Below are 72,089 nucleotides of genomic sequence, written 5' to 3' on the forward strand. Positions count from 1 at the left end.
TGTAGAACATGTGCCATGCTTTTGGCGGTGCGCCATTACTATGAGCTACTACTGCATCGATGGAGTTATGGCGATCAGATAATGCCCACGCCATCTTAAGTAACAACATATTTTTGCAAATTAATAAGGAGAAACTCCTACACATTTGCTGTCTCACCTTCCACGATGGCAAAAGCAATCGGCACAATATTTTGTTTGCCATCTTGTGCAACTGTAACTAAAAGTGCACCTTTATATTTTCCATAAAGGTGTGTGCCATCAACCTGCACCAATGACTTGCAGTGTCTAAATACTGTAATACATGGATAGAAGCTCCAAAACACTCGATGGAAAACTTTGACACCATTCACTTCCTCACTCTCATGTCAAACAAGTAGAGTTTTTATTTGAACACGAGATCTTGGCATCTTGGCGCATATTATTTTTAACCACACTAGTAGAGTCTGGTAAGAAACTACTTAATCACCAAAAACTTTTGAAATGGACTTTCACTTTGTCAACCAAGCCTTGCGGTAACTTACAATATAGTTAAACCTAGATTGAACTTCTGCAATAATAGATTTTACCTTTATCAATGGGTCTACCTCAATCAATGGCTTGATAGCATCTGCAATTGTGTTTGAGTCCAATTTATCATGATCTTGTGAAATCGTCCCACGGTGCATGCGTGTTTGTCATTGAGTCTCCTAATCTCCCAACAACTTTTCTTCTGGATCAAGCTAGCTCGGATAAGCCAATCGCATCCTATACCATACCTCTTGTATTTTGCATAGAATTTCTACAGCTCTAACTCATACAATATGTAATCAACTCCTCTAGAGATAGTGTAACTTTTGATTGCAGAGATTATCGACTTTGTAGAACCAAATTCCATTTCGATACTAAACTCACCATCTTCCACCACAACATTGCCTTCACCTATTAAATGTGAACCACTATTAGTCGGTCAAGGCTAAATAAAGAAATGGTAATGGTAACCTTAATTAATAAGCATAACATACCCAAATTTGCATACTCAGGAAATTTTGGAGCATGTATGGTTGCGAGATCCAGGGTTCGCATAAAAGACGAAACACCAAAGAGGTGCTGCTTGACAACTGCATCTACTTCATTTTGCACCGCCAGCTTACCTGCCTCGTCTTTGTCATCGACTTCGTAGTTGGCTTTGAATTTTACTTCACTGTCATTGTTATCTTCTTCCCAATCTATATCTCCGAGTTCATCCATATTCACCTCCTCGCCAATCGCGTCCAGCCCCAAATGTTGTTCAAACCCAATGTTCAATTCCATCATTGGCACATGAAATCGGGTTTGTTGATGAATATAGAACAATTTTTGTATACATGCGGCATCAGTGATGGACATTATTTGAAATTGTATTAGCCCACCAAATACTTGTACAAGAATCCTGTATAAAATGTTGTTTACTCTCTTTGAAATATGACTTTGTATATTCTCACAAAGACCATTTCACAATTCTACAAAACTCATGGTGCATGGAATAGCAAATAAAAAAGAACATTCACAAATAAAAGTCACTCTCTTGTATGTGTTTGGTAAGATCTCACCATTATAATATATTCGCAAATTTGTAATACTTCCATAGCCTCAATCTCACCTCATCCAATTTTTGACACTATTAATTGTGTCGAAAAAAAATCACAAGTACAAAAGAGAGATAAATGGTAATGATATTTATAGGAAAGACTCTCAAGATAAAATATTTTATTTAATCAAAATGCAACCTGCGTTTACAAAGCGCAACCTGTGTTTTGCAGGTTTTATAATAAAAAAGATTAATATTACAAAACGCAGGTATGTTTTGTGAAGTTCAAAATGAAAAAAAAAAATGAAAAGGGTAAATCGCGACCTGCATTTTCTAGGTTGCATGTTAAAATAATATTAAAACGCTAATTGCAACATGCGTTTTGCAAGATTAAAATTTAAAAAAAATATGAAATTAAATCGCATACTACGTCTTGTAATGATATCATAATAACAGTGTAAATAATTTATATACATCTATTTTATTGTGTAGTACCAATATTTTTTGGAGAGTGTTACCATAAATATACAAATGATATAAATTTATGAATATTTTAATTTGTGGTTCTTTGGAGCACTACGTGAAAACTAATGTGGGGGTCTCTATTAACAAGTTACTAAATTTTTTATATTAGACCGTGACTTTATAACTGTCATTAGTAGGGTGTAAGTTATCGAATCGAACCGAAATTTACCGCGAAATCGAACCGAAATTTACAACAATCGAATGAAAAGTCGAAAAAACTAATTTTTTTGGTCTTTTTCAAATTAAACCGATCAGTTCGGCTCTGTTTTTGGTTGGTTTAGAGAAAACCAAACCAAATCAAGAAATAGGTTCAGAAATGCTTGTTTTTACAAATTTTCCCTTTAACCTGATAACCAAACCTCCAAATCCCTAACTTAGCACTCAGCGCAGCCACAACCCCACAACACAATCCATCAGTAAACTCATTTCCATCTTTCTCCTCCATGCCTGAGACTCTGAGAGAATGAGAGCCAGAGAGCTGAGAGCGTCGTCATCTAGTCACCGTGAAGGACGTCGTCAATTTCTATCACAGGCGTTGTAGAGAGATGAGAGCGTCGTCGTTTATCCATAGTCTTCACGCCATCGTCTAGCTTTCGTCGATCTCCGTCTAAGCCGTTCTTCTCCGTCGCCGAGCAAACCCTTAGTCTGAGCCTTCTTCTGCAACTCACAATGTCGTCTTCTGAGGTTAGTAACTTGGTTTTTTCACAATTTGTTGTAAGTTATTAGATGTTCTTATTGCTGGTCTATTTGAATTTTGAAATATGTTACTGTTGTTGTTTGTATGACCGATATGATCCACACAATCATAACCATACGATACTGTATGTGTTTTAGATTTAAAGTTTTCAACTACCATTCTTATTTATCCTTATTTTCATTAAAAGCTCTGATAATGAGAAGAGGAATCAACGAAGTAACAACAACGAATTGAAGAAGCTTGCTACCAATATATATCATCGTTGACTTGACTTGACTTCACTTGCCTCTTTGTATATATATACTTCTCATCACAATTTTAATTATAAATCCACTTGATTTAATTTGTTAAATTTTTACTTCTTTATATTATATCAACAAAGATTCCAATTCTGAATATTAACTCATACAACCAAAATAAAAAAATTTGGCGGTTACAGAGGTTTTTTTTCCTACTTAGTTGCTGCCCGGCCACTTGAATCCTAATTACATTTTCTTTTCGATTAAATTTCAAGACTGGTTTTGTCTCCCTGATCTTTGGTTTTTTCACAATTTGTTGCATATTATTAGATGTTCTTGTTGCTGAATTAATTTGTTGGATTAATTTGTTGTTGTTTCATAAACTTATAGTATGCTTCACAATTTGTTACTTTGCATAAATGCTGAAAATAATATTTTTAAATAAAAGCGAACCAAACCGAATTGATTACATTCCTAGTCATTAGTCTTCTTGAAACATGGTCTATTTTTGAAACTAATAATTTTATTTATTTTACATTTAAATTAGTACTAATCAAATTTTTTTATTAAAGTGCTGATTTTTCATTCACCCTAAAGATGTTGAAAAAATAAATGGAAGTAACTTAAGAAAAAAATAAAAAAAGAATATTATTCTTATAGCAAATACTTTTGATATTTATGTTAAAATAAGATTATTATTAACTAATTATGTTTTAGCAAAATAAAAAGAGTTCATGTAATGATTATCACAAAATACTAATATCAAAATAATGTATATTATAAAAAATGTATACACGTTAATATTTAGAATGTTTTATATAAATAAAATAAATATTTATTTATCAAAATATATAATTTTCAAATACATCGATTATATATAATAAATGCACAAATTTCAGACAATGTGCATGTGAGATAAGTAAGATTTGAAATTGACCAAATTTCGATTTCACCTGTAATGTATAATTAGGACTATGAAGATACGGAGATATCAATTGACTGAACGAGATGTGACACATCATTGAGGCATTGAATTTTTTGAATTGGTGCTATATTTTTTGAGTTTATTTTAAAAGAAATATTTTTTATTGTTTAGTTATATTACAATAATTTTAAGTTAAATAGATCAGAATAAAAACAAAATAATTTTAGGACATTTTAGGTTAGTTAGTGTTCCGAAGTATTACCTAAAAATGAAATTAATTTGGACCTAGACGTGAGGTCCAAATGCTTTGGGGTGAGAGTTTCGACTTGTTCACTAGAAAGACGGTTTATCCAACGTCCTCGCCTAGACGATAGTGAAGAATGCCTGTAAGAGATTTTGATGCCTAAGTCAACAAAAGTTTATGTAGATTTTAAGGACTGCAGGTTGTGGCAGACTCGTATCTTAGTCTGTCCAACCATGTGGATGAGGTCAAACAAATTAGACTCGTTTCTGTTGGATCGAGTTGCTAGTTGGTGGCCCAATTTATGAACTTGGCTCTGTAGTGTCAAATCTGGGCCACGAACTAGCAACTAGGTCCAACAGAAACGAGTCTAATTCGTTTCACCTCATCCACATGGTTAGACCGACTAAGATACGAGTCTGCCACAACCTACACTCCTTTAAAACATGCGTAAACTTTTGTTGACTTAGGCATCAAAATTTCTTGCAGGCATTTTTCACTACTGTTCAGGCGAGGACGTCGAATAAACCACCTTTCTAGTGAACAAGTCGAAACTCTCACCCCAAAGCATTTGGACCTCACGTCCAGGTCTAAATTAACTTTGTTTTTAAGTAACACCTTGAAGCACTAACTAACCTGAAATGCCCTAAAATTATTTTGTTTTTATTCTGATCTATTTAAATTAAAATTATTGTAATATAACTAAATAATCTAAACAATAAATGTAATAACCAGAAAAATATGCAAATAAATAAATAAGTAAGATAGTGGAGACCACTCCTAGATATTTTTCTTCTTCCTCTAGCCTTAGCCACACACTAACATTTCTCACTCACCTTACCCCTCACTATCTTTCAACCCCACACAACAAGAGAAGAAACAGCATGGAGAAGAGAGAGAGAGATCAAGCGGAAGAGAGAAAGAGAGACGCGGAGGAGAAGGAAGCGCGCAACAGAGACGAGGGGGAAGGCTTCGTCCTCACTATTGTCGTTCACCATCGTCGCTCGTGGAGTCAAGCGGAGTTGTCGTCGTCATCGCGGTTGCAGATTTGGGGCTTCGAAGAGAGAGGAGTTCGTGGAGAGAGAGAAATGTGAAGGAGGAGGAACCATCCGCTGTTACCGTCGCCGTCGCCGCCGTTGAGGCTCGCTATCGCCGTTTGGGTGAACCTGAACCAAGCCATCGTCCTTGCTGCCAGAGCTGTTGGTACCGCTGGAGCTGAACCGTTTCTGTCACTATTCCGGTCCAAATTTTTTCCTGATTCTGCTATAGCATTCATATCCTATTTTATCACCATTTAATCTACCTTGTCTTTCTTTTAATTCGATTTTAGTTCTGCTCTGTTTTGGATTCCCAGAATTATCGCCAGCTCCACCTTGTCGTTGCCATCGGTCCAAATTCTGCGCTCATTCGTTCCATTCTTTTTCAATCCTCCTCACCTTGAATTTGTCGCTCCGAGTTCAGTATCTTCAGTCCCTTTGGGACTAAGTTGTGAGTAAGCTTTACGTTTATAATTGTTTTGTTTTGCGTTTATAATTATTTTAATATACAGTACTTTGAACTTATGGTTATACTTACAAAGATTATTATCAAAATTACTATCAAAGGATTTTAATTTGACTTGAATAATCGATTTATTAAAACTAAATATTTATTCTTTTTAATCTCATTTTAATATGCACATAAGACTATATGTTTTATGAGAGTATCTATGTTTGATGAAGTTTTATATTATATTCAAATATTTGATTTTACTCAAATATATACTTTTTGAAGCATTGAAGTATTTGTTGGTCCTCACTTATTTTAAAATTGTGAAAAATATTTGAAATGCCTTAAGATTGAGAAAATATGATTGAAAAAAATTTGGATGAAAAAATATTATTTGATTTGATTTGATACCTCATATATTTGAAAGACTGAAGAATTTGTTATATTTGAAATTATATGTTTTGAATTGGTTTGGGAGGCTCGTATTAGAAAACCGTAGTTAACGGCAGTTATGACGTTAACTTAGATGCATCTAACTCAGACCTCAGCTAGCAGGGGCGTCGCTAGCCTAACATGTAGACCACACATTAATTTGGATTTGTTATTCTACTGTTAAGACACACAAGAGGAATGGGCTACTCATAGAGATGGAGCCATCTAAGTGTGAACTTTTGATTTGATTTCTGTATGAGAACTTCCTTATTGATTCATTTATTCATATAAATTATTATTTTTTAACTAAAATTATTTTTATAATAATATTTATATAATCTCATGTGAATTATAGATATATTGTTTAGTCATTGGGTTGCAAAACTTACTTTGTTTTTTTTTAAAATATTTTTCAGAAATAAATACTTGATTATGTGAGTCTTTCTATTCAAGAGTAATGATATGCAATGGATACATATTCTTTGTGAAGTTCTTAGACGTTATCTGCTTCATATGTCACTGGCAGGATCCATCCATATTTATTTATTTTATCTTTTGTTTAAAAACATGTAATTATTTATTCTAGAAACGGTAAATTTATTAAAAATATTTGTAACCTTCTTATTTATCTTATATTCGAATCTGTTAGGTTTGTTAGGATACTATTTTTTCTGAACGCGAGTCATAACTTATTTTAAGCTGTGACAATAAAAAACATTTTTTTCTAAAATAAGCTAAAAAAATATAACACCAATCCCAAAAATTCAGTGCCTCGATGATGTGTCACATCTCGTTCAATCGGTTGATATCTTTGTATTTTGCATAGTCTAAATTACACATTAAAAGTGCAATCGAAATCTGTTCAATTCCAAATCTTACTTATTTCAGACACATCATTTAAAATTTATATATTTATTATGCATAATCGATGTATTCATCTATTTGAGAATTATATATATTAATAAATAAATATTTATTTTATTTATATAAAGCATTCTAAAATTTAACGTGTATATATTTTTTATAATACACATTATTTTAATATTAGTATTTTGTGCACTTTTTAATTTCTATATGGATCAAACGGGTGTGCTTTACTGGATTATGGGAACCGGGAGGGGTTAACAAGGATGTGGTGTCAGGCCTTTCAGAAATCGGACCGTGCGACAATGGTTTCGCAAAATGGAGGGTCCGATTTGGCGCCTAGAAAACGGATGGTCCGTTTTGTTGCATGGTGGCCACGCGTCGAGCAGTTGTTGCTCCCCAGAGAGGTTGCCCCACAGACGAAAGTGATGGATGCATTAAGGAGTCTCACCCACCATCCGAGTTATTTCATTCAGCTATCATTTTGAACCTTAAAACTCCATAGTTGTGCTTTCTTCCTCTGCTGCTGGTGGGTTTGCATGGTGAAGAAGAAAACAAAATGCCAAAAAAAATAAATCTAAACATGTTGATCGCTCTGAACTTCATATAATGCACTATCTTAGTCATTCTGAATATGTAAGTTTATTTTAATTTTTTTATTTAAATTTTATTATTATAAATATTATTGTTAAAATTTAATTATTGTTATTATTGTTAAGATCTGAACTTAGAATTAAACATAGAATGGTTAGGACTATTTCTAATAATTTTCTTTAAATTTTTCATGATTTTCGGATATAAAAAAATTATTGTTAGTATGTTCATTATTATTATTGTTAGTGTGTTGACGGTATGAACATTGTAGGACGGGGTTATGTTGCAGTTTCAAAAAAAAAAAACGCAATAGTTTATTTTTATTTTTTTAAAATTTTTTATTATAATTATTATTATAATTCTGAAAGAAGGAAAAATATGAAAATATGTAGAAAATAAAGTAGAAAATGTTAACGGAATTGTTATTAATTTTTGTATAAAAAAACTTTTTTTTTGAAAAATTTGATAAATATTTAATTATTTATAATTATTAGAACATTAAATATTATTGTGGCCTTGCAAATGTTAACGGAATTGTTATTAATTTTTGTATAAATAAATTTTTTTTTGAAAAATTTGATAAATATTTAATTATTTATAATTATTAGAACATTAAATATTATTGTTGTGGCCTTGCAAACTGGAATAAATAAAAAGAAAACCGAATGGTTATTATTAATTTTTAAAAGTGTGCTACTTTATTCGTAGTTAATTGTAATTATCGTTCTTAGGTAGTTAATTATTATTGTTATTAGAATATATTTTAAGAAGGAAATGACAGAATTTATTAATATTTTTGGAAATTTAGTTATAGTTATAGTTATAGTTATAGTTAATAAATAATTGATATTACAAATGATAATAATGTTAAGATTTGATTAGGAAATTCTTTTCCATATCGCAAATAGATAAACAAATACAACATCTCAAGTTTACTAATTTTGTTAAGATTTCATTAGGAATGTATATATATGTATTATGAATCTATTTTTATCTACTCATTAGTTAATGTTATTAATAATTAATTGACTGAAGCACCAATTATTTGTTTTAGTCGAATTATGTTAAAAAATCTATGACACTGGTTTTGAAGTAATATTTGTTATTGAGTTAGATGGGCAGATTTTGTTAATGAGTGGCCGTAGCTTAAAAAATGTTGTCCTCTTGTAGTAAGTAATATAATAATAGTAGTTAATGAGATGACTAATAATTTATTATGTTTCTTGTAGAAATTAAGAATGTTGACCTGTGATCATCCAGTTCCGCCAGATTGGTACAACGATCGAGTGGAGGAGTATTTACGAGTTACTGGATTTTATCATGCATCTCAAATTGGTGTCGTACAGAATCAGAAAGCACTCGTCATATGACCCCATCGATAACCACCGTCAAAAGCCAACGCATACTGTTCTCGGGGGATTCTGTTTAACCAGTCAGTGTATGCCTCGCCTCGTTCTCGTAAACGCTGGTAACGCACCTCGTACTCCCGTACCGTCCTCGAATATCCTGAAGGATAAAAAAAAATTGAAACAAAAGAGGTAAACACACTTATTGAAGATAACTCTGTTACAAAATTAATTAGCTATAGTGAGAGGTACCTATGTTGATGACCAGTTTCTGCAAGTACGGCGCCTTGAATTTTCTCAGAAAGTTCGACTCTATATGCCTGATACAAAACATATGAAAAGCTCTAGGAGGTGACCAAGCCCCGTTACTCCTTTCCACAGTTGCATTTATGGATTCGTGACGGTCAGATATCAGTTCCACACCATCCCGAGTGACAACATGCTGACGAAGGTTACTTAGAAAAAAGTGCCACGCATCTGAAGTCTCTCCCTCCACAATCGCAAACGCAATTGGGACGATATTGTTGTTGCCATCCTGTGACACTGCCACTAGTAGACAACCCTTGTACTTTCCGTACAAGTGAGTCCCATCTACCTGGACAACTGGCTTACAATGTCTAAATGCTCTAATGCAGGGGTAATAACTCCAAAAGACACGATGCAACACCCGAATATCAGTCACCAACTCATCGCCTTGATATGCAGGCATAGTCTCAAAATGAACAACAGCTGACGGCTCCTTGTGACACATGGCCTCAAACCAAATAGGCAACGCTTCGTACGATGCTTCCCAGCCTCCAAATATTTTTTCCACTGCCTTTTGCTTAGCCAACCATGCTTTCCGATAACTAACAGTGTAGTTGAACTTCGATTGTACCTCTGCTATAATCGACTTTACCTTTAAGGCGGGGTCAGCCTCAACCAACGGCTTAATTGCTTCTGCAATTGTGCTCGAATCCAGCTTCGAATGATCCTGAGAAATTGTGGCTCTGGTACATGTGTGACTGCCATTATACCTCCTTATAACCCAACAGTACTTCCGGCTGATCATGCTAACCCGGATAACCCAATCACACCCTGACCCATACTGTGTACACTTCGCATAAAATGTCAATGGCTCAGATTCATACACCCGGTAGTCTACGCATCTTCGAATAGTATACTCTTTTATCGCTTTAATAACAGCTTCCCTGGAACTGAATTCCATCCCAACGGCAAATTCACCATCTGCGACAAGAGGAATTCCTGCCACCACGACAACCATAAAACCAATTTTAGAAACACAAATATTTAAACATTCAAAAATTAAGCTAAAACATTTTTCACTGCATCAATTATGATCAAAACCTCCAAAATAATTGTATTTAACTAATTTACTAAATAAATACTAATTTATATTCAACAAACCGGCAAACACATACTAAATTTAATTTAACTAATATGCTACTTTACCATTATATACTATTAAATACTAATTTATATTAACATAATTGACAAATTCACTAATAAATATTAGTAAATACGAATTTATATTTACTTAATTAACAAAATTACCTCATAAGTACTAACAGATATTTAATAAATTAACTTCATAACGAATAAATTTTAATTTATACTCAACTAATACAATAACTCCCAACTAAATTTCCTATCTTAAAGTTAAATACACAAACTGGTGAACAAAATTAAATACTTGGTCCAACTAACTATCAATATATATTAATAAATAATTTCAATCCTTCTTATGAGTTTGGAGAATTAAGTACCTGAACTGATATAATCTGGGAACTCCGGAACATGCATGGCTTCCAAATCCAAAACTCGCATGAATGATGGCTCCTCAAACGGCACATTGTTTGCCAGTGCAGTTGCCACGTCAGACACATCCGGAGCTATAGCTCCCTCACCTGCAACCCCATCTCCATCTGGACCAACAAATTCATAGTTGCTTTCGAACTCCTTTTCACTGTCACTATTGTAATCTTCCCGTAAAATATTCTGGTCGGCCTCAGATTGCTCAAACTCAACATACAGCTCGATGAACAAGAGTTGACTCCGATTTTCAATATACATGGAAAACATTTCTTGCATGCTCGCTTCGTCCGTTACATATTTCGTTTGAAACTGGACGAATCCACCAAACACTTGTATAGGATATCTATACAGAATACAAGATATTCTTCTTGCCCTCTGAGAATTAATCTGTTCACAGATCACACCTTTGAGCTCTTCAAATGAGATTGTGAAAGAATCACAACATCTAATGGATTTTCACAAACAAATCTGACTCCTTCAGATGTTTGTAACAAAATCTGACCAAAATAATACACCTTTAATAATACTCTGTCACTCATTTCTCTCAATCACATTAACAAACTCATAAACTTTGGTTTTGGCTTTTTAACTATCATGCGAAACTAGTAAAGGATACAGGAACTAAGAACCAGACTAAAGAGACGTTGAAGAAGAAGAAGAAGAGGATGCGAGTTGTTCTTAGGGTCAGATCCGGTTTCACCAACTTTTATTTACAGCCCGAACGAAATCGGACCATGCGATTACGTGTTTTGCATTCAAAAAATTAATAAAAAAAACATATCGGACCCTCCGATTTCTTAAGCCAACAAAAAAAATTTTTCCCCTCCATCAACTCGGACCCTACAATTTACATCATCTGGATTCACAGCATCTCTTTCCTTCACAAATCGGACCTACCGATTTGCTGTGCCAAAATTGAAATTCAAACAACTCGGACGGTCCGAGTTGTTGGGCCCAAAAGTAATGAAAAAGCTGCCCCACATCCTTGTATTGCACCTCAATGCCTCCATATCCGGAGAAAGCACACACAAAACCACCGTATCAAAAAAATTGAGCCTATTTTGTGATAATCATTACGTAAACTCTTTTTATTTTACTAAAATATAATTAGTTAATAATAATAATCTTATTTTAACATAAATATCAAAAGTATTTGCTATAAGAATAATATTATTATTTTGTTTTTATTTTTTTCTTAAGTTACTTCTATTTATATTTTCAGTCTTTTTAGGGCGAAATAAAAAATTAGCACTTTTAATAAAAAAATTGATTAATATTAATTTAAATATAAAATAAATAAAAATATTAGTTCTTAAACTAACGACAATTATAGTTACGGTCTAATAAAAAATATTTAGTAACTTCCTAATAGAGATTTGCACACTAATTTCTACGAGGTATTCCCAAGAATCACAAATTAAAATATTCGTAAATCTGTATTATTTTGTATCATTTGCATCTTTACCCTAACACTCCCCATACTTTTTGATACGTAAAAAAATTAACCACATTGTGTAAAAAATTAAATTTCTTATGCGTTAGGCATTCCGAAAAATAAAATATTTAATAATTTAAATGAAAAAAAAGTCCTATACTCTTGACTATTGAAACCCGAAGAAAGAAAACTCGAGATATTTCAGTTTCAGCGAATAAGCTGGAGAATCTCCCGGAAGACCACGAGGTCACCACGCGCCAACGCCAATCATCGAATCGTAACCGTCCAAGTGTCATAAAATCCAATGGCTGAGCCTTCTCGATCCCCTCCATTTCAGTCCCTTTCTCCACATCTCGATCACTCACACCTTCACCACACAAACACGCACAACACACACTCTCTCCCTCCATTAATATCTCTTTCCATTTCTCCATTCTTCATTTCTCTGTTCCCCTTTCTTTCAATCAAGATTCAAGAAACAAAAAAGAAACCGTAACGAAAATGCTTCTGAGAGCTGCACCTTCTTCTTGTTTCCCTTCCTTTTCTCCCCTCAACGGTGGCGGTGACCAGCTGGTCCCTCTCTTTTCTTCTGTTTCGACGTTGACTTCTTCTTCTTCGGGGAAGAGTGGTTTGGTTGTTATGTGTGCTGCGACGAAGGGAGGCTCTAACAGCAAGCCGTTAAGCGGCGTCGTTTTCGAGCCGTTTGAAGAGGTGAAGAAGGAGCTCGACCTTGTCCCTACCTTACCTCAAGTTTCCCTCGCCAGACAGAAGTTCGTCGATCAGTGTGAAGCCGCCATTAATGAACAGATCAAGTGCGTTCTCCTACCTCTTCTCCTTTATCTTTTCTCCTTATTTTAGATAAATTTGTTTTAAATATTTAATTAGTTGCTATTAATTCCAAATATAAATTTAGAAAAAAGTGTAAAAATAAATTATTACTGTTATGTTTGGTAGGCTTTTATTTTATTTTATTTTATTTTTATTCTGATTTTTTGGTTGCTGTTGTTGTTATTATTAGGTATTTATTTATTTGTTTGTTTATTTCTGTTTATGCAGTGTGGAGTACAATGTGTCATACGTTTACCATGCGATGTTTGCTTACTTCGATAGGGATAACGTGGCGCTGAGGGGTCTTGCCAAGTAATGATTGTGATTTCGATTTTGAATGAATAGTGGAGTCTGTTTATTTTGTTATAGAAGATTTGATGATTGTGGTGCTGATTGCAGGTTTTTCAAGGAATCAAGTGCAGAGGAAAGGGAGCACGCTGAGAAATTGATGGAGTACCAGGTATAAATTACCTTCGATTGAATTCAAGAATGCAAGTTTTTTGGTTCTGTATTTGGAAAAGTGATGTTGAGTTCTTGTTATTTATATCTGTTGTTATCGTGATCTTTTCAGAATAAAAGGGGTGGAAGAGTGACGTTGCAATCTATAGTGATGCCACTCTCTGAGTTTGATCATGTGGAAAAGGGGGATGCACTTTATGGTTAGTGTTTCTAGTCACTTTTTACATTCTTTTCCTTCAATTTTTACGTGCTCTGTAATTGATAATAAATGAAGCTGTTCCCTATGTTGGATATGGATGATTTTAGTGGATTGAGCTTTGAATTTTACTATTGGACAACATTCCAAGATTCTGTATAACAGATTCATAATGAAATGCGGAAGATTTGTGGCAACTCCTCAATTTCGTGATTTCCATTTTGTTGTTCTTCATGTCTAGTTTCGAGCATGATCATCTACGTGAAGTATTTTATGATTAAAGTGAATTCTGATTGCATATTGCATTTATCTTATATGGATATGTTTAAGGAAAAATTACACTAACCTTCTCTAAGGTCGGGTCAAATTTACCATGATTCTCCTCTAGTTGTCTATGCTACACTAACCTTCACTAAATCCCTTTTCGAGAAAGGTTAATGTTATGCTTATGGAGGTAGTTAATATGACATTTCACCAAATACAAGGTCATTGTAATATTATCTAAACGTTAGCTGATGCCTGATGTCAATGTTTGCTTTTATAAATTGAGGGGAATCACGATGAATTTACATAACTGTTTTGTAATATGTTTAATTACTTCTGTTTAGAAGTACATTATTTCTTACCAACACATGATGGAAGCATTATTCAAAGTTTCTACTTTTTCCAGTGAACATCTCTTGTGAGTTCTCCATGTGTTTGTCACTAAATATATTTTTTGCTTGCTTGTTTTTGTTGCAGCAATGGAACTTGCTCTGTCATTGGAGAAGCTAACAAACGAGAAGCTCCTTAATTTGCACAGTGTATGATAAATGATCTTATTTTTGGATTTGTGGCATTTATCCTCTTCCATTAATCTCATTTATGTTTAATTCTAATGTTATAAAATAGGAAATTCCTTTCTTTCCTAACGTTATGCTTTTGTGCTTCTTGCTTCACAGGTTGCCTCTAAGAACAATGACGTGCAGTTGGCAGATTTCATTGAAAGCGAGTTCTTGGGTGAACAGGTATATTATACTCCCTTCGTTTTCTTTGATTTATTACGTCACTTTGTGTACATTCTCAGATCAGTGTATCTAGATAGTGGATACAATTTTGTATTGGTATTGGAAGCAGAAGGGTTTCACATAATTACATCTTATGCGTTGCAATTAAGCCACTGTCAATACAAACTATGCGTTTCTTATTTGTGTTTTCTTTTGTGTTTTTGGCAGGTGGAAGCCATTAAGAAAATATCAGAGTATGTTGCTCAGCTCAGAAGAGTTGGCAAAGGACATGGTGTGTGGCACTTTGATCAGATGCTGCTCCATGGAGATGGAGTTGCTGCTTGAAGATATTACACTGTTATGATATCTAGTTCGTTGAGGCACTTTCAAGTCTTTTAGCTATCTAGAGTTGAAAAGAAAAGTTGCATTATATCTGGTCATGGTTTTCTTGTGGTTTAAATAGTGCTTTGTAGTGGACCCATGATATGATATTTTTGTCTGTCAATTTGAGTTGTGGCTATGGATGGAGCCAAAGGGGTTATTGACCAAATGCTAGATAAAATTGCTTCGACTTTGACATTATGATGCTAGCGGACCCAACATTAATATAGTAATCGATTACTTCTCTTTAAGCTGACATTTAGAAATTTAATGTGTCTGGATCTATTTGGATACTGTTCTATTTTAGGAGCACTCGTTGGGATATAATTCTTTGAACTTTTAAGATATTTTCAGGAACATTTGTTAATGTTACTGTTAATAAAAAGAATGAAATATTTTATTTTTATAAATAAGAGGTTTTGTTAGCAACATCTTTGTATTAAGTATGTAAGGATAAGAAATGTAGTGATTACTAATTAGAACATTCAGCTAACGGAGAATTAGTAGAGAATTCAAATGAAATCTATTAGCGATGTATTATATATCATTAAAATCGATTTTTTTTATTAATAGCTAACATGACATGTTCTAAAAAGTATTTTTTAATTTATTTTATTTGATTCATTTAAATGCGGTAACTAATTAATTATTTATTTAATTTAATTGAATAAATATTTAATTATTTAATATTGTATTTGACCATATTAGTTATAACTAATTAATTACATTAATTATTTGAACTAGAATAAATAAATTAATTTTGTATTAATTTGTATTAATTTTTTTGTTTTATATATTGTACTTAATGGTTTTAAAGAAGTGCTACACGTACAAGTCGTTTTAATTTACAAGTCATACAAATTGGGCCAAATTCAACAAAAATAACACTCACCCATATGAGCGTGTTAACACGCGCTACTCAACCGTTTTCATAAGCTCACTCACTATTATGAAAGATGCTTTTCCTTTCTTGATCAAAGCCACAACTGTCATTTTTTCTTCGCGTTCCTTCTCCTCCTCCTTCTTCTTTGTGTTTATTCTCCTTTTTCTTCATGTGTTTCATCTTCATCGTAGTTCTTTTATTACTGTTATTGTTGCTGCATTTTTTCCCTCCTCTTTCTATTGATTTTGCAACATTATGTATTTTTTTGTTTGATTTTTTTCTCCCAAGAAAAATTATGAGAATATGAAATAAGAAAATAAAGAAGAAGAAGCAGCAGAAGATGAGGGAGAGGAAGAGGAAGAATTTTGAATTATGCAGAACTTATCAGCACACATACACCGAAAATTCTTAAACAATATACCTAAATATCTTCGTGTTACACCTAAATTTGCTGCAAATACAGAAAAATATTTTCTCTAATGCTGCATTTTTCCTTCTTTTATTCCTTATATCTTTCTTTCTTTTAGTTGAATAAATGTAAGTTCATCCTCTTCCAAGTAATTTTGTATCATTATGTGTTTCATCTTCTTCTTTGTTTGATTTTTTTTTGTTTTTATTATTGTTAAAAGAGTAAAATAAGAAGAAACTTGAGAAGATAAAATAAGAAAAAAAGATGAATAAGAAAAAAAAGATGATGATGATGATGATGATGAAAAAGAAGAAGAAGCAGCAGTAGAAGATGAAGAAGAGGGAGAAGAAGAATTTTGAATTATGTAGAATTTATCAGCACATATACACCCAAATTCTTAAAGAATACACTCAAATGACTTCATGTTACACCCAAATATCTTCGTATTACACCCAAATTTGCTGTAAATACAGAAAAATATTTTCTTTAATGCAGAATTTTTTACATTACATTCAATTCAAACTATCAACGATGAAACATTATTCACCTACAGTCATAAACTTCTAACAAAAAATTAACTTGAATGAACCACACGCCAGCTACTTGATTGGATTCAAAACAATAATCAATTTCGTTTTGGTTTAATTGACAATCTGAACTTAAATTATTCATTATCTAATGAAAAAAGAAGAAGAAAGAGGAGGAAGAGGAGGAGGTGTTGGTGACAACGATAACGAGAGGGAAAAATAACAAAGAAGAAGAAGATGTGCAACAAAAAGAAGAAGAAGAAGAAGAACGTGTAGTAACGACACGAAGAAAAATGTATGCGCATGAATATAAATGACTTGTATGACTTGTATGAGAAAAACGCTTGTACATGGAGAATAATTCATAGTTTTAAGAGTGTCATAATTAATTATTTATTTTATTTGATTGAGATAAATATTAAATTATCTAATATTTTTTAACCAAATTAATTATAACTAATCAATTATATTAATTATTTGATTTGATTGGAATAAATGAATTATTTTTTTAATTTGTATTATTTTTTTCTACTGTATTTTGATTAATGATTTTTAAAAGTATTTATAAGATATTTTTATTTATTTAACTTACTTTATTGAATCAAATAATTATAATCAATTTATTATATTAATTATTTAATTTGAATATATGTTATTTGATTTAATTTATTGTCATATTAATGTTTGAGTTGTTATTTACTATTTTTTATTTTCTTTCTTGATCTTAAATATTTTGATTTTAAATTTCAGATTTTTATTTATTGTTTATATTTTTTATTTTAGTATCAAATCTAATATTTTTATCAATATTTTTTTGTAATTTATTGTCTAATAGTTATATTCCCACCATCAATTATATGATCGTGAATATTTTTTTAATTTAAAAAAAAACATAATTTCATTCCTTCCTTTTTTGTTTTATATATTCTTGTATTTCATAACTTGTTCACGATAAAAATTATATATGCTAGAAGAGAATCTCATTTTTTTATTAATTACTCTTTCATTCGAGAATAATTTTTTTCTTCTATGATGCATTATTTCTATTTTTTTAATAAGTTATAAAATATTATTATTCGTTATTATACTTTATCTCTTTTATTTCAATTAATTTAGCACAACTCTTTACATGTCGAGTCTTCTCAATGTTAAAATTATATTTTTTAGGTGCTTAATTTTATTTTTACTTTGAGAGATTGAATGATGAAATAACATCCATGAAGGATGTTGTGTGTCTTCTTTTTCGTTTTTTTGACTTACCTCCCGTTTTGTAGGGATTATGAGTAACTATATACAATGGTACATTGGTGTTTATGCATGAAAGAGAAGTATAAATTACATCTTATCTTCTCTTAATAAAATTTTTATTATCCATTTTAAAAAAAATATTGTAATTACTTTGGACTAATACATCTATCATTGTTGTGAACAACTGTAAAATTTTAAAAAATTTATAATTATTTGATGGTTATTTTATTTAGTCTAATCTATTAGTTCTTTTAATCGAATATTACTTTAAATTTATGTTGGACTCAAACATTATACCAAAAGACATTTAAAAGGGTGTAATTCTTCTTAATTAAAGAATAGATAAATTTATATGCTTTTTATACAATGGCTAACACCTTGGATTAAGATAAAGAAATAGATTGAAGAATTAAATAAAAAAATTATCATTTTAAAAGAGTTTGAAGATAATGCACTTGAATATTGGATAACTTTTTATTGTATTTGTTTTTATTATTTTATATTTCACTATTTTTTGTTTGAAATTTTTTAATATTATTTCTTTGTATCTTAGTATTTAAAAATAATTGGTCTAAAATATATTTTTTCGGTCTAATAATAATTTTTTATAAAAAATAATACTAAATTAAACATAAGTTAATCCCAATTAAAAAGTTGTGTTAATTAGTATAAGTATTATCATATTAAATTTAATTTATTTATATATTAATATAATTAATTGAAAATAAATGTTAAATAAAACTAAAAAATAGAATATTCATAATTATTTTAAAATAAATAATGAAGTAAGTTATAAGATATTATTTTATTTGAATTTTTTAATAATTCTAAAAATAAAATGTTAGTAATTATATTAAAATAGGCACTGGAATAAATTTTATGGTACTTATTCATACCTGAGCTTACTAAATATAAGCCTAGTTAACACACCCTTTAATGGACAAGCTACTTTTAAAGCTGGGCCACACGAAGTTGGTCCAAAAGTGAGAAAACCAACCCGTGTAGCCTTATTCATATGGGCTGAACTTCACTTAGATGCAGGTTTCTATACCCACATCTGACCCAACTTGGAGAGCAAGTCAGACGCTGTCCCACTACTTCGGTTATTACCACGAAGAAGATAACCAACTCAAATTTGGGGGTAATTTGCCACACTATAAAGGAATAACTGCTCTTGATCTTTAGAGATCACGTCCAAGAAATGACTAAGTCTTGCTTTGCTATCCTATAAATACACCAACACTCAGGTATTTTTTCATTCAATCTCATTTAAAACCTGCTTAAAATCTTGATGACTTTGGTATTGGAGTCCCTTCCAAGTACACCCCATTACCGTCCAGGCAAGGACGTTAGATAAACCACCATCCCGACAAGCAAGTCAGACCTTTAACCCAATGGTGTTTGGAACTCACGTCCAGGCCCAAATCCACCTGGGTTTCAGGCAACACCATGGAACATTGGCATCATTGTCAGAAAACTTGGAAAGTCACCTCTAAAATTGAAAAAACAAGGTAAAAGAGATGGCGAAACGACATTAGATTCTGTTCTCACACTAGAAGTTGCAGCTAGAATTGTCGTACGCCATTCGTAGCACCCCTTCCATCTCCACACCCTCATAACCAGCTTCGCTAACCTTCACCTCAACCTCAAAACTCCCACAGTCTGAACTCCACTATCCACATACCTTATGCTAAAGGAGAAGGACGTAGCACCGACAAAATTCAGGGCTGGTGCACAACCACTTTGGCCAACTCGAACAGTTGAAATATGCGTTGGCCTAAGAGAAGGAACTAAGAATTAAATCAAGAAGGAGATGAAATGAAAGAGGGAGGCTGATGAGAAGATCAAGAAACTAGAGACAGAACTGAAACAGGAAGAAAATCCCCAATTGCTAGTACGACGACACCGACTAGTACCATGGTGGAGACGGCACCTTCTCGGAGGCCATTATATGGGCAGAAATCCCCAAAAGCTTCAAAAGCCCAAAGATAACCCTATACCATGGAATTACTGATGAATCCATATTTGATGATAATTTTTTGTTAGAAATGAATGGATTTCATCGTAGGAACTCACACTTATTCCCTTGAATAGTATGCTTTTGAACTTTCCTCCCAAATTGTGTTTGATTATAAAAATATGCTCTTTTGCAATTTCACTTTCTTGTTGATGAGTTTAATGTTTGGTGTTTGTTCTATGCTTTCTTATGCTATTCTTGTTGATTGAGATCAATTGTTGCTTTTAATTTCAAGTCTTTTCTTATTTTTCTCATGTTTAAACTTTTTGCCTACTAGGTGTTTGACAAAATGTCAAACATGGTTTTAGGCTAAATTTTTGTCTCTTGGCTTGGGTAAAGTGAGCAATTGGGTTCCTAGAGTTGGAATGTCCAACATTTAATGTCAATTCTTGGATTGTTAATTGTTCTTGTTCCCACTAACGCTAATTTGTTGCTAAGGCAATTAGCAAGCAATTTAGGATTTGTGAGTTAAGAACACTTATGCTCATTTAACTTACCTTCCGATGTGAGGGTTGATCAAGTGAGATTAATCCAACATAATTTTCATAGTTGTGGTTCCAACAAAGAAAGGACCCTTAACTCACTCCAAGCCAAGACCCCTTTTTATGCTTTCAATTTTCCATACATTGCTATGTTAATCTCTTTTATGCTTTACTTTTTTATATTACATAGTTGGTTCTTTAATTTCTTTGTTAGTTCAATCATTACAATTTTTCATGTTCTTTTATTGCTTTATATGTTCATTTCTTCATTGACAACCCCTTGATCACTATAACTGGAATTTGCACACTCATTGCCCCTTAAGTGATTCCTTGGGAGATGACCCGGGAGTCAATTACTCTCGGTTTTTAATTAGTTTTGAGTTGTGACACATCTTGTGAATTTCCAAATTGGTGGGTGACTGATTTTTGGGTTTGGGTATATACTTGCAACGTTAATCCTATTTTGAGAAATCCCAACTTGTACAATTGGGCGCCGTCAAATTTTTGGCGCCGTTGTCGGGGATATTCACTTTAAGTGCAATGAGTGCCATAATTTTGGTTGTGTAAATATGTGAATAGTGTGAATAGTTGATTTTTGGTTTGCTACTTAGTATTAATTGTGGATACTACTTTCCCTCTTTAGTTAGTCTTGGTAGTTATAGATTGTTAAGTTAGTCCTTGTTTACTTGCCTATTTTTTTTGTTTTGGTTTGCCTTTCATAATTGCATGCTTTCATTGCGTCCTCAGTTGAATGACACGGTCGCTTCCAGACCCGAGCTTGGCTACTTTTGACCCAGAAATCGAAAGAACTTTAACTCGTATAAGGCAAGCTCAGCGCCGGCTAGCTTTCGTGAATAGTGAAGCGAGCTCCCTTGAGGACCATTCCCATTCACTATCACCACCTATCCGTAACTATCATTCTCCAATCAACGAGGAGACTCTATATTCATTTGTGGGGAGTACTAAATTGTCTTTGAGTGACTCAAGTGACACCGTCATGGCGGACCCACCTCGAAAGATTACCTTGAAGGAGGCCGGAGCTCCTGATCTTGCCTTGCAACCACTTCAGATTCTATATCCGGCCTTGGATCCAAATTTTGAGCTTAAGTCTGCCACAATCAACTTGCTCTCCAAGTACAATGGATTTCCTGGGGAAGATCCTCTGAAGCACCTTAAGGATTTCCAAGTTGCATGTACAACTGCGAAAAGACATGGAGCGGATGAAGTCGCGGTGTTGGTCTTCGCTTTCCCTTTCTCCTTGGAAGGAAAAGCGAAGGAATGGTTTTATACTCAGTCGGGGAAAGTTAGATCCAATTGGGACTTGTTGCAGAAAGAATTTTTGGAGAAGTTCTACCCTCTTCAGAAAATAGACAAGCTGCGAAGAGAGATCTCTTGCATTGTGCAATGAGATGGGGAGACTTTGTATGAATATTGGGAGAGATTTAAGAAGTTGCTGGAGGCTTGCCCTCACCACCGGATTGATGAGTTAGTTCTGATCAGTTATTTCTGTCAAGGAATGCACCACCAAGACAAGCTTCTCCTAGATGCCGCAAGTGGATGATCATTGACTAAAAACAAGACCACAGAAGAAGCATGGGAAGTTATATCGGACCTAGCGGATTCTATTCAACACTCTAGGGCTAGAAGTTCACAACCAAAAGCTGTGAGTAAGGTTTCTCCCTCCAGAGACGCAATTTTGACTAAGACCCTTGGTGAGATGACTATTTTGTTGAGACAAATCACCCAAGGGCAGTAAATCCCTCAAGCTTTGATAAATGCTCCACCTCAACTCATAGGATAGAAGGACTATCAAGGATATGTGGTGTTTGTGCTTGTACTACTCATTACACCGATGAGTGTCCTCAAATCCAAGAGGACACTACATTGGCGGTTGCTAACCCTTACCCGCAAAGACCCAATTACAACCAAGGACCCTACCCACAAGGAGGTAATCAAAACCAAGGGTGGAGAGATAACTCAAACCAATGGTGGAATCAAGCTCCCCAAGCTCAACCCAACCAAAATGCTCAAGTCTACTACCATCAACACCCACAAGGTCAACCATAGTACCAACAACCATACCAACAACCCCCACAACTTCCATCTCAAGTGAAGTATCAACATCCAAATAGTAGATCCAATCCTTCTCAAGTTAACCAAGCCCTTCCCTCCAATCAACCCCACATGAATGACACAATTCACACCTTCATGCAAGAACAAAGAGAGTTCCACAAGAAACAAGATGTTTACATGGCTACAATAGCCGAAGCCCTTACCCGTTTGACTCTCCCTCCTCAAACCACACAAAGCACCCAACAAGCTTCAACCTCAAGTAGTTTGCCCTTCCAACCTCAACCCAATTCTAAAGGAAGCATAAATGCCATTACTCTTAGGAGTGGTACCAAGTTGGATAAGAATGCGACTATACCTTCAAAGTTGAATGAGGAGACAAACAATGAGGAGGTAGGAGATGAAGTAGAGGTGATGAGGAGTGAAGATGAAAATATTGATAAAGATGAAAAAGAACCACCGAAGGTCAAGGAGCCAAAGAGAAAGACCTTGCTTGAAGAGCCTTTGCCCATTCCATTCCCAACTATAGCTAAGAAAGCAAAGAAGCAAGAAGATCTTGACCCCACTGTAGTAGAAGTTTTTGAGAAAGTTGAAGTTACCGTCCCTCTCTTTCAAGCCATTCAACAAGTGCCAAAATATGCCAAGTTTCTCAAGGATATTTGCACTCACAAAGACAAGCTTGGCAACCTCAACAAAAAGCCGGTAGATGACTCAATCTCCTCTTTACTTCCTGAAAAATACAATGATCCCGGCCCATGTTTGGTCACTTGTTTGATTGGTGGGACTAAGTTTATGGACTCTATCTGTGATTTGGGGGGTGTGTGAGCATCATGCCACTCCCCATCTATGAAAGACTGAACTTATCTCCCCTAAAGAGGTCTGGGGCGAGGTTTATATTAGCCGACAAGAGTACTGTGTCAGTTGTGCGGATTGCGGAGAATGTCATAGTCAATATTCAAGGATTGCTCTTTACAGCTGATTTTCACATCTTAGAGACCCCTCCTATTAACTCAACCAAGCCATCATTAATACTCCTTGGAAGACCATTCTTGAAGACTGCCCATTTTAAGTTAGACGCACACTCGGGAGTCTATTCTTTTGAGGCGGATGGCAAGCTAGTCAAGTTCACTTTGAAGGACTCCAACAAATCCATCCTTGAAGCTTACTCTATTTTTGGGTGCGGCACGGTTGAAGACAAAGTGACTGAAGATAGCAAGGAGCAAGGAAAAGAGGATAGTGCAGCAAAGAAGTCAAATTCAAAGGATCATGCTCAACCAAAGCAAGCCAAGGAGTTAGAGATTTTCCTCCTTGGGGAACTTCCTAAGTGACCAATGAAGCCATGCAAGTCCAACATAGGACTCTAAACCAAAGTGCTTGGTGGGAGACACCCCACCATGGTGACATTTTTCTAGCTCTATCTCTTGTTTATAGCTTTTTGAACTATTTGTTTTCTTGTGATATAATGCTTAGCTTAGGTTTGTTTGATGATTTTGAGTTGTGTAAGTTGAATTACTTATGGACTATGATTTTGTGCTTGTTTTGAATGATTTGGGGTTGGTATATTATTGTGCTAAGGTTAGGAACATTAGTTTTGAAGAGAAAAGAAAATTCTGAAACAGGGTATCTGTGCGACGCACCAAGCTGTGCGTGCACACAACTTTGTGTTTTTAGCCATCTGTGGGGCCGCACAAGCTTGTGCGTCCGCATACGCCTTAACATGCCCTCTGGTCGCAGCGCCAGCACAGTCTGTGTGTGCACGCTGCCACTTTTTCTCTAATCTGTGTGCGTACGCACGAGTTCCCTTTTGTGCTTCATCTGTGCGGCCGCATAGACGTGTGCGTCCGCACGCCTTTTGCAAGCCCTCTGGTGGGAGCGAGGGAACGACCTGTGCATGTGAACAACCTCCCCCATTCTCATCCTCTGTGCGTGCAACGGACCTGTGTGCGCACGCACACCTGCTTTTGTCCACAAGCATAAAAAAAGAAAAGAAAAGAAAAGAAGAGACTCCCTCTGTGCGCTCGCACGCCTTTGTGCACCCGCACGTCCTTTTGTAACCTCTCTGGTTGCAGCATTTGCACACTATGTGCGTTTGCACCCTTCCAAGTTTTTGTCTCTGTGCGTCCGCACAGCCCCCTGTGCGTCCGCACAGGTCGCGTTCTGGGCAATAATAGGGCAGGTTGCCCTGTTAAGAGGCAATCACCTCTTTTTCTTCTCTTCTCCGTGGCTGCTCTCTCCCTCTCTTCTCTACCTAGCTCCGCCGGTCACCGCCGCCGTCAGCCCACTGCCGGTGACCACCATCCCTCTCCCTTTCTCTTACTTCTCTTCTTTTTCCTTTCTTTCTTTCCCTCTCTTCTCTTTTCTCTTTTCACCACCGGTGAGTTCTCTCCTCCGGTGTTCTTTTTGGTGAACCCAACCACCGTGATTTCACAGTGGCTATAAGAAGTGCCATTGTTCCTCCCTAGTTCTTGTTCTTTTTAACCTCTATACGTAAGGTTTTTATCTTTCCTTTCATGTCATGTTTATATTGTTGCAATTATTTTCTTTTCCTTTATGTTTAAATTTGTTGCTTTCTTAGTTGCTTCTTTGTATTGCAAAGTGTTGTTGCTTGATTATTGGGTTGATTTTGATCAATTTTGAGCTTAATTGTGATGAGCTTGCACATTGCATACCACATGTTCGATAAAATGCCTCAATGAACATTTTGTTTGATTCATATGACTTGGCCATCATATGCTTTCAATTTATCTTTAGTTAGGCATATCGTATGACTCGTGCAACTTCATTTATGGGTTTTGATGTTGATCACTTTGTTTTTCCAATGCATTTTATTGTTGGTAAACTTTGATTTCAACCACCCATGTTTTCCAAGATGGTGTACCTTATTAATGGGTGACTTTAATAGTAAATTCATTGTGTTGGTAGAATATAAGTTTCATTGTTCATCTTGCAAATTATAACGAGTAATCACTTTACAAATATTCAACTTTTGATGATGCCTTGATCAAGCATCTTTTTGCTTCCGATTAAGAGCATTGTATATGTGATTACCACATGTTGAGAATGAGCAATTGACAATTCCTTTTTGGTTCTTGCTCGAAGCTGCTTCCATTTCTGTGTTTCCTGTGTGCAACTTGAGCACTTAGTTGCGAAGTTTTGAACTTTAAACTGTCTTAAGAGTGTGATCGCCGTTGTGTGCGGCCGGTGTGTGTGTTCCAACTGCGCGCACCATTGGAATATACACGCCGCCTTTCTTATGAATCACACTATTTTCAAACTTCCAACTAAGGATTTAGTTTCTTCACTTTATTAAGTGCTTCCTCATTGTTCTACATTTGTTGTTGTCTTATGACCTTGATATTTTCTGTTTTCTTTTTTCTTTAGGATGTGGAAGAAGGGTAAGAAACTGGTTGCTTTGCTGGTTGTAGAACCTACAACCCGCGCATCAAGATCATATTTCATGGCTCGCCCGAGCGATAACCCGGACACCTTGATCAACCAAAGAGCTGAGTTCCTATATGGAAAATTTGAGGAAAGGCCAATCCATTGGGAACGGACGCTTAAGGTTCCGATCAAGTACAAAACGGTCATCCATGAGCAGATTGCCTCACTTCATTGGGAGTTCTTAGAGCAAGACCCAATGGAAGTCAATGAAACCATAGTGCGGGAATTCTACGCCAACTACCAAAATTGGAAAGCGGAGTCAGTATTTCTTCGGGGCAAGAGGTTGGATACTTCCAATCGAGCTATTGAAGCTATTCTGAAGATCCCCTACATTTAACCCGAGAATGATGATTATTTAAGGATCAAGGTGAGTATGTCCAAGGGGAGGATGTCCTTGACTCCCATACTTAAGAGAATTGGCTGTCCCGGTGCCTCATGGGAGTATAGCAAAGGGAGAATTTCTGTTCCCGCATTTATAGCTTACTCCAATTTGAATGCCGAAGCTCGTATATGGCATCAAATTGTGGCAGACTACATCATTTCCAGCACCCATGCTACCCATGTGAGATTCAAGACTGTGTTGCTAGTTTGGGCTATCATGGAAGGCAAGAGTATAGCCATTGTACCTTTATTATGCACATCGATATGGAAACTGATTGAGAAAATGAACATCAACATTCTTTTTCCATCGATAGTGATGCATTTAGCAACAGCAGCGAGGGTAGAAAGGCGTCCGAGAGACATCATGTTTAGGGTCCCTAGAGGCAACAAGTACATCCCGCAGGGAGATTTGGAGAGAAAAAACAACCACAACACCCTCTGAGAGGAAGACATCCATAACACCACCACCAAGACTACCAACTTCGGCAACTGCTTTACCTGTTCTCTGTCCTTTTCCAAAATTATTCGAAGATATTTTGCATGATATCCACCGCAAGGAGCATTTGGAGCAAAAGCATTTTGAGTGGATAGCGGCAAGGCTAGAAGGAAGAGACCCCGGCCCGCCTCCTAGAGCTTCATCCGAGATAGCTGGAAAGGAGTATGATGCTGTTGACCAACCCACTTCTGAGTCCACCAGCTGAAGGTGGCCCCTCTTCATCCTCCCAGAGCGTAATCATGCACGGAGGACAGTGCACAAACTAAGTGTGGGGGAGGATCGATGATTCTAACAGGGGTAAAAATTTCTCTTTTCTAGGCACTTTGCAATGTTTCTTTATTTTGAGTAGTTTTATGTCTATTTTATCTTTTTTGGTTGCGTGTAAATATTTCTTTATCGTTTATGGATGTTTAGTAGTTAGCACTTGCATGTTGCATGATAGAATGAATAAGTTGGTGAAACACCAAGGAATTTCCATGAAGTCTTTTTCTAGGGCGTACCATTGATTGAATTGAAGGAGATATTATGTTTGCCAACTTGCTTGAAGTAGATTGTTTGTAGAACATGAAAAAGAGCTCGAACAACATACCTTGTGAGTCTTGAGCTTTAATAGATGGTTGCATCTTTTCAACCATAATGTTGTTCTTGTGTGTGATTATAACTCCTTTTTGATTGTGATAATTGATTTGCATGATTCTTTATGTCCTGTATTTGTGTTTGAATGCATTTATCATGATTGAGGCTATTTTTGATGATAAACTCACTAACCTATACGGCCAACCCTTGCATGCACCTTTGTGAACCCCCTTGAGCCTATGAATCTCCTTTTGTTCTGATGATAGCACATTACTCCCCTTAAGCAAAAAATCATTGATATCCCTGAATTACTCTTTGATTAGCTTGGGTGGATTAGTGTATAAATTCTAAGTGTGGAGAAATTTTTGGGAAACATTGGTGGTGGAGGCATAAGCTTATTGTGAAAAATTTTTGGCAATTAGGTAATGCTCATGCATTTCATTAATGAAGACATATGCATTCATAGTTCAATTTTTCATTTAAAAAAATTGTACATAACAAAGTATGAAATAAAGAGTTAAATAAAGGATGCATATGCCATGTATGAAAAGGAAATGCATGAGTGAGGTGAGATGGAAAAAGAAAAGGGAATGGGTAGATAGGTTATATTGATATGTGTATATAGGTGATATAGGAATAGGTGGACACTCAAGCTAATCAAAGAGCTAATTCTTTAAGTCCACTTAGCCATATTTTAGCCTACCTGAACCTTAGCCCCATTACATCCCTTTAAAGACCTTAGGATATTTGTTATTCATGCATTAAATACTAATTGATTGTTAGATAACTTGTAAATCTTTGAAAAGCATGAAAAAAGGAGAATTGAGTGGTTAAACCCTAAACACTGAGCGGATTGAGTGGATACACATCCGGTGAGGGGTTCGACCGCTCAATTCTATGTTCTTGCGCCTTACATTGTATCTTCTTGCAAGTTGTTCGATTGAGTAATTTTGAAAACTTCAATTCAGTTCTTTGGACATTGATCTTAATGCATGAACTCTTTGCATTGGCCCTTAAACTTTCTTGTGATGGATTGGAATTTCATGGTTTGTTTCTACCAACTCTCATCATAGTACATGTTGGCTATTAGCCTTAGGATAGTTGCATGCATTTAAATAGTATATAGCATAAGTCATTTTTCCTTTTCATCTATCTCCTTTGAGTATGTTTAGCATGAGGACATGCTAGTGTTTAAGTGTGGGGGAATTGATGAATCCATATTTGACGATAATTTTTTGTTAGAATTGAATGGATTTCATCGCAGGAACTCACACTTATTCCCTTGAATAGCATGCTTTTGAACTTTCCTCCCAAATTGTGCTTGATTATGAAAATATGCTCTTTTGTGCTTAGTTTGATCTATTTTTATTCTATTAGCCTTCCATTCGATGCCTTGATGTGTTTGTGAGTGATTTCAGGTGTATAAGGTAGGAATGGGTTGGAGAAAATGGAAGAAGAGCTTGCAAAGTGGAGGAAACATGAAGAATCAAAGGAGGCGAGCTCAGAGTCGCATGCGTGCACACAGCCTCTTGTGCATCCGCACAGGAGCCCAAGCAGAGCACGTGGATCAATTCGAGCATGTCGCGTGTCCCGCCAAGCATCGCCTAGTGTGCGTGCGCACAGAAACTCATGCATACGCACAGGAGGGAATTCTCGCAGAGTGTGCGGACGCACACGCCTGTGCGTCCACACAGGTGTCTGCGCATGACTTCCTTAGAAAGGCACGTGACTCGCGATTTGGGGGCTTTGGAGGTCCATTTCTGAAGTCTTTTAGCTCGTATTGGAGGAGACATGAAGGAAATAATATAGCATAGCATTAGTATAGTTTTAGGAGTAGAATAGAAGGTTTTTAGTTTTAGTTTTCTCTAAGTTTTCTCATTTTCTCCATTAGGGTTTTATTAGGGTTTTACATTCTAAGTGCCATTTCCATTTTTGATCATTGGATTTTGCTAATCTCATTGTAAGTATTCTCTTGTTATTACTCTTTATAATGTAACTACTCGTTCTTCTCATTCAAGTTATAGTTCAATTTTGCTTCTCTTTTGCAAATTCACTTTCTTGTTGATGATTTTAATGTTTGGTGTTTGTCCTATGCTTTCTTATGCTATCCTTGTTGATTGAGATCAATTGTTGCTTTTAATTTCAAGTCTTTTCTTATTTTTCTCATGTTTAAGCTTTTTGTCCACCAAGTGTTTGACAAAATGTCAAACATGGTTTTAGGTTAAATTTTTGTCTCTAGGCTTGGGTAAAGTAAGCAATTAGGTTCCTAGAGTTGGAATATCTAACATTTAGTGTCAATTCTTGGATTGTTAATTGTTCTTGTTCCCACTAACGCTAAGTTGTTGCTAAGGCAATTAGCAAGCAATTTAGGATTTGTGGGTTAAGAACACTTATGCTCATTTAACTTACCTTCTGATGTAAGGGTTGATCAAGTGAGATTAATCCAACATAATTGTCATAGTTGTAGTTCCAACAAGAAAAGGACCCTTAGCTCACTCCAAGCCAAGATCCCTTTTTATGCTCTCAATTTTCCATACATTGCTATGTTAATCTCTTTTATACTTTACTTTTTTATATTACATAGTCGGTTCTTTAATTTCTTTATTAGTTCAATCATTACAATTTTGCATGTTCTTTTATTGCTTTATATGTTCATTTCTTCATTGACAACCCCTTGATCACTACAACCGAAATTCGCACACTCATTGCCCTTTAAGTGATTCCTTGGGAGACGACCCGGGAGTCAGTTACTCTCAGTTTTTAATTGGTTTTGAGTTGTGACACATCTTGTGAATTTTTAAATTGGTCGGTGACCGATTGTTGGGTTTGGGTCTATACTTGCAATGTTAATCCTATTTTGAGAAATCCCAACTTGTGCAATTGGGCGCCGTCACTTACCAACGCAAAGAACTAGTTCAGTAACTTCAAAAGTCAGATGTACCTCGCAGGAGTATCAAATGAAACTCAGTGCAAGACTTTCTCGTCCACTCTCACAAAGGCGACCCTTAAATGGTTTGATGGGCTACCACTTAAGTCAATAACATATTTTGATGATATAGCTCATTATTTCTTAACTCACTTCTCCATTTAGAAGGACAAGATGAAGCATGCTCTAAGCTTATTCGGGATAAAACAAAAAGCACAGGAATCACTCTAAGCCTACATGGAGATATACAACAAATTCTGCTTGATATATAGCACTTGATCACTGAAGTAGCTATCATGGGCTTGATAAATAGATTGAGGGATGAACCATTCTCCCAATCCATCTAGAAGCGCCACCCGACCTCCATGGCTGATGTGCAAGTATAAGTTGGAAAGTATATCAACATGAAAAAAGTAGCACAACTAAGAAAGCCATACCAAGCTCAAGACAATAAAGAAGTCCAGGATAGCAGCAACCACAAGGATAAGGACAAGAGAAAATAGGAAGATGAATTTTTTCATAGCAAAAAATACCATTTCTACACCCCCAAAGAGTTTCACTAGTGGAAGTTTATAGGGACATCTACAATGTTGAAAAGCTCCCACCACCTCGGTCGATCAAGAGCAAAAAAGGGGCAATAAGATAGAGTACTACGAGTATCATCGAATATATGGCCATCATACCAATGACTGTTACAACCTCAAAAACATAATAGAGAAATTGGGTCGTGTTGGTCGGCTAGATAAGTGGTAAACCACTATTTTATGATTTATCTTGTGCTCAATTGAGTGATTTTTATCAAGCCTTTGCCCACTTATTCATATGATTTGCATGGTTTTACATTCTCCTTCCTGATTTTGTGCTATGATTGAAAATATGCTTCTTTGGCTTTTATTTTCTTTTATTTAAATCCTCTCTTATTATCATTCGATGCCTTGATATGTGTGTTAAGTAATTTCAGGGATTACAGGGCAAGAATGGCTTAGAGGATGGAAAGGAAGCATGCAAAAGTGGAAGGAATACAAGAAGTTGAAGGAATTGCCAAAGCTGTCAGCATGACCTCTTCGCACTCAAACGGTCATAACATGAGCTACAGAGATCCAAATAATGCGGTTTTAGTTGTGTTGGAAAGCTAACGTCCGGGGCTTCGATTTGATATATAATTTGTCATAGTGGCCGTACAGCTAGGCGACACGAACGTGTGCTCTACGCGGACGCATCACATCTGTGAAAATCAGTGTGGCAAAATTTGTTTCCAGCGATTTCTGGGCTGCTTCTGACCCAGTTTTCAGCCCAGAAGACACAGATTAGAGGCTATAAAGTGGGGGAGTCCATTCAAACACAATATAGAAGATTCATATTTCACTTTTCATAATTTAGATGTAGTTTTAAGAGAGAGAGGTTCTCTCCTCTCTCTTAGGATTTAGGATTAGGATTCCTCTTAAAGGAATTAGGATTTTTACTTCTCAATTTTCAGGTTTAATGTTCTTTTTATTTATTTTCCCAATTTAATTTATGAACTTTTCCATGTTAGAATTGATATCTTCATTTAATATAATTTGAGGTATTCCAGACTTATGATTGCTTTCTTTTATTTATTATATAAATAATTTAGATTTTTCCCTTTAGGCTTTGGTTGAGTAATTGGTGACACTTGAGTTATCAAACTCAGCAGTTGATTAATATTTGAAGTTTGCTGGTTGATTTGGATCCCTCTAAAGCTAGTCTTTCCTTAGGAGTTGACTAGGACTTGAGGAATCAAATTAACTGGTCCACTTGACTTTCCTTTATTTAGTAAGGGTTAACTAAGTGGGAACAACGGATAATACTCATCACATCTGATAAGGATAACTAGGATGGAATTTCCAATTCTCATACCTTGCCAAGAGATTTTCTTTTATTAATTTATTTTTCTTATCAATTAAATTATTTGTTCAAACCTTTTCAAAACGCCAAAATATACCTTTGCATAACCAATAATAAATCATACTTCCCTGCAATTCCTTGAGAAGACGACCCGAGGTTTAAATACTTCAGTTATCAATTCCAAAGGGGTTTGTTACTTGTGACAACCAAACGTTTGTACAAAAGGATTTTCTGTTGGTTTAGAAGCTTTACTTACAACGCGATTACATTTGTGAATTTCTTTACTGATAGGAAATTCGATCATCAAAATGGCGCCGTTGCCGGAGAATTGCAAACGTGTGCCTTATTATTGGTTATTGTAAATATTTTTCAAAAAAAAATTTCAGATTTTTATTTTAAAATTTTTATCTTATCTTATCTTATTTTTCAAAATTCAAATCTTTTTAAAAAAAAAATCATATCTTTTTCAAAAAAATTATATCTTTTTCAAAATCTTATCTTATCTTTTTTTTTTCAAAAATCATATCTTTTTCAAAATCATATCTTATCTTTTTTTTTTCAAAAATCATATCTTTTTCAAAATATTTTCTTTTTGTTAGTTTTTGTTTTATTTTCTCCTACTACTATGAACTCTCACCTCTCTGGCTTTAAGTTTGATTCCAATGTTGTTGTTAGGAATGGGAACTATAATGAGAACGGGCATCAAGGTTGGAAGAATCGAAGATGGGAGGAGCCACAAGGATTTGATCAACCCTCATGGCAACAACCACCTCCAAGGCACTATCAACAACCATTCTATGATGCGCACCAAGATAATGGTTATAGTGGACCCCCTTGTAATTACCAACAAGGCCCACCATATGATTATGAACCGCCTCCTCAACACAACTCTGGACCACCATACTCACAAGCCCTTTACTACCAAACAACCTCATATAATCCTAACCCTCAACCACCATACCAACCACCTTATGAGCCATATGAACCATATATAAAACCACCCCAATTCCAACCCAATTACTCCCAAGAACCACCACCTCAATATTCACCATCTTCATATCCATCAATCCAAGAGCACTATGATCGTACTTATGATTGCCGAGCGCAACAAGAATCAAGGGATTGTCTCAAGGAAACAGTAGAAAAACTTCATGCAACCCTTCACCAACTGGATCAAGTGATAATTCGATTACCTTTCCGACGTTCGGACATTCAAGGAACCCCCATGGCTTCATGTGGAGAATCTACTGAAGAACGTGGCATGAAGGAGAAGTTAGAAACTCCGGTGGATAGTGAGCAGCACGATTTTGTATTGGAACAATTGGAAGAAGCTACGCCTGCCATTGAAGAGGAAGAAGTGGTTGAAGACTTAGGAGATGCAGAACCTCCATGGAAAACTTAAGTCATAGAGCCTCCTTCTAAGACATTTGCAGTTGATGTCGTGGAAGGTGTACAACCTCCAAAGCATATCATGGTTGAAGACTTTGAAGGGGATGATCAAGAGATGGATTCAATCATTAATGAATTCTTATCTACATTTGAATCCTCTCCCATTGGACTTGACATGGAGATTAAAAAAGAAAAAGCACAACCTCCCATGTCCTTGGCGAACAATGAAGAAGAAATTGAATCTGAAGAAAGCTACCAAAAGGAGGAGATTGAAATTGAAGAAGCTCACAAGGAGGTGGAAGTTGTCAAAGAAAAGCACAAGGGAGTGGAGCTTGCAAGATCATTAGAAACACCTCTTCCAAGGCCATTACCGTTCAACACAACATTCAAGTGGGTAAAATTCTTATCCTTGACCTTTACTTTCCCACTTGAATATGGGCTACTGGAGACGGATGGTCAACTTAGAGCTCTCTGTGGCATCAAGAGTAAGAGGAAGATGGTTAGTGGTAAGAGTTGTCCCGCAAGGTTCAACATGGTTGTGTGCTCAAAATTTAAATGCAAATGTTGGTGTAGAGCTCAACTGAATGGGTCTAGGAAGTTGTTTGGCCACTTTAGTGAGAATTCAGATTGCCTGCCACCCGGTTGGAACACTAATGATCAACAAGAAGACGGGTGCAAAAGCAAGGTTTGGGACGCTGGAATTCAATCTAGAAATCAATACTCTTGGGGCCTTGTCACTTGCTTTAGCTTGCTTGAAGAATTTCTGCGCCTGGTTTGGGATCCCGGAGGCTGTGGGAATTCCAAACACTGGTGGAGATTCTTGGATGAATACAAGCACAAGCCACGATAACAAGGAGCTCACCAGAATGTCCAACTTAAGGACTTTAACTAAAAGTGCTAGGTGGGAGACAACCCACCATGGTATGATCGTTCCTTTTTCAGTTTAAATTTTAGTCTATTTTTGAGTTTTGATTGAACCTGGAATTTTGCATAACATTCATTGTATTCTGCATACTGCATCAAAAAAAAAATTCTCGCACGCAACGCGACAGCGGCGCCGATGCGTCCGCATCATAGGTGCGTTGGGAAGAAAACAAAATTGAACAGAGAGTCACGCGAAAGTGTGGTTGGAGGCGTGCCTTTGGCATAATTTGACCCACGCGACTTCGTCGCTGACGCGTCTGCGTCATGTGGGACAAACGCCTCCCACGCGTCCGCATCACCCACGCGAACGCGTGCCTCAAAATCGACGTAAAAAGGGTGTATGGTCGAAAGTTGAGCTGGAATTGGGCTGGACTCGTGCTAGAAGCACAAGCCCTACCACGCGAACGCGTGCCCCACGCGAACGCGTGCCCCATGCGTCCGTGCCATTTTTCAAAACAAGGCCAACCTCGCGATCACGTCAATCACGCGATCGCGTCACCCAAAGTTTTGGCAAAATAAGTTTTTCACTAGAGAGTTGCGCGGCCGCAAGGTTGTACTCGCACTGAAGGCACGAATCACTTCATGCGAATGCGTGACCCACACATTCGCGTCACTTCATCGAAGCACTATCCACGCGACCGCATGCCCCACGCGCTCGCGTCGCCTGCACCGCACAGATTATCCAAATCAGCCAAATATCTTATATTTTCTTCCCAAAATCTATATCTTTTCTTTCCCTTCTTATTTCTTTCTTCCTTCCCTTATTTTTCTTTCTTTTTCTTTTAATTGTTGTTGGAAATTTATTTGGGTCATTATTTTCCATATTTTGCTTGTGAATTATTCATGAATTATTTTGACAATTATATATTACTTTTTATAGGGTTGCTTGCATGTTCAATTTAATACTTTCAATAACTTATTTCCCATGCATGCTATGTGTTTGTGAAAAAGCCCGTATGGCATCATGCACTACTTTTATGTTATCCTACTATTTTAATGCCTGTTTTTCACAAAACCCCTTTTCTATTCTATTGATTAACATATAATTGTCAATACAAACAGATTGTTACTTTACAAGACTTGATAATCAAATTGGGAATTTAATGCTTGATCTATGCTACTCATGCCTTTACCAGCATGCCAATAAATATCTTGCATTTAATAGCCATAACATGCACTTGCCATATTTCCAATTGATGAACTTTTCACATGTAGTCATGACCATGAGTTCACAACATCCTTCTTTACAGTGCATTGATTATCACTTGTACCATCCTCTTCCTTGCTCTAACCCTTAGCTTTAAAAGTTACTTTCTTTTTCCCTTTTCAAGATGGCCACCAAGAAAGGCAAAGAAAAAGCTACTCCCAAACCATCAGCAAGGAAAGGAACAAAAAGAGCACTAGCTGCGGAACCACCCATCCACTTGTACATCTCTGCATGCACCGAAAACGGTGCAATCTTTAAGTGTGGGGAGGTCGATACCGATCTTCGTGGGTTAGTTAGTCCCTTCTCAACACCAATTTTTATTTTTATTTGTTAGTTCATTGTTGCATTTGCATGTTTGTTTGATTTTATGCATTTAGTTACTACTTGGTTGAAGTAATATTTTCTTTTTCAAGAAATTTTTATAGTATTTCACTAATTTAAATTGAAAATTTATTTTTTGTTAAATTTGTTTGAAGTTGTATTTGGAACATAGTTTAAAAAGCTAAGAACACACAACCCGTAAGATTTTGAGCTTATTTAAACCATGAATTTTATTCTTGTGTGTTTTCTTCTCTATGATTGCAATCTTTGCTTTGTTCCATTCTATATGCCCATTATTTAGTGTATTTACATGCTTGCATATGATTGAGGCTATTACTTATTTTTTCTCACTTATCCCAAATAGCCTACCCTTTCAATCACCTTTGTTAGCCCCCTTGAGCTTTTTAATCCCCTTCTGTTCTATAACCACATTACTAGCCTTAAGTAGAAAAACAAAATAAAAATTTCAAGTTTAATCCTTGGTTAGCTTAAGATAGATATTGTGTATAATTTAAGTGTGGAGAAATTTATGGGAACATGGAATGATAGGAAAAAGGTATTAAAGTGAATAAATTATTTGAAATTTGGGAGCATGCTCATGTGAAATCAAAATAATTAAAATACCATGTGCATTGATATATTATTCTTATATTTCAAAAAAAAGAAGAAAAAAAGAAAAAAAATTTTATTAAGTAATTAAATAAGGGGACAAAAATTACCCCAATGCAAAAATTAAAGAATCAATGCACATGGGATAAAATCAAAAATAAAATTGGTGCATGAGTATGTAACACACAAGTGGGAAAATTGGGCAGCTAGGCAAGATTTCTAGATTATATAGAGTATGTATATGTTAGATGACATCTTAGACTAATCAAGGGATCAATTATTAGCTTACTTAGCCTTATATATATACTCTTGCCCTTACCTTATCCCTATTACAACCTTGAAAAAGACCTCATGATGTTTGTATGTATACACTAAATATTTGTTGATTGGGTAGATGAAGAACAAAGTTTAGAAAGCATGACTAGAGAAGAGTAGAGTAGATTACCCTAGACACTTGAGAGAGCAGAGTGATATACACTACCAGTGAGGGTTCAATGCTTGATTCTATGTTCCCTGCTTTCACGAGCTATCTTCTTACAAGTTTACTTGTCTTTTACTATATGATTTGAATTAGTGGAATTTGATTCATATTTGTCTTGGAGAACTTATTTACTTTTAACCAAGTAGGTAGAAACATTTTGCATGTAGTTGCATCCTCATAGATAGGTTGCATTGCATACTCTCTATCATTTCTCTTCACTCCTTTATAGCTTCTCTTGAGCTTAGCATGAGGACATGCTAATGTTTAAGTGTGGAGAGGTTGATAAACCACTATTTTATGGTTTATCTTGTGCTCAATTGAGTGATTTTTATCAAGCCTTTGCCCACTTATTCATATGATTTGCATGATTTTACATTCTCCTTCCTGATTTTGTGCTATGATTGAAAATATGTTTCTTTGGCTTTTATTTTCTTTTATTTAAATCCTCTCTTATTATCATTTGATGCCTTGATATGTGTGTTAAGTGATTTCAGGGATTACAGGGCAAGAATGGCTTAGAGGATGGAAAGAAAGCATGCAAAAGTGGAAGGAATACAAGAAGTTGAAGGAATTGCCAAAGCTGTCAGCATGACCTCTTCACACTCAAACGGTCATAACTTGAGCTACACATCCAAATGACGCGGTTCTAGTTGCGTTGGAAAACTAACGTCCGGGGCTTCGATTTGATATATAATTTCTCATAGTGGCCGTACAGCTAGGCGACGCGAACGCGTGCTCTATGCGGACGCGTTGCATCTGCGAAAATCAGCGTGGCAAAATTTGTTTCCAGCGATTTCTGGGCTGCTTCTGACCCAGTTTTTGGCTCAGAAGACACAGATTAGAGGCTATAAATTGGGGGAGTCCATCCAAACACAATATAGAAGATTCATATTTTACTTTTCATAATTTAGATGTAGTTTTTAGATAGAGAGGTTCTCTCCTCTCTCTTAGGATTTAGGATTAGGATTCCTCTTAAAGGAATTAGGATTTCTACTTCTCAATTTTCAAGTTTAATGTTCTTTTTATTTATTTTCCCAATTTAATTTATGAACTTTTCCATGTTAGAATTGATATCTTCATTTAATATAATTTGAGGTACTCCAGACTTATGATTCCTCCCTTTTATTTATTATATAAATAATTTGGATTTTTTCCTTTTGGCTTTGGTTGAGTAATTGGTGACACTTGAGTTATCAAACTCAGCAGTTGATTAATATTTGAAGTTTGCTGATTGATTTGGATCCCTCTAAAGCTAGTCTTTCCTTAGGAGTTGACTAGGACTTGAGGAATCAAATTAACTGGTCCACTTGACTTTCCTTTATTTAGTAAGGGTTAACTAAGTGGAGCAATGGATAATACTCATCACACCTGATAAGGATAACTAGGATGGGATTTCCAATTCTCATACCTTGCTGATGAGCGGATAATTTATACGCTTTTTGGCATTGTTGTTAGTATGTTTTTAGTATAATCTAGTTAGTTTTTAGTATATTTTTATTAGTTTTTAGTTAAAATTCACTTTTCTGGATTTTACTATGAGTTTGTGTGTTTTTCTGTGATTTCAGGTATTTTCTGGCTGAAATTGAGGGTCCTGAGCAAAAATCTGATTCAGAAACTGAAAAGGACTGCAGATGCTATTGGATTCTGACCTCCCTGCACTCGAAGTGGATTTTCTGGAGCTACAGAAGCCCAATTGGCGCGCTCTTAACGGCATTGGAAAGTAGACATCCTGGGCTTTCCAGCAATGTATAATAGTCCAAACTTTGCCCGAGATTTGATGGCCCAAACCGGCGTGGCAAATCAGCCTCAGAAATTCCAGCGTTTAACGCTGGAACTGGCATAAAACTTGGAATTAAACGCCCAAACTGGCATAAAAGCTGGCGTTTAACTCCAGAAAAGGTCTCTACACGAAAATACTTCATTGCTCAGCCCAAGCACACACTAAGTGGACCCAGAAGTGGATTTTTACGTCATTTACTCATTTCTGTATACCCTAGGTTACTAGTTTACTATTAATAGGATCTTTTGACATTGTATCTGTACCTCATGACACTTTACACGTTTCTTTGTGTACTTTCCACAGCATGAGTCTCTAAACCCCATGGTTGGGGGTGAGGAGCTCTGCTGTGTCTTGATGGATTAATGCAATTACTACTGTTTCTCATTCAATCATGCTTGCTTCCATTCTAAGATATCACTTGTGCTTAAACCGGATGAATGTGATGATCCGTGACACTCATCATCATTCTCAACTATGAACGTGTGCCTGACAACCACCTCCGTTCTACCTTAGATTAAGTAGATATCTCTTGGATTCTTTAATCAGAATCTTCGTGGTATAAGCTAGAACTGATGGCGGCATTCAAGAGAATCCGGAAGGTCTAAACCTTGTCTGTGGTATTCTGAGTAGGATTCAATGACTGAATGACTGTGACGCGCTTCAAACTCCTGAAGGCGGGGCGTTAGTGACAGATGTAAAAGAATCACTGGATTCTATTCCGTCCTGATCGAGAACCGACAGATGGATAGCCGTGCCGTGACAGGGTGCGTTGAACATTTCCACTGAGAGGATGGGAGGTAGCCACTGACAACGGTGAAACCCTTGCATACAGCTTGCCATGGAAGGAGCCTTGCGTGCTTGAAGAAGAAGACAGTAGGAAAGCAGAGATTCAGAAGATGGAGCATCTCCAAAACCTCAACCTATTCTTCATCACTGCGAAACAAGTACTTATTTCATGTTCTTTTACTTTTCACAATCAATCCTGATAATTTCTGATATCCTGACTAAGATTTACAAGATAACCATAGCTTGCTTCAAGCCGACAATCTCCGTGGGATCGACCCTTACTCACGTAAGGTATTACTTGGACGACCCAGTGCACTTGCTGGTTAGTTGTGCGGGATTGCAAAAGTGTGATTGCAATTTCGTGCACCAAGTTTTTGGCGCCGTTGCCGGGGATTGTTCTAGTTTGGACAACTGACGGCTTATCTTGTTGCTTAGATTAGGACTATTTATTTTTGTTGGTTTAGAGTCTTTTAGTTGAGTCTAGTTCATATTCTAAGTTTGGTGTCAATTGCATGCTTTCGTTTTCTTTTAGTTTTTCGAATTTGCATGTCCTTAGTCTCTTTTTGATCCGTAAAAATTCTAAGTTTGGTGTCCTCTTTGTGTTTTTCCTTTAAAATTTTCGAAAAATTAGTGTTTGATTTTCTAAAAATTTTAAGTTTGGTGTCATTTTGTTGTTTTTCTCTTTCCTCTTTTCAAAAATCAAATCTTTTTCATAAAAATTTTTCAATCATATCTTTCTAATTGCTAATCTCAAAATCTTTTTAATTAACTAATTGATTCAGTTCTCAATTTGCTTTGATCTTATTTTCTTTTTGATTTTCGAATTTTTTTTATTTTAATTTCCTTTTGTTTTATTTTATTTTTTTTCGGTTCATTCAAAAAAAAAAAAAATAAAAAGATATTTTTTTATCTATTTGCAATCCATATCATTTCCCTTTATCCATTATGGACCTAAGTGGGATTGATCAGTCCAGAAGGACTCTGGGGTCATATGCTAACCCCATTACAGCTGCATATGGGAGTAGCATCTGTACACCTCCCATCAAAGCAAGCAGCTTTGAGCTAAATCCTCAACTCATTATCATAGTGCAGCAAAATTACCAGTATTCCGGTCTTCCACAGGAAGAGCCTACTGAGTTTCTGGCACAATTTTTACAAATTGCTGACACAGTACATGATAAAGAGGTGGATCAGGATGTCTACAGACTATTACTGTTTCCATTTGCTGTAAAAGATCAAGCTAAAATGTGGTTGAATAACCAACCTACAACAAGCATACAGACATGGAAACAGTTATCAGACAAATTCCTGAATCACTTTTACCCTCCAAAGAGGATGACACAGCTAAGGCTGGACATCCAAGTCTTTAAACAGGAGGATAATGAATCCCTTTATAATGCCTGGGAGAGGTATAGAGGTATGCTAAGAAAATGCCCCTCTGAAATGTTTTCAGAGTGGGTACAGTTAGACATCTTTTACTATGGGCTCACAGAAAAAGCTCAGATGTCTTTAGACCACTCAGCTGGTGGATCTATCCACATGAGGAAGACAATTGAAGAAGCTCAAGAGCTTATAGACACTGTTGCTAGAAATTAATATTTGTACTCTAGCAATGAGTTTTCTCCAAAAGAGGAAGTCATGACAGTAGTCACTGATCCTAATCCTCAAGAACAGATGATTGAGCTTAATCAACAATTGCTCCTGATGACAGAACAGTTAGCAGAATTTAAAGAGATGCTCTATGAAACTAAAGTTGCTAACAAGAACATAGAACTGCAGTTGAATCAAGCAAAACAACAAATATCTAAACAGATAATAGAGGAATGTCAAGTAGTTCAACTGAGGAGTGGGAAGACACTGAATAACACTGCTCAAAAGAGCAAAAGGCCAAATAAGGAACAATTGACAAAGGATAACCAACCCACTGTTCAAAATCCCTCTGAGGACAGTAAGAGCCCAGAGAGGAATACTTTTGGCGTTCAAACGCCAGAGAGGGAAGGAAAGTTGGCGTTAAACGCCCATTCCTTGCCCAGTTCTGGCGTTCAAACGCCAATAAAGGGGGAAAAGTTGGCGTTAAACGCCCATTTTCCACCCAATCCTGGCGTTCAGACGCCAAGGGAAGATCAGACACCTGAGAGTGCTGACAGTAATCCCTCTAACAAGGCTTCTTCAACCACTTCTGTAAGGAATAAACCTGCAGCATCTAAGGTTGAAGACTATAAAGCCAAGATGCCTTATCCTCAAAAACTCCACCAAGCGGAACAGGATAAGCAATTTGCCCGCTTTGCAGACTATCTAAGGACTCTTGAAATAAAGATTCCGTTTGCAGAGGCACTTGAGCAAATACCTTCTTATGCTAAGTTCATGAAAGAAATCTTAAGTCATAAGAAGGATTGGAGAGAAACTGAAAAAGTGTTTCTCACTGAAGAATGCAGTGCAGTCATTCTGAAAAGCTTACCAGAAAAGCTTCAAGATCCAGGAAGCTTTATGATACCATGCACATTAGAAGGTGCCTGCACCAAGACAGCCCTATGTGATCTTGGAGCAAGCATCAATCTAATACATGCATCCACTATCAGAAAGCTTGGGTTGACTGGAGAAGTCAAACCAACCCGGATATGCCTCCAACTTGCTGATGGCTCCATTAAATTTCCATCAGGCATAATAGAGGATATGATTGTCAAAGTTGGACCATTCGCCTTTCCAACTGACTTTGTGGTACTGGAAATGGAGGAGCACAAGAGTGCAACTCTCATTCTAGGAAGACCTTTCCTAGCAACTGGACGAACTCTCATTGATGTACAAAAAGGGGAAGTAACCCTGAGAGTCAATGAGGATGAGTTCAAGTTGAATGCTGTAAAAGCTATGCAGCACCCAGACACACCAAATGACTGCATGGGCGCTGACATTATTGACTATCTGGTAGAAGAGATCAATATGACTGAAAGCCTAGAATCAGAGCTTGAGGACATCTTCAAGGATACTCAACCTGGTCAAGAAGAACCAGAGGAAACAAAGGAATTTTCAAAAATTCCTCAGGAGGAGGATAAGCCTCCCAAACCTGAACTCAAACCACTACCACCATCCCTGAAATATGCATTTCTGGGAGAGGGTGACACTTTTCCAGTGATTATAAGCTCTGCTTTAAATCCACAGGAAGAGGAAGCACTGATTCAAGTGCTAAGGACACACAAGACAGCTCTTGGGTGGTCCATAAGTGATCTTAAGGGCATTAGCCCAGCTAGATGCATGCACAAGATCCTGTTGGAGGATAATGCCAAACCAGTGGTCCAACCACAAAGGAGGCTAAATCCTGCCATGAAGGAGGTGGTGCAGAAAGAGGTCACTAAATTACTAGAGGCTGGGATTATTTATCCTATTTCTGATAGCCCCTGGGTGAGCCCTGTCCAAGTTGTCCCCAAAAAGGGAGGCATGACAGTGGTTCATAATGAAAAAAATGAACTGGTTCCTACAAGAACAGTCACAGGGTGACGTATGTGTATTGACTACAGAAGGCTCAATACAGCCACCAGAAAGGATCATTTTCCTTTACCATTCATAGACCAAATGCTAGAAAGACTAGCTGGTCATGATTATTACTGCTTTCTGGATGGCTATTCAGGTTACAACCAAATTGCAGTAGATCCTCAGGACCAAGAGAAAACAGCATTTACTTGCCCTTCTGGCGTGTTTGCCTACAGGAGGATGCCTTTTGGTCTGTGCAATGCACCTGCAACCTTTCAGAGGTGCATGCTCTCTATCTTCTCAGATATGGTAGAGAAATTTCTGGAAGTCTTCATGGATGACTTCTCAGTATATGGAGACTCATTCAGCTCCTGTCTTAATCACCTAGCACTTGTCCTGAAAAGGTGTCAAGAGACTAACCTGGTTTTAAACTGGGAGAAATGTCACTTTATGGTGACTGAGGGAATTGTCCTTGGGCACAAAATTTCAAGCAAGGGAATAGAGGTGGATAAGGCAAAGGTAGAGGTAATTGAAAAATTACCACCACCTGCCAATGTTAAGGCAATCAGAAGCTTTCTGGGGCATGCAGGATTCTACAGAAGGTTTATAAAGGATTTTTCGAAAATTGCAAAACCTCTGAGTAACCTGCTAGCTGCTGACATACCATTTGTGTTTGACACACAGTGCATGCAGGCATTTAAGACCCTGAAAGCTAAGCTGGTCACAGTACCAGTCATCGCTGCACCAGATTGGACATTGCCATTTGAACTAATGTGTGATGCCAGTGACCATGCCATTGGTGCAGTGTTGGGACAGAGGCATAACAAGCTTCTGCACGTCATTTATTATGCCAGCCGTGTTCTAAATGACGCACAGAAGAACTACACAACCACAGAAAAAGAGTTACTTGCAGTGGTCTATGCCATTGACAAGTTTAGATCCTATCTAGTGGGATCCAAAGTGGTTGTGTACACTGACCATGCTACTCTTAAATACTTACTCACAAAGCAGGATTCAAAACCCAGGCTTATAAGATGGGTGTTGCTTCTGCAAGAGTTTGATATAGAAATAAGAGACAGAAAAGGGACAGAGAACCAAGTAGCTGATCATCTGTCCCGAATAGAACCAGTAGCTGGGACGTCCCTCCCTTCTACTGAGATCTCTGAGACCTTTCCAGATGAGCAACTCTTTGCCATTCAGGAAGCTCCATGGTTTGCAGATATTGCAAATTATAAAGCTGTGAGGTTCATACCCCAGGAGTACAGCAGAGTACAAAGAAAGAAATTAATTTCAGATGCCAAGTACTACCTATGGGATGAGCCATATCTCTTTAAGAGATGTGTAGACGGAATGATCCGCAGATGTGTACCCAGAGAAGAAGCACAGAGGATCCTATGGCATTGCCATGGATCACAGTATGGAGGACATTTTGGAAGTGAGCGAACAGCCACTAAAGTCCTCCAATGTGGCTTCTACTGGCCTACTCTCTATAAAGATGCCCGAGAGTTTGTGCGTAACTGTGACAGTTGCCAAAGAGCTGGTAACTTGCCTCACGGATATGCCATGCCTCAACAAGGGATATTAGAGATAGAATTGTTTGATGTATGGGGAATTGACTTCATGGGTCCATTCCCACCATCATACTCAAACACTTACATTCTGGTAGCAGTGGACTATGTATCTAAGTGGGTAGAAGCAATTGCTACACCCACTAATGATACCAAGACCGTGCTGAAATTCCTCCAGAAACACATCTTCAGCAGGTTTGGTGTTCCCAGAGTACTAATCAGTGATGGGGGCACTCATTTCTGCAATAGACAGCTATACTCTGCTATGGTTAGATATGGAATTAGCCACAAAGTGGCAACTCTGTATCATCCACAGACAAATGGGCAAGCTGAAGTCTCTAACAGAGAGCTAAAAAGAATCCTAGAACGGACTGTGATGGCCCGAAGAAAGGATTGGGCAAAGAGCTTGGATGATGCTCTGTGGGTATACAGAACAGCATTCAAGACTCCTATAGGAACCTCTCCATACCAACTGGTGTATGGGAAGGCCTGTCATCTGCCCGTGGAACTGGAACATAAAGCCTACTGGGCAACCAGATTCCTAAACATGGATGCTCAGTTAGCTGGTGAAAAAAGATTGCTCCAGTTAAATGAGCTAGAGGAATTCAGACTCAATGCCTTTGAAAATGCAAAAATTTATAAGGAAAAGGCAAAGAAGTGGCATGACAAGAAGTTGTCAACCAGAGTCTTTGAGCCAGGACAAAAAGTTCTGCTTTTCAACTCTAGGCTCAAATTGTTTCCAGGAAAACTCAAATCCCGGTGGAGGGGTCCGTATGTGATTACAGGAGTGTCACCATATGGATATGTTGAGCTTCAGGATATTGATTCTGACAAAAAAGTTCATTGTTAATGGACAGAGAATCAAGCATTATCTTGAAGGCAATTTTGAGCAGGAATGCTAAAAACTGAGACTTGAGTGATTCTCAGTAAAGGTCCAGCTAAAGACAGTAAAGAAGCGCTTGCTGGGAGGCAACCCAGTCATTAGGAGGTTATATGTTTTGTTTTTACAAAGGCAAGTATCAAAAATGAAGGAATTCACAGAGTTACAGAAGGATTCAGCACAAAAAGCAGAGAAAAGGAGCTTACTGGCGAAAAAACGCCAGTAAGGGGCATTTTGGGCGTTAAACGCCAGAATGGGCACCATTCTGGGCGTTTAACGCCAGGTGTGCAGCATCCTGGGCGTTTAGCAAAACGCCCAGTGACAAAGGAATTCTGGCGTTTAACGCCAGCCAGGGTACCTGGCTGGGCGTTAAACGCCCACAAGGGGCAACAAATGGGTGTTAAACTCCAGAATGGGTGCCATTCTGGGCGTTTAACGCCAGAAAGGTGGGGGGACCACAATTTTGATTTTCAATCAAATTTTTTAAATTTTCCTTTCCTTACCCATACTTTTCTACATAAATACATCCTAACCTTTCATCATTCACCTTCAAATCTTCAAAAATCAAAATCATTCTTCAAATCACTCTCAAATCAATCCCATATCTTACTCAAAAACTTACTCTTTTCTCAAATTCTCTCCATATCTTCTCAAATCTCCCTTCAATTTTTTCGAAATCTCCTCCCCCCTTTTATAAACACACGTTTGGCCTCCTCATTCCCCCACACCATTCGAATTTGCTCTTCTCCTCTCTATCTTCTTTCCTTTCTTTTGCTTGAGGACAAGTAAACCTCTAAGTTTGGTGTGCTTTTCCGTGATCACTAAGCTAAGATTCATCAAGATCATGGCTCCTAAGGGAAAACAAACCAATTTAAGAGGAAAGAAAGAGAATAATCCAAAGAATCTTTGGAATCAAGAGAAGTCCTTAACCAAAGAACATGAAGACCATTATCACAAGATAATGGGTCTGAGGTCAGTGATCCCGGAAGTTAAATTTGATCTGAAAGAAGATGAATATCCGGGGATCCAAGAGCAAATTCGAAACAGAGGATGGGAAGTTCTAACCAATCCTGAAATAAAGGTTGGAAGGAATATGGTTCAGGAATTCTACTCAAATCTGTGGCTAACAGATAAGCAGAGAATGACTGGAACTGCTTACCATACCTACAGAACCATGGTCAGAGGGAAAGTTATGTACTTCCATCTGGACAAAATAAGAGAAATCTTCAAATTACCTCAACTGTAAGATGATCCTGAATCCTTTAATAGGAGAATGGTGAGAGCAGATAAAGGGTTGGATCAAGTTCTAGAGGACATATGCCTCCCTGGAACTAAGTGGATAACCAATTCTAAGGGTGTCCCAAACCAACTCAAGAGGGGAGACCTCAAACCAATTGCAAGAGGGTGGCTAGACTTTATTGGGCGTTCCATATTGCCCACTAGCAACCGTTCTGAGGTCACTATCAAGAGAGCAGTGATGATTCATTGCATTATGCTTGGAATAGAAGTGGAGGTTCATCATGTGATTGCTTGTGAGATCTACACAATTGCAAACAAGAATTCCGCTGAAGCCAAACTGGCTTACCCAAGCTTGATCTCCTTGCTCTGTAAAGAGGCTGGGGTAAAGATGGGAGTAGATGAGTTCATACCCATTGAACATCCAATCACCAAGAAGTCAATGGAAGGACAAATGCAAGACAACTCTATCAAAAGGAGGGCGCATGAGTTCCTCCCTGAATTCCCTGAAATTGGCTACTGGGCCAGCCTAGAAGCATCTATCACCAAGCTGCAAGAAACTATGGAGCAACTTAAGGAAGAACAGCAGAATCAGAACTGCATGCTCTGCAAATTGCTGAAGGAACAAGAGAAGCAAGGGCGTGAACTCCAAGAGTTGAAATGCCAAAAGCTCTCTTCTCAAGTTGAGGGAGCATCCACTTCTCAAAATCAAGGCTGTTGAGTCCTAACTCTGTGAAAACCTCTATCATTAAGAGCCTATCTAAATTTTTTGTTTTCTATTTTTTCTAGTCTCATCTTATATCTATTTTTGAGTTTTGTTCTTAATTCATAATTAATAAAATTTAAAATTCATGTCTTAAAGCTATGAATGTCTTATGAATCCATCACCTCTCTTAAATGAAAAAATGCTTTAATCACAAAAGAACAAGAAGTACAGGATTTCGAAATTTATCCTTGAAACTAGCTGAATTAGTTTGATGTGGTGACAATAATTTTTGTTTTCCGAATGAATGCTTGAACAGTGCATATGTCTTTTGAATTTGTTGTTTTGAGAATGTTAAAATTGTTGGCTCTTGAAAGAATGAAAAAAAAAAGAGAACTGTTATTGAGGATCTAAAAAAATCAGATTGATTCTTGAAGCAAGAAAAAGCAGTGAATACAAAAAAAAATTTCGAAAAAAAAGAGAAGAAAGAAAGAAAAAGAAAAAAAAGAAGAAAGAAATAAAGTTGTGATCCAAGGAAAAAAAGAGTGTGCTTAAGAACCCTGGACACCTCTAATTGGGGCTCTAGCAAAGCTAGGTCACAATCTGAAAAGGTTCACCCAATTATGTGTCTGTGGCATGTATGTATCCGGTGGTAATACTGGAAGACAGAGTGCTTTGGGCCACAGCCAAGACTCATACATTAGCTATGTTCAAGAATCATTATACTTAACTAGGAGAATCAATAACACTATCTGAGTTCTGAGTTCTTATAGATGCCAATCATTCTGAACTTCAAAGGATAGAGTGAGATGCCAAAACTGTTCGGAGGCAAAAAGCTACTAGTCCCGCTCATCTAATTGGAGCTAAGTTTCCTTGATATTTTGGAGTCTATAGTATATTCTCTTCTTTTTATCCTATTTTGATTTTCAGTTGCTTGGGGACAAGCAACAATTTAAGTTTGGTGTTGTGATGAGCGGATAATTTATACGCTTTTTGGCATTGTTTTTAGTATGTTTTTAGTATAATCTAGTTAGTTTTTAGTATATTTTTATTAGTTTTTAGTTAAAATTCACTTTTCTGGACTTTACTATGAGTTTGTGTGTCTTTCTATGATTTCAGGTATTTTCTGGCTGAAATTGAGGGTCCTGAGCAAAAATCTGATTCAGAGACTGAAAAGGACTGCAGATGCTGTTGGATTCTGACCTCCCTGCACTCGAAGTGGATTTTCTGGAGCTACAGAAGCCCAATTGGCGCGCTCCCAACGGCATTGGAAAGTAGACATCCTGGGCTTTCCAGCAATGTATAATAGTCCATAATTTGCCCGAGATTTGATGGCCCAAACCAGCGTGGCAAATCAGCCTCAGAAATTCCAGCGTTTAACGCTGGAACTGGCATAAAACTTGGAGTTAAACGCCCAAACTGGCATAAAAGCTGGCGTTTAACTCCAGAAAAGGTCTCTACACGAAAATGCTTCATTGCTCAGCCCAAGCACACACTAAGTGGACCCAGAAGTGGATTTTTACGTCATTTACTCATTTCTGTATACCCTAGGTTACTAGTTTACTATTAATAGGATCTTTTGACATTGTATCTGTACCTCATGACACTTTACACGTTTCTTTGTGTACTTTCCACAGCATGAGTCTCTAAACCCCATGGTTGGGGGTGAGGAGCTCTGCTGTGTCTTGATGGATTAATGCAATTACTACTGTTTCTCATTCAATCATGCTTGCTTCCATTATAAGATATCACTTGTGCTTAAACCGGATGAATGTGATGATCCGTGACACTCATCATCATTCTCAACTATGAACGTGTGCCTGACAACCACCTCTGTTCTACCTTAGATTAAGTAGATATCTCTTGGATTCTTTAATCAGAATCTTCGTGGTATAAGCTAGAACTGATGGCGGCATTCAAGAGAATCCGGAAGGTCTAAACCTTGTCTGTGGTATTCTGAGTAGGATTCAATGACTGAATGACTGTGACGCGCTTCAAACTCCTGAAGGCGGGGCGTTAGTGACAGACGCAAAAGAATCACTGGATTCTATTCCGGCCTGATCGAGAACCGACAGATGGATAGCCGTGCCGTGACAGGGTGCGTTGAACATTTCCACTGAGAGGATGGGAGGTAGCCACTGACAACGGTGAAACCCTTGCATACAGCTTGCCATGGAAGGAGCCTTGCGTGCTTGAAGAAGAAGACAGTAGGAAAGCAGAGATTCAGAAGATGGAGCATCTCCAAAACCTCAACCTATTCTCCATCACTGCGAAACAAGTACTTATTTCATGTTCTTTTACTTTTCACAATCAATCCTGATAATTTCTGATATCCTGACTAAGATTTACAAGATAACCATAGCTTGCTTCAAGCCGACAATCTCCGTGGGATCGACCCTTACTCACGTAAGGTATTACTTGGACGACCCAGTGCACTTGCTGGTTAGTTGTGCGGGATTGCAAAAGTGTGATTGCAATTTCGTGCACCACTTGCCAAGAGATTTTCTAATTATTAATTTATTTTTCTTATCAATTAAATTATTTGTTCAAACCTTTTCAAAACCCCAAAATATACCTTTGCATAACCAATAATAAATCAAACTTCCATGCAATTCCTTGAGAAGACGACTCGAGGTTTAAATACTTCGGTTATCAATTCCAAAGGGGTTTGTTACTTGTGACAACCAAACGTTTGTACGAAAGAATTTTTTGTTGGTTTAGAAGCTATACTTACAACGCGATTACATTTGTGAATTTCTTTACCGATAGGAAATATAATCGTCAATAAGCACATTGCCCCTACCAGGTCGAACAATCACAGAAATAGGACTTTGGCGACAAATGGGGTTCTTGTGAAAAGGACAAGAGTGAAGACCAAGAAAGGACTCCGAAAAGGTACATCCACGTGATGTAGGAATTTCTAAGTCGTCTCAGAAAAGACATCTCAAGGAGGTCTACCAGGTCAGGATAGGGAGTCAAGAAATCAACATTCTCAGCCAAGATGATCTAGACGTGATCACTATGGTGCTAGCAAATACCGACTTGCATTGAACCTTGATTCATCATGGAAGCTCAAAAGATATTATATTCAAGCCGGATTTTGAGAAGCTCAAATTGGAGCCCAAAGATTTGAAGGACTATTCGAACACATTGTTCGAATTACGTGATACCTCGATTCAACTATTGGGATATATTAGCCTCTACACGACCTTCGAAAAAGGGCCAAAGAGCACGACTCTAAAGGTCAACTATATGGTTGTGGATACCCTATGACCTACAATACTTTAATAGGTCAGAGCACCTTGAATAAACTTTCTTCCGTGGTCTTAGCCCCCACTTATGCATGAAGTTTCTAACCAAGAACATGCTCACCACGATGAAAAGAAACCAAGCGCTTCGAAGGAGGTGCTATAGTGAAAGTTTAAACTTGAAAGCAGAAAAAGATGGAGGACAAGTCTCTATTCTTGAGCTTGAAAGACCAATGGAAAATGAGTAGCTTCAGCTATAACCCCAGGAAAAGATAGAGAAAGTACAATCAGAGACAACTTAGAGAAGACAACTAGCATTGGGGAAAATCTAGAGGACAAAATTTAAGTAGGAGCTCATTCAACTACTGCGCAACAATGGTGACCTCTTTGCATGGAAAGCCTTTGACATACCAAGTATAAAACCCAAACTCAAGACTCATAAACCAACAGTGTTCCTAGGATCCCAACCTATTCAAAAAGGAAGGAGATAGTTGAGTAAAGAACGAACCAAAGTCAAGCAGAAACAGGTACAAGCCTTGCTAAAAGCTGGATTCATTAAAGAAGTCGAGTTCCCTCTATGGTTAGCTAATGTAGTGTTGGTGAAAAACCAAAATAGTATGTGAAAGATGTGTGTGGACTACATCAATCTCATCAAAGCTTTCCCCAAAGACCCATACCTGTAATCAAGCATTGACGCTTTGGTGAATTCAAGGTTGGAGTATAAGTTCTTGTCTTTTATGGATGCCTACTCAAGATACAATCAAATCTCGATTTACAGCCCAAATAAGGATAAGACCTCATTGGCCTTCAAAGGCTAACTATTGATATGTGGTTATGTCCTTCGAAGTAAAGAATGCGGGGGCAAATTATTAGCATCTGATGAATAAGGTTTTCTAACCTCTTCTTGGAAACCTTATGGATGTCTACATGGACGACATGGTGGTAAAGACAAAGGAAGCCTCCTTGTTGACTTATGACTTTTCGGAAGTATTTACCACAATAAGATAACATGAGATGAGACTAAATTACACCAAGTGCACATTTGTTGTGGAAGCTAGGAAAATTTTCAAATTTATGTTAACCCAGAGAGGAATAGAGGCGAACCCTAAGAAGTGCTCAACCATCAGCAACATGAAGAGTCCAACCTCCATCAAAGAAGTACCACAATTAAAGGGAAGACTTACTACACTGCCCAGGTTTCTTGTAGGCTCAACATTGAAGTTACCATTCTTCTCTATCCTAAGGAAGGACTCCAACTTCACATGGATAGAAGAATGTGAAAAGGCTTTCCAAAAATTCAAGGAATACCCAAGGAAAGAGAAAAATTCATCCTCTACTTGGCCATGGTAGAAAGAGTAGTAGCCTCTGCTCTTATCTGATAAGATGAGGAATGACAACATCCAGTATACTTTATAAGTAAAGTACTCTAGGGATCCGAGCTTTATATTAGAAGATAGAGAAGTTCGCATATGCCATCGACTTATCTTTAAAGAGGCTCCGACCCTACTTCTAGGCTCAAGCAATACGAGTCGACACCAACTAATCGATGAAGAGCATCCTGCAAAAAATAGACATCGCTTGAAAGAATGCTACAATGAGCCATAGAACTCTCTGAATTTGACCTGGGGTCTGAAGGCTGGACTGCTATTAAATCTCAATGTCTAAATAACTTTGTGGCAAAGTATGTAGACAAACTCAATGAAGTGAACACGACGACTTGGCACATCTTCGCCCTCTAAAAATCAGACAGACTTCAACATGTTGGAAAAGAAGAAGCTCAGAAGGTCGTGATCCACAGTGATTCACAAGTTATCACCTCCTAAATTAACGTCATCTATAAAGCCAAAGATCCCTGAATGAAGAGATATCTAAAGGTAATCGTTAAACTTTTGTTTGCATTTTAGGAAGCAATAGTCCTACATATAGCCTGAGAAGAAAACAAGAGGGCGAATTTCTTGTCAAAAGTTGCAAGCACCAAACCCGAAGGCAACAATGGAATCTTGATACAAAAGACCTTGCAAGAATCTTCTATCTCAAAAGGAGAAAGGAACTTCAAAATTCGTGGCAATATCGGGACAAAATTTAGGATGGTGACACTATACATCAATGTCCTCAAGTTTGACATACTCCCGAGTTATCCAAAGAAAGCTAGAAGACTCGTCCGAGAAGCGCAACACTACACGATGGTTGATGAGCGGATAATTTATACGCTTTTTGGCATTGTTTTTAGGTAGTTTTTAGTAAGTTCAAGCTACTTTTAGGGATGTTTTCATTAGTTTTATGTTAAATTCACATTTCTAGACTTTACTATGAGTTTGTGTGTTTTTCTATGATTTCAGATAATTTCTGGCTGAAATTGAGGGACTTGAGCAAAACTCTGAAAAAGGCTGACAAAAGGACTGCTGATGCTGTTGGAATCTGACCTCCCTGCACTCGAAATGGATTTTCTAGAGCTACAAAACTTCAAATTGCGCGCTCTCAACGGCGTTGGAAAGTAGACATCCAGAGCTTTCCAGCAATATATAATAATCCATACTTTATTTGGAAATTGACGACGTAACTTGGCGTTGAACGCCAAGTACATGCTGCTGTCTGGAGTTAAACGCCAGAAAAACGTCATGATCCGGAGTTGAACGCCCAAAACACGTTATAACTTGGAGTTCAACTCCAAGAAAAGCCTCAGCTCGTGGATAGATCAAGCTCAGCCCAAGCATACACCAAGTGGGCCCCAGAAGTGGATTTATACATCAATTACTTACTCATGTAAACCCTAGTAGCTAGTCTAGCATAAATAGGATAAGTTACTATTGTATTAGACATCTTTTGACAGTTTAATCTTTTGACTTTCTAGTCTTTGATCATTCGGTCCTTTGATCATGGAGAGGGCTAGCCATTCGGCCATGCCTGAACCTTTTACTTATGTATTTTCAACAGTGGAGTTTCTGCACACCATAGATTAAGGGTGTGGAGCTCTGCTGTACCTCAAGTTTCAATACAATTATTATTACTTTCTATTCAATTCTCTTCTATCCTTATTCCAAGATATACGTCACACTTAACTTTGATGAATGTGATGATCCGTGACACTCATCATCATTCTCACCTATGAACGCGCGTGATTGACAACCACTTCCGTTCTACCTTAGGCCGGGCGCATATCTCTTAGATTCCCTAACAGAATCTTCGTGGTATAAGTTAGATAGATGGCGGCATTCATGAGGATCCGGAAAGTCTAAACCTTGTCTATGGTATTCCGAGTAGGATTCTGGGATTGAATGACTGTGACGAGTTTCAAACTCCTGAAGGCTGGGCGTGATGACAAACGCAAAAGAATCAAGGGATTCTATTCCAACCTGATTGAGAACCGACAGATGATTAGCCGTGCTGTGACAGAGCATAGGAACGTTTTCACTGAGAGGATGGGATGTAGCCATTGACAATGGTGATGCCCTACATAAAGCTTGCCATGGAAAGGAGAAGGATTGGATGAATGTAATAAGAAAATAGAGATACGAGAGGAGCACAGCATCTCCACACACTTATCTGAAATTCCCACCATTGCTTTACATAAGTATTTCTATCCCTTTTTATTTTCTATTTATTCCATTAATCAAATTTAAACCAATAATCTGCCTAACTGAGATTTACAAGGTGACTATAGCTTGCTTCATACCAACAATCTCTGTGGGATCGACCCTTACTCACGTAAGGTATTACTTGGATGACCCAGTACACTTGCTGGTTAAGTTGAACGGAGTTGTGTCCACACATAGTTGAAAAAGCAATGAATTTTACAAAATACAATAACAAAGGAATCACAATTTCGACCACCAATGGTCAAAGAAACTCTTTATCAATGAGGTATATCTACCTCGCTACTTAAATGTCTTCCGACTTATAAAACAGGAAAAGTACTAGAAGAAGTAGATAGCAAAATCTGCGGCAACCATCTCGGTACCAAATCTCTTACCAAGAAGTTCTTAAGAGTTGGGTTCTATTAGCCGACTTTGGAGAAGGATACCACAACCTACTTACCAAAAATTCCACCATGCCATAAGCATGTAAACTTCTTTGTGGTACCACCTGAGGAAATGATTAGCATCATTTCCCATGACTATTCTCTAAATAGAGAATGGACTTGTAAAACTTGGTTAATTAACAAATAATGACCCACAAATTAAAATTTATTCTAGAAAATTAGAAATAAGATTTTCATGGTTTAATATGATAGAGAAAATTAAAACTAGAATTTTGACACTAATTTTAAAGAATTTGGCCCAAAATTGGGCCAAACAAGCCAAACCAGTCGAACCAAGCCCAAACTGAACCCATAGGCCTAACCCATTCACATTAAATGAATGAGCTAAGCTCATTTTCTCTCCAATTGCATGCTGGAAACGCTGAAGCACTTTGGAGGAGGGAAGAACACAATTCCCAAACTCAAACCCTCACTTGGAAATTCAATCCACCATAACTTTTGATCCGGAGCTCCGATCGCCACACGTTTGTGGCCACACGACTGCGGCATCGAGCTTTAGAAAGCTCACAACTTCATTTAAGAGGTAAGCCACGAATCCCTCTCTGAATTTCAAGCCCTTGAATCCGAAATTTAGTGGGAAAAAGTGTTGAGATTTTTTAGTTTTTGATGTTATAAGATCCAATTAGCTTGAGGAAAAGGCTTAATCTTGCCTCTTTGATTTTCAACCCTAAGTCAAATACTTGAGTTGTTGTGATTAGATATTAAGTTTGTATGTATGGGTGCATATTATATGTGTTAGGCAAGGTATATATGTAAATAGATTGGAGCTTGATGGAGATTTTGAGAGCTTGAGGTGATTTACAAGCTGAAAATATGATCTTAGAGGTGTTGGAGCCTTGAAAATTGAGGAAGAGTTGAATTGGAGGTGTTCCGGGTTGAGCAGAGAATCGGCCAAGGTGTGGTTTCAGTTTCCTGTATCTAAAATATAATATAATGTGAAAACTTAGGCTAGTGACCCTAGGATAGGATTTGAATTGTTTATATTGTTGATACAGATTGAGTAGAATATATGAATAATGGTTGAATGGTTGAGTGGTGCTAATTGTTGATAAAGCATGTAAAGTTGTAAGTGATATGGATTAGTATGCCTAATTGTTGGTAAGGTGGAGGCTCTTGTTGATGATTATGAAATTGTATGTGATATCGATATGTATATATATTGATTGATGAAATTGAGCATAGATTGGAAATTAAGATGTGGAATGTTGATTAAAAATTGAATTATTGAATTGAGATTGGTTAAAAGTGGAAGAATTGGAGGGTTGAGGATTGAATGGAGAAGTTAGGAAATACTTGATGTTGAATGGATGAGTTTCGGTTGGTTTAAAAAGGGTTTTGGAAGTTTCATGTTTTGAAATTGGAGGTTTGCAAGTTTTGTGAAAATAGTGATTTTGGCCCAACTTTGAAGGAGCATAACTTGGTCTCCGGACTTTCGATTTATGTCAAACTTATTTAGAAATAAAATTAGGTTCGAGATGTTTATGCCTTTTGAAGAATAGAGGAAAAATATTTTAAAATGAGAAAGTTATGCTCAATCAAAGTTGGTGTGAAAAACTAACAATTCTGAACTTAGCAACTTTTTTCAAACTTCTGCTATGTTTGAATACGCGAGGGACACATGCGACGCGACCAATGGCTACTGCCTTGCGGTTTCATGTATGCAGAGTGTGGGTCACGTATGCAAGAGTGGCATTTTCTAGGTTGCGTACGCGACCACATGGCACGCGACGTGAGCAAACTATTCGGGTTGAGGAGCTCGCGTATGCAAATTAGTGATGCGTACGCGAGAAGTCCAGTTTGACCAGGGTGCGTATGTGAGAAGGAGCACGCGACGTGAGCAAGAGGTCATGTACACGAGCCCATATTCTTCAGCAACTATGATTTTCTGATTTTGATGCATTCCTCCAGCGTTCAAAACCCTGTTTTCTCTTGTTTAAAGCTTAATAGGTGGTCGTTGGGTTATGAAACTTAGTGAGGGCTATGAGGAAGGTATCTCGAAGGAGCTTTTCTGAAGCTACAAAAGTCCAAGTGGCACGCTCTCAACGGCTCTGGAAAGCTAACATCCAAGGCTTTCCAGAAATATATAATAGTTCATACTTTGCTTTGGAAATGAAGGCCTAAAACTGGCATTCAATGGCAGCCGCCAGCCCTATTCCTGACGTCCAGCGCCCACAGGGGAGTAGTTGGCATCCAACACCCAAAAGAGAGTCCCAAGCCAGCATTCAATGCCCCTAAGGGGTACTAGCTCATGGAGACACTCAAAGCTCAGCCCAAACACTCACCAAGTGAGTCCCAGAAGTAGATTTTCACACTACAAGACTAGTTTACCTTATTTCTATAATTCTTAGTTAGCAAATTAGTATATATATACAAGAGTTCACCCTTGTTAGAGAACTTTTGCACACTTTCACGTTTACCATTGTATTTTTGAACAGCATGAGTCACTAACCTCCTAATGTTAAGGTTTGGAGCTCTGCTGAGTTTCATGGATCAATAATATTACTGTTTTCATTCAATATGTCTGATTTTATTCTCTTATGCAACCTCGTTCTTCATCTTATGAATTGAGGGTGACCCGTGACAATCACCTTTGTTCTACATGGGTTCCGTGGGATTCTTGACCCGAATAGCGTTGAACTAAAGTTAGAGATTGCATTGCAGATTCCAATAGAACATCTGAGCAACTTTGGATATGTGACATATAATCCCGTTGACTATGGGTGCGTGAAGTTTTTGTGGCGTTAAGGCTATAGTAAGAGAAATAAAACTTTCTAATCCGGAAGATCTGCCTTGTCTGTGGCACCTTGGGTAGGATCGTGAAGGGGAGTGGACTGCTTAGAGCTTCATCTTCTGCTGTAGTGAGAAACCTAGAGGTGGCTTGATGAGAGGACATGAGTCATCTCAACGTAGTGGATTGCTGCAGCAGAGGAGGTTAACTTGATGAGAGGACATGAGTCAATCACTTACAGCTGCCATTGAAGGAATCGGAAGGTTATTGAAGAAGACAGTAAGAAAAGTTAATCCGGAAAGACAAAGCATCTCCGAAGCCTCAACCATTCTATCACATTTGATTTCCTATCTACCTAGTAATGTGCTATTTATCTGTTTTATATGCTTTTCGTGACAAACTATAATTTTTATCCTCTTAACTAAGATCTGCAAGGTATCCACTGCTTGCTCAAAACAACAATCCTCGTGGGATTGACCCTGACTCACCTCAAGTATTACTTGGACGACCAGGAATACTTGCCGGTCTATCTGTGCGAATTTTGTCGAGCCAGTTTCGTGCACTGATGGAAAGCAGAAGCTGGTGAGTTAAAAATTATTAAAATGATTATGTTGCAAGTATAGTTCTTAATTCACCAAAAATCTGCCTATCAATTTAGAAATATGTCACAAAGAGTTTAAATTAAAATTACTGGGAGTTTTAAGTCCCAGGTCGTTTCCCAACGAGTTGCAGAGAAGTGTGCTATCTTATTAATCAGATGTTCAAGAAGTTGAGTTGAGTAAATTGGGATTTAAATTGAGGGAAATTAAATAATATGAATAAAAGTCTTGATTGGGAATTGATTGGTTGGGATCTGTATCATTGATGGAGTGATTTTTAAGATTAATTTATAATTAATGGTTGCTCTGTTTGGTTATCCTTTACTAGGTAAGGGAAAGTCAAACAAGTTGAATTACTGGATCTGTTCACAAGTTACAACCCACTTAGTTCAAAGGGATTGGCGTCGGTGACAGGATGGTAATTCAACAGTTAACCCAATTACAAATTTTCTTTCAATCCTTCCAACTCAAGAGTTCCTTTTTAATCAATTCCCCATCAAGTAACGAAACTACTCATGCATTGTAAATAATAAATCCGTAAAACATGAAAGGAAATAAAAAAAACATAGTTATTGAAATTGAAATTGAATGAAAAAGAAATAATCCTTGCATTAAATAATCATAAAAGTATCTGAATGACAAAATTGAACAAAAACAAGGAACATGGAAGAATAGAACCAAGTTAAGAAGACAAACTAGAGTGATGAAGTCTTGATGAGGAAATAACTCTTCTCAATGTTCCAATGCTAAGATCAATTAAAGATTAAAAATTAAAAACTAGAGAGAAAAACCTAAGAGAGAAAACTAGATCTCCAAAACTACTGAATGAATGTCTTTGTTTCTGCATATTCTCTGACTCTAGTCTGCTGTTTTGGACCAAAAACTGGGCCGAAATAAGGTCCAAAAATCGCCCCCAGCGAATTCTGTAGATTATGCAGATCGCACATGTCACGCGATCGCGTCATCCATGCGGACGCGTCGCTTGTGCTTTTTCCTCGCCACGCGTTCGCGTCGTCCACACTACCGCGTTGCTTGCGCTTTCCAATCCGCGCGGCCGCGTAAGCCATGCGGCCGCGTCACTGCGATTTGCGCTCCTTCGCGCGGTCGCGTGAGCCATGCGACCGCGTCACTTCTCGCTGGTTATCTCCTCAAACTCTTGTGTTCCTTCCATTTTTTGCTAGCTTCCTTTCCAATCTCCAACTCATTCATGCCCTATAAAACCTGAAACACTTGACACAAAGATCACGGCATCGAATGGAATAATGGAGAATTAAAATTAAATAATGAAGGTCTCTAGGGAGCAATTTTCAAACATGTTCTAAATTTAGGAAGGAAATCTAAATGCATGCTAAATTAATGAATAAGTGGGTAAGGATCATGACAAAACCACACAATTAAACACAATATAAACCATAAAATAGTGGTTTATCAACCTCCCCACACTTAATCATTAGCATGTCCTCATGCTAAATTGAAGGAGACAAGGAAATAAGTATGAACATGTAGAAACTCATGAAATGCAATGCAATCCTACATATATAAATAAATGCAACTATATGATTATTGTCCACTTGATCAAAAGTAAATAAGCCCTTCAAAACAATTACAAATCAAATTCCACTAATTCTATCATTATACAATAAAACAGATAAAAGTGCAAGAAGATAGCTTATGAAAGCAAGAAACATGAAAATTCAAGCATCGAACCCTCACTGATAATGTATGTACGCTCTAATCTTTAGTGTATAGGGTAATCACTCTATTCTTCTCTAGTCATGTTTTCTAGCTTTTGTTTTTCTCCTAACCAATCAACAACAATTAATATACCAATGCAAACATCATGAGGTCTTTCCAGGGTTGTAATGGGGCCAAGGTGCAAGTAAGGGTATACATATGGTTAAGTAAGCTTTATAAATTGAATCTTTAATTAACCTAAGCTCTCACCTAATATACATATACTCTATATACTTTAAATTCATGCCTAGTTACCCATAATTCCCTTTTTCAACCCATACTCATGTTTCAACTTTGTATTTTGATTCTATCATATGTGCATTGATTTTTGAATTCTGAATTTAACATTGGGGTAATTTTGTCCCCTTATTTATTTATTTATCATCTTTTTTTTTTGAATTGAAATAAATAAAACTTATCAATGCACATAGATTTTTTTTTAATTCTTATAGTTTCACATGAGTAGGTATCCAAATTCCCTTTAAATTTTCATGACACATTCCCTTAACAACTTTTGTTCCCACAATTTCCTATACTTAACTAGCACACACAATTCTATCTTAAGCTAACCAAAGATTCAATTTGGGATATGCAATTGTTTTTCAGCTTAAGGTTAGTAATGTGGTAAAATATAGAATAAATGGGGTTTTTAAAGGCTCAAAGTGGTTAACAAGGGTAATTGAAAAGGGTAGGCTTGATTTGGATAAGTGAGTTTAAACAAATAATGGCCTCAATCATGTGCAAGCATGTAAATATAATAAATATTGGACATATAAGATAAAACAAAATATAGATTACAATCATAAAGAAGTAAACACACAAGAATAAAATAATTATGGTTAAATAATGTAACCATACATAAAGGCTCAAATCTTTTACAGGTTGTGTGTTCTTTAGCTCAAACGTCATGTTCCAAATACAACTCAAGCAGATTTATCATAAAAATTTTCTGAAAAATTAGTAAAATTTTATTCCAAAGATAGATTTTTAAAAGAAACTTATTGTCTTTTCAATCAAGTAGAACATGCATGCAACTATTTTAACCTCTGCAATTTATTCTATTCTATAAAGGGAAGAAAATCTAACTAAAATATCCTAATTATTGGTGTACAGAGAAGAGAAATTACCTCCGGAAGTCAGGTACTGACCGACCTCCCCACACTTAAGGCTTTGCACCGTCCTCGGTGCCATCTGTCAGGAACAGGGGTGGGCTGGTAGCAGTATCTCCACAGTCAGGACTATCATGGCTCCTGGTGCTGGTAAAAGAAGTGGAGTCTGGAGTGTCTGAGTCCTTGAATTTGCCCATGATCAGCTCCTTGAGGTATGTGAATCGGCGCTTGTTACGGCGCTCTCTCATCTTAGCTTTCTGTTCATGCCGATCCAACTTTTCAAGTATCTGCTGGAGCAATTTCTCAGTTGTAGATGCTTGTGGTGTTAAAGAAGGAATATCTTCAACTGGCGCAATGTGCTGGCTTGTAGTGGCTGCTGAAAGTCTAAGGTATTTTCTGTTAGGGACATATTGATCATCCCGTGGAAGCATGGCTTTGGTGTCCCCAGCTCTGTAGGAGACTCCGGCGGCTGAAACAAGATCTGAGACCAGGGCGGGAAAAGGTAGGTTGCCCGCGATTTGCACATGCTCCATAGCATTCCAGATGTGTCTTGAGAGATTCAGAGGTTGGTCTGTAAGGATGCACCACAGTAGAACAGCCATGTCTGCAGTGAAGGAGGACTCATGAGTGCTCGGAAAGACGTAATGGGACATGATCTGTGCCCATACGCGAGCCTCCAAGGTAAGTGCGGAAGCCAAGATTCCCTTAGGGCGGGTACGGTGGTATCTGTAGATCCAACGGCTGCCAGGTAATGCAATGACTCTGAGGACAGAGTCCCAGTCAAGTTGGTATCTCTAGCGCTGAAAGGTGGCTTCTTGAGAAGCGTCCATTCCTGCTGGAAAAGGGGGAAGACTCAGAGCTTGCTGGATGGCCTCTTCTGTAATGGGCACTTGCTGCTGCCGGACATAAACAGACTACAGGGTCGGTATGTAGAAGTTGGAGTAGAACTCAACTACCCAAGAGAGATTGACCTGCCTCGGCTGTCTCCGTAAGAAACCCCATTGTTTTCGTTCAATTTTTGGCTCAACAAAGGTGGCAATATTGGACGGGAGGATTAGAAGGTATTCATTGTTATAGTTCCTTTCTGCTAGGATAGGAAACATCTGCTCACAGTAGCGATTGGGAAATCGCACAGCATCCTTTGCTGGAAAGGCTTTCTCCTTTTCGTCAACCTTTATTATCCTTTTAACTCTTTTTTTTGAGGGCTTGACTGTGGTAGAAGAAAGCTCTGCCACTAATGCTCTTTTAGCTCCTCTTCTTGCTGGTGGTTTGGAAGTAGCTTTCTCCTTTCCTTTCTTGGTGGCCATCCTGAAAGAAGGGAAGAGAAAGGAAATTAAATGCAAAGAGATAGAGCAAAGAAGAGGGTAGTGTAAGTGATAATCAATGCACAATAAGGATAAATGGCAGTAACACATGGTCCGGATTACATGTGAAAAGCTCATCAATAGAAATATAGCAAGTGCATGTAGGACAATGGAATGCGAGAGGTTTATTGGCATGCAGGCAAAGGCATGAGTAGCATATATCAAACATTCAATGTCCAAATTAGATTACCATTTGTAACAAACTAGCCATCACGTTTGTATTGACAATTAAATTTAATTAATAAAATATGAAAGGAAATTTATGAAAAGCAAGCATTGCATATTAGAGTAGAATAATGTGAATAAGTGCATAATGCCATATGGGCTTTTTCACAAACACATAGCATGCATGTAGAATAAGCTCTTGAAAGTATAAATTTGAACATGCAAGCATTCCCTTAAAAAGTAATATATATGATTGTCAAACAAATTTACAACAAACCATAAGCATATAATGATAAATAATGACTCACATAAATAGATAACACCAAGTAAAAAGGAAAAGAAAAGAAAAGAAAATAAGAATAATGAAGAAAAGAAAAGAAGATAGCATATGAAAATAAGAAGAATAGTAGAAAAGTAGGAAAGAAGAAAAAAAAAACCTTGTTAGTGGGGGTGAGAGAGATAGAGAATGAAAGGTGAGATAGAAAGGGGAAGGGAGAAAGAAGAAAGAAGGAGGGAAAAGAAAAATTAGGATTTGGGAGATAGGAAGATAAGATAATTTGGCAACTTAGGTTGAGCTGTGCGGCGCATGCGACGCGGTCGCGGAGGGCACGCGCTCGCATGAGTGTGCTCCAGGTAGGGCGACGCGATCGCGTCGGTCACGCGGTCGCGTGACCTATGTTGCGCTGCTGGCGCGAGTGCAGCCTCGCTCCAGCACAACTCTCTGTTCAATTTATGTTAATTGCCAAAATCAGGTGACGCGATCGCGTGGGTCACGCGATCGCATGAGTGTGTATTATAAAATGAACGACGCGGCCGCGTCACCGACGCGATCGCATGACAAGGATTGTGCTTCCAGCACAAATCCAGCATCACTCTCGCACAGAATGTGACTGTGCACCCTTTTACGTCGAAAACTCAGGGCACACGGCCGCATGGGGCACGCGACCGCGTGGGAGGCCATGATTTCCATGCGATGCGGTCGTATCAGTGACGCGGTCGCGTAAGGTAATTTGTGCCATTGGCACGCCTCCAGCGCGGTTCCTGTATAACTTTCTGTTCATTTTTATTTTTCTTTACTCTCCCTGCCACGCGGACGCGTCGCTGATGTGACCGCGTCGCGTGGCGAATTTTTTTTTTAAATAAGGACATGTAAGTGTAAAAACATGAAAGTATTAATAAAGAGAAGAGTCATTGAAGAAGAAAAAACTAAAAGTGAAGAAAAGAACGATCATACCGCGGTGGGTTGTCTCCCACCAAGCACTTTGCTTTAACGTCCGTAAGTTGGACGCTTCATTAGCTCAACCTGCTGCTATGTGGGGATCTTCCAAGCGGAAGATCTCGAGCTCCTTGTTTTTCTGCACCTTCTCACCATGGTACAGCTTCAGGCGGTGTCCATTGACCTTAATAAGTTCAGAGCTTGAAGGATGGCTTAGGTGATAAACTCCGTACGGTTCAGCCTTCTCTACTCTGTGTGGACCTTCCCATTTTGATTTTAACTTACCGGGCATTAGCCTTAGTCTAGATTTGTAAAGGAGAACAAAATCTCCAGGTTGAAACTCTTTCTTCTTGATGTTTTGATCATGCACAGCTTTCATTCTTTCCTTGCAAATTCTGGAATTCTCATAAGCTTCTAGGCGAAGGTTCTCCAATTCCTGCAGTTGCAACTTCCTTTCAGCTCCAGCATTCTCAATTCCCATGTTGCACTCTTTAACTGCCCAGAAGGCTCTGTGTTCGATTTCAACTGGGAGATGGCAAGCTTTTCCATAAACCAAGCGAAAGGGACTCATCCCAATGGGTGTCTTGTATGCGGTTCTATACGCCCACAGTGCATCTTGTAGCCTGGTGCTCCAGTCTTTCCTGTGAGGCTTTACTATCTTTTGCAAGATACGCTTAATTTCTCTGTTCGACACCTCGACTTGCCCATTAGTTTGAGGATGGTAAGCTGTTGCAACTTTATGGATTATCCCATGCTTCTTCATCAATCCTGTTAGTCTCCTGTTACAAAAATGGGTGCCTTGATCGCTCACGATCGCTCGTGGTGATCCAAAATGGCATATAATATGGTTTCTCACAAAGGAAACAACAGTGTTAGCATCATCAGTGCGGGTAGGAATTGCTTCCACCCATTTGGAAACATAATCTACAGCTAACAGTATATAAAAATATCCACTAGAATTTGGAAATGGACCCATGAAGTCAATGCCCCATACATCAAAAATTTCACAGAAAAGCATATATTGTTGAGGCATCTCATCCCTTCTGGATATATTACCAAATTTCTGGCATGAGGGACAAGATTTACAAAACTCAGCAGCGTCTCTAAAAAGAGTAGGCCACCAGAATCCACAGTCTAAGATCTTTCTAGCTGTTCTTTGAGGGCCAAAATGTCCTCCACTCTCAGATGAGTGACAGGCCTCTAAAATAGACTGGAATTCTGATTGAGGCACACAACGTCTAATTATCTGGTCAGCGCCACACCTCCATAAATATGTGTCATCCCATATATAATATTTAGACTCGCTTTTCAGCTTGTCTCTTTGATGTTTAGAGAAATGTGGAGGGAATGTGCGGCTAACTAAATAATTAGCAACAGGTGCATACCAAGGGACTACCTCAGATACTGCTTGCAGGTTATCAAAAGGGAAATTATCATCTATAGGAGTAGAATCATCCTTTATATGTTCAAGGCGACTCAAGTGGTCTGCTACTAAATTCTGATTACCACTCCTATCCTTTATTTCTAAATTAAATTCTTGTAACAGCAGTATCCAATGGATAAGTCTTGGTTTGGACTCCTTTTTAGCTAATAGATACTTTAGAGCTGCATGGTCCGAATACACTACTACTTTGGTACCAAGTAAATAGGCCCGAAATTTATCCAGAGCAAAAACAATAGCAAGAAGTTCTTTTTCAGTAGTAGTATAATTGGACTGGGCAGTGTCTAAAGTCTTAGATGCATAGGCAATAACAAAAGGATCCTTACCTTCACGCTGAGCCAGCGCTGCTCCTACTGCATGGTTGGAAGCATCGCACATGATTTCAAACGGCTGGCTCCAGTCGGGTCCTCTCACGATTGGGGCTTGAGTTAGAGCAGTCTTCAGCGTATCAAATGCTTGTTTGCAATCCTCACTGAACTCGAACTCAATGTCCTTTTGCAGTAATCTGGATAAGGAAAGTGCCACCTTACTAAAGTCTTTAATAAATCTCCGGTAGAAACCTGCATGGCCAAGGAACGAACGGACTTCCCTCACAGAAGAGGGGTAAGGTAGACTAGAAATAACATTCACCTTTGCTGGGTCTACCGAAATGCCAGTATTAGATACCACATGTCCTAATACAATCCCTTGTTTTACCATAAAGTGACATTTTTCGAAATTCAATACAAGGTTCGTATTAATACATCTATCTAATACTCTCGATAATCCATCTAAGCAAAGGGTAAAAGAATCACCATAAATGCTAAAATCGTCCATAAAAATTTCTATACAGTCCTCAATAAGATCAGAGAAAAGACTCATCATGCACCTTTGGAAAGTAGCTGGTGCATTGCACAAGCCAAAGGGCATTCTCTTATAAGCATAAGTCCCAAAAGGACATGTAAAAGTAGTCTTTTCCTGATCCTCAGGAGCTATATGAATCTGGAAATAACCTGTGTAACCATCTAGAAAGCAATAATGTGATTTACCTGACAGGCGATCCAGCATTTGATCAATGAATGGAAGTGGGTAGTGATCCTTACGGGTAGCTTGGTTGAGATGCCTGTAATCAATGCAGACTCTCCAAGCATTCTGAACTCTAGTTGCTATGAGCTCTCTATGCTCATTCTTCACTGTAGTGACTCCAGACTTCTTGGGTACCACTTGTACTGGGCTTACCCATTCACTGTCTGAAATGGGATATATGATACCGGCCTCCAATAGTCTGGTCACTTCCTTTTGACAACTTCCAAGATGATGGGATTCAATCTTCTTTGGGGTTGACAGACAGGTCTTGCTCCCTCTTCTAAAAATATTCTGTGCTCGCATACTTGAGGATTGATTCCCACTATGTCTGCCAAGCTCCACCCGATTGCCTTCTTATGCTTCCTCAGTACATCAAGTAGCTGCTCTTGTTGAGAAGTCAGTTCTCTTGCAATAATAACCGGAAGCTTCTGCTCATCCTCAAGATAGGCATATTTGAGGTGTGGAGGGAGAGGTTTCAGTTCTAACTTTTGATCATGGGCAGGCTCTGGATTATCTGGAGCTTGTGAAAATGGTGAAGTGTCCTCACTGTCAGTTAAGAGGGTCCCCACACTTGGACCTTGTCCAGTGTGCCTCTCTTCAAACTCTTCTTTTTGAACTTCAGCCACACTTTCGTCTATGACATCACACTAGAAGATAGAACGATCTTCTGGGGGATTGTCAATGACTCCATCATATTGAAGATCACTATGCGGCCATCTATTTCAAAGGAGTATGTTCCTGAAAAAGCATCCAACTTGAATTTTGATGTCTTCAGGAATGGTCTTCCAAGTAAGATCGATGATGGCTTATCTGAATCATTATGGGGCATCTCCAAGATATAAAAATTAGTGGAAAATGTAAGCCCTTTAATGTTCACCAAAACATCTTCAGCAACTCCAGCCACTGTAATAATGCTTTTATCTGCTAACACAAAACGAGCTGCCGACCTTTTTAAGGGAGGGAGCCTCAAAACATCATATATGGACAAAGGCATTATACTGACACATGCTCCTAAATCACACATGCAATCATAAATTACTACACCACCAATAGTACAACTAACTATGCAAGGACCTGGATCACTGCATTTTTCAGGTAATCCTCCCATTAAAGCAGATATAGAACTACCTAAAGGAATAGTTTCTAATTCATTAACTTTGTCTTTATGGATACATAAGTCTTTTAGAAACTTTGCATATTTAGGTACTTGCTGAATAACATCAAAAAGGGGAACAGTTACCTCGACCTTTTTGAAGATCTCTACCATTTTAGGATCAAGTTCCAGCTGCTTCCTGGGCTTCCTTGCAAGCTGTGGAAATGGAATGGGAATGGTGGTTCCTGTGGTGCCTGCGCTTTTTGGTACTTCCTCTTGTGGTTGAGCTATCTCTTCTTCAGCTATGTCCTGAATATCCTCTTCCTCTTCAACATCTTCAATTTCCACCACCTCTTCAGCTGAGGCGTATTCTGGTGAGCTTGGTTCCTCTTGATTTCTCTCCTGCAGTGTGGTTCCAGACCTCAGGGTGATGGCATTAATGCCTCCCTTTGTATTGGGTAATGGTTGAGAGGGAATTCCAGTGGTGCTTGAAGGTTGGTTACTGGAATTTGGTGCTGAGCCAAGCTGTGTCATAAAAGCTTGCAGAGTAGAGGTGAGACCATTCAGACTGGCGTTAATACTGTTCACGATGGTACTTTCCATGGCTAGTTGTCTCTTCTCAAAAGATTGTAATAAATCTTCATTAGAAGATACAGAAGAATGAGTAAATTGAGAGGTCTGCTGCTGATTGTTCGGTGGTCCTTGGTTTTGCCTCAGGTGAGGTGCTCTGTAAGGTTGATTTTGCTGCCTGTTATTGTTATTATTCCACCTCTGATTTCCCTGATTATCTCTGCCTCCTCTGTTATTGTTGTCCCTCCAATTCTGGTTTGAATTGTCCTGCCATCCATGGTTATTATTTCCACTTTGATTGTACCCTTGGTTGGGGCGGTCATAGAAGTTGTGAGTGGATGCCACCATGTTGTCTTCTTGTTGGAGCTGCGAGCATTCATCAGTGTAATGGCTGTAATCAGCACAGATTTCGTAAATTCTTTGTGGGACTAGCTGTTGGTTTTGCTGCGGTTGAGGAGGTTGAGCTTGCTGAGCTTGTTGATTCAACTGCATTTGCTTTAGCAAGTTGGTCATTTCACAGATGCTTTGAGTTAGAGCAACAGTCTCTCTGCTAGAGGATACTTCTGCAACGGCTTTTGAACGGCCTTGCTTCTGTCTGTGGTTCCTAGTAGATTCAGCTAAATCACTGATCAATTGCCAAGCTTCATCAGTGGTCTTGTACTTCTTCATAGACCCATTGCTGGCACTTTTCAATGTGGTCTTATCTTGGGGCCTCATACCCTGTGTGATATAGCTGAGTAGCACGATCTTGTCAATCATGTGGTGGGGGCATGCTTCCAGAAGGTTATTGAAGTGCTCCCAGTATTCAAAAAGAGTCTCATTGTCATCCTGAACAATGGTAGAGATATCCTTCCTCAGTTTATCAGTAACTTCAGATGGAAAGAATTTCTCCAAAAACTCCTTTCTGAGTGTATCCCAGTTGGATACATTTTCTAGAGGTTGAGTGTAGTACCACTCTCTTGCTTTTCCTTCAAGAGAAAACGGAGAAGCTTTCAGCAGAATTGCAGTTTCATCAGTGCCATCACGCCTGACAGTAGAATAGGCTGCTTGGAAATCTCTCAAGTGCTTGATAGGCTCTTGAGCAGGTAGGCCATGAAACTTGGGCATCAAATTTAGCAATGCAGTCTTTATTTCAAAATCTGTAGCTACCACTGGATGATGCGCCTGAAACGGTTGCATTGTAAAATCGGGGGCTCCTTCCTCCTGGATGGTAACTCTCCTAGCTGCCATGTTTTCTGCACGTAAAACAACCGAATCAGTAGAACGGGGGCTGGTTTCTTCCTCAGACTCACTTTCAAATCCGCCCTCAGAGCGGATTAACCTGCGCTGTTCTCGCCTTATTCGTGAAATTGTTCTTTCAATTTCAGAATCGAATATTAGCAAGCGCGGATTAGGAAGTGAACGTGTCATTTAACGGAAGAAACATGCAGCTCATAGTAGCAAAATTAAATAAAAATGCAAATAAATAAATTCTAATTAATAAAATTAGCACTCTATTGCAACTCCCCGACAACGGCGCCAAAAATTGATGGGAAGCAGAAGCTGGTGAATTAAAAATTATTAAAATGATTATGTTGCAAGTATAGTTCTTAATTCACCAAAAATCTGCCTATCAATTTAGAAATATGTCACAGAGAGTTTTAAGTTAAAATTACTGGGAGTTTTAAGTCCCAGGTCATCTCCCAACGAGTTGCAGAGAAGTGTGCTATCTTATTAATCAGATCTTCAAGAAGTTGAGTTGAGTAAATTGGGATTTAAATTGAGAGAAATTAAATAATATGAATAAAAGCCTTGATTGGGAATTGATTGGTTGGGATCTGTATCATTGATGGAGTGATTTTTAAGATTAATTTATAATTAATGGTTGCTCTGTTTGGTTATCCTTTACTAGGTAAGGGAAAGTCAAACAAGTTGAATTACTGGATCTGTTCACAAGTTACAACCCACTTAGTTCAAAGGGATTGGCGTCGGTGACAGGATGGTAATTCAACAGTTAACCCAATTACAAATTTTCTTTCAATCCTTCCAACTCAAGAGTTCCTTTTTAATCAATTCCCCATCAAGTAACGAAACTACTCATGCATTGTAAATAATAAATCCGTAAAACATGAAAGGAAATAAAAAAAACATAGTTATTGAAATTGAAATTGAATGAAAAAGAAATAATCCTTGCATTAAATAATCATAAAAGTATCTGAATGACAAAATTGAACAAAAACAAGGAACATGGAAGAATAGAACCAAGTTAAGAAGACAAACTAGAGTGATGAAGTCTTGATGAGGAAATAACTCTTCTCAATGTTCCAATGCTAAGATCAATTAAAGATTAAAAATTAAAAACTAGAGAGAAAAACCTAAGAGAGAAAACTAGATCTCCAAAACTACTGAATGAATGTCTTTGTTTCTGCATATTCTCTGACTCTAGTCTGCTGTTTTGGACCAAAAACTGGGCCGAAATAAGGTCCAAAAATCGCCCCCAGCGAATTCTGCAGATTATGCAGATCGCACATGTCACGCGATCGCGTCATCCATGCGGACGCGTCGCTTGCGCTTTTTCCTCGCCACGCGTTCGCGTCGTCCACGCTACCGCGTCGCTTGCGCTTTCCAATCCGCGCGGCCGCGTAAGCCATGCGGCCGCGTCACTGCGATTTGCGCTCCTTCGCGCGGTCGCGTGAGCCATGCGACCGTGTCACTTCTCGCTGGTTATCTCCTCAAACTCTTGTGTTCCTTAAATTTTTTGCTAGCTTCCTTTCCAATCTCCAACTCATTCATGCCCTATAAAGCTTGAAACACTTGACACAAAGATCACAGCATCGAATGGAATAATGGAGAATTAAAATTAAATAATTAAGGTCTCTAGGGAGCAATTTTCAAACATGTTCTAAATTTAGGAAGGAAATCTAAATGCATGCTAAATTAATGAATAAGTGGGTAAGGATCATGACAAAACCACACAATTAAACACAATATAAACCATAAAATAGTGGTTTATCATGCACCAATAACTCAAGTTGGGGATGCACGACAGAGGAAGAGTCCAATGGTTAGCTACCAGGATTTGTCGGGTTGGCTTTACAACGGACAGATGAGACTCACCAGCCACTAGGACTGGCATGCATCATATGCATATATATGTTTGTTTGGTGTGTTTTATTTGGATTGCCTAATTGTTTGCATAACTAATTGCTACTTGATTAATTGCTATATTTGAATCCTATTTGTGGTTTTCCTTGTTTGTAATAATTGTGTTTGTGGCGTTTTGGTTCCATTAGTGGTTGGGAGGTTCGGAGGAGTAGAAAATGAGAGCTTTAGTTAGATCGAAGATCCTTAGTTAGTTGCCTATTTTCATTTCCATGGTTTAGTTAATTTTGTGAGGTTTAATTATCTGTTAGAAGTTCTAGGATTGCCTTCGACTTTTCCAAGACATTATATGTTAGATATGTGGGCATTGTTACCATGCTGAAAACCTTCGGTTCTCACCCATGCAGATTTTGTGGTTTTTAGATGCAGGACGTGAGGCTCCTCATTGAGGCACACTAGAAGCTTCTGATTTTGCAAAGATCTTTATCTTTTGGGCTTTATTTTGGTTATCTGTATTTGCTTAGATACTTATTATCTCCACTTCTATATATGTGATGTATTAAATCCTCTTAGAGGTTATTTTGGAGAAACAGATTCTATAATTTTGTCTTTTGGGTTCATTTTGGCTTGATATATATATATATATATATATATATATATATATATATATGTGTGTGTGTGTGTGTGTGTGTGTGTGTGTGTGTGTGTGTGTGTGTGTGTGTGTGTGTGTGTGTGTGTGTTCGGGCCGATTACCTTCGCGAACCGAGTCTTGAACCTTGTTATCTGTATTTTGGCACTCTTCTATTTATACATCCGCGTCAGCTTATCTATATTTTGGCACTCTTCTATTTATACATCCACGTCAGCTTATCTTTTATCTTGCTTCGCTTGTTTTTATCGCTTCGTGAGTGTTGCGCTTTTCGATTTAATGATTTTGGTTTACCCCTTTTTCTTCAAGGGCTCCTAGTT

At 37.6% G+C, this 72,089-nt stretch overlaps 2 protein-coding genes and 1 non-coding gene across 3 annotated transcripts; 1 reads left to right on the top strand and 2 right to left on the bottom strand.

Annotated features, from left to right (window-relative positions):
* Positions 1 to 8,899: 8,899 nt before the first annotated feature.
* On the bottom strand, positions 8,900 to 10,988 carry LOC112717399 (uncharacterized). The gene is made up of 4 exons (XM_025769441.1): positions 10,805 to 10,988; positions 9,796 to 10,142; positions 9,150 to 9,714; positions 8,900 to 9,057 (listed from the first exon to the last, which is right to left on the bottom strand). Exons 1-4 carry the CDS (start codon positions 10,986 to 10,988, stop codon positions 8,900 to 8,902), a joined length of 1,254 nt encoding a protein of 417 aa, XP_025625226.1.
* Positions 10,989 to 12,328: 1,340 nt separating this feature from the next.
* LOC112715341 (ferritin-3, chloroplastic) lies at positions 12,329 to 15,263 on the top strand. The gene is made up of 7 exons (XM_025767099.3): positions 12,329 to 12,959; positions 13,204 to 13,287; positions 13,375 to 13,435; positions 13,547 to 13,634; positions 14,372 to 14,433; positions 14,572 to 14,637; positions 14,845 to 15,263. The coding sequence occupies exons 1-7, from the start codon at positions 12,649 to 12,651 to the stop codon at positions 14,959 to 14,961; spliced, it is 789 nt and encodes a 262-aa protein (XP_025622884.1). The 5' UTR covers positions 12,329 to 12,648; the 3' UTR covers positions 14,962 to 15,263.
* Positions 15,264 to 21,935: 6,672 nt separating this feature from the next.
* LOC112719517 (small nucleolar RNA R71) lies at positions 21,936 to 22,042 on the bottom strand. The gene has a single exon (XR_003161816.1). It is a non-coding gene; the product is annotated as a small nucleolar RNA R71 (small nucleolar RNA).
* Positions 22,043 to 72,089: the final 50,047 nt, after the last annotated feature.

This window comes from Arachis hypogaea, chromosome 10 (assembly GCF_003086295.3).
Source record: "Arachis hypogaea cultivar Tifrunner chromosome 10, arahy.Tifrunner.gnm2.J5K5, whole genome shotgun sequence".
In the NCBI taxonomy this organism is placed as follows: domain Eukaryota; kingdom Viridiplantae; phylum Streptophyta; class Magnoliopsida; order Fabales; family Fabaceae; genus Arachis; species Arachis hypogaea.

Bases quoted from the DNA above. Each gene is read 5' to 3' on its own strand.
- LOC112715341 (XM_025767099.3), top strand. From the start codon at position 12,649: ATGCTTCTGAGAGCTGCACCTTCTTCTTGTTTCCCTTCCTTTTCTCCC. The intron at 13,288-13,374 runs GTAATGATTGTG...TGCTGATTGCAG, and splicing joins GCGCTGAGGGGTCTTGCCAA to GTTTTTCAAGGAATCAAGTG. The intron at 14,434-14,571 runs GTATGATAAATG...CTTGCTTCACAG, and splicing joins AGCTCCTTAATTTGCACAGT to GTTGCCTCTAAGAACAATGA.
- LOC112717399 (XM_025769441.1), bottom strand. From the start codon at position 10,988: ATGCAAGAAATGTTTTCCATGTATATTGAAAATCGGAGTCAACTCTTG. The intron at 10,143-10,804 runs GTGAGGGAGCTA...TCGTGGTGGCAG, and splicing joins AGATGGAGATGGGGTTGCAG to GAATTCCTCTTGTCGCAGAT. The intron at 9,715-9,795 runs GTAAAGTCGATT...GCTAAGCAAAAG, and splicing joins AGGCTGACCCCGCCTTAAAG to GCAGTGGAAAAAATATTTGG.